Source organism: Mobula birostris, chromosome 10, assembly GCF_030028105.1.
Source record: "Mobula birostris isolate sMobBir1 chromosome 10, sMobBir1.hap1, whole genome shotgun sequence".
Classification (NCBI taxonomy): Eukaryota; Metazoa; Chordata; class Chondrichthyes; order Myliobatiformes; family Myliobatidae; genus Mobula; species Mobula birostris.
In genome coordinates, this window is record NC_092379.1 from 67618344 (window position 1) to 67687000 (window position 68657).

General features: G+C 45.2%; 1 long non-coding RNA gene across 1 annotated transcript; it reads left to right on the plus strand.

Annotated features, from left to right (window-relative positions):
* Positions 1 to 21347: 21347 nt before the first annotated feature.
* LOC140204525 (uncharacterized) lies at positions 21348 to 44834 on the plus strand. Its single transcript, XR_011887662.1, has 4 exons — positions 21348 to 21502; positions 22546 to 22637; positions 22778 to 22909; positions 44396 to 44834. It is a non-coding gene; the product is annotated as an uncharacterized lncRNA (long non-coding RNA).
* Positions 44835 to 68657: the final 23823 nt, after the last annotated feature.

Consider the following 68657-nt stretch of genomic DNA (forward strand, 5'->3'; position numbering starts at 1 on the left):
TAATTCTGATTCCCACTGAATGCCATCTCCCAGTGAGGAAGTCCAGGATCCAGTTGCAGAGGGACGCACAGAAGCCCAATTTCTAGAGCTTGTTGATTAGTACTGAGGCTGTGATGGTTTTATATGCTGAGCTGTAATCAACAAACAGCAACCATTCATATTGTCCAGGTAATCCAAAGCCCAGTGGAGAGCCAGTAAGGTTTCGTCCACTGTCGGCCTATTGTGGCGGTAGATAAATTGCTGTTGATTCTGGCCATGACCAATCTCTCAAAGAATTTCATCACAGTAGATGTGAGTGTAACTGTGCAATAGTCATTGAGGTAGCTCATTCTGCTCCTCTTGGGCACTGATATGATTGTCACACTTTTGAAGCAGGTGGGAATCTCCAACTGCAGCAGTGAGAGATTGAAGATGTCCTTAAACATTCCTGCCAGTTGGTTGGCACAGGTTTTCAGAGCCGAACCAGGTCACCATCAGGGCCTGACACCTCGCTAAGGTTCACTCTTTTGAAAGGTGTTTTGACGTCTGCCTCCGAGACAGGGTTTCCTACATCCCTCACTGGAGGTTCTGGAAAAGGTGCTGGTGGAACTTCTGTGGCAGTTGTGTGGCGGCAGCAGGCAGTGGGGGTCACACCCCGTCACCCCACTCACCTGGGGATGGGGTCAGGCCTCTTATCAGACATGCCCATTGGCCCTTTCCCAGCCAGGAGATCCGAATCCTTATGTATCTATGGCAGAACATTGGGGGAAAGGGAATGTGAAGTGATGGATGTCATGGGTGGATGCCAGGGCTAAGCACACCATCATTACAGTTAACACCAATATCTGGCGGTGCCCCAGGGCTACCACAGAGGGGTGAGGTGCCTCACTTCTCGCTGTCCAGGAAGTTACTTTCCATCAGACCAGGACAGAACTGACCCATGACTGTCTTTGTCCTCACAGGTAGATAGGGTAGTTAAGAAAGCTTATGGGGTGTTGGCTTTCATAAGTTGAGGGATAGAGTTTAAGAGTCGCGATGTAATGATGCAGCTCTATAAAGCTCTAGTTAGGCCACACTTGGAATACTGTGTCCAGTTCTGGTCGCCTCACTATAGGAAGGATGTGGAAGCATTGGAAAGGGTACAGAGGAGATTTACCAGGATGCTGCCTGGTTCAGAGAGAATGTATTATGATCAGAGATTAAGGGAGCTAGGGCTTTACTCTTTGGAGAGCAGGAGGATGAGAGGAGACATGATAGAGGTGTACAAGATAATAGGAGGAATAGATAGAGTGGATAGCCAGCACCTCTTCCCCGGGGCACCACTGCTCAATACAAGAGGACATGGCTTTAAGGTAAGGGGTGGGAAGTTCAAAGGGGATATTAGTGGAAGGTTTTTTACTCAGAGAGTGGTTGGTGTGTGGAATGCACTGCCTGAGTCAGTGGTGGAGGCAGATACACTAGTGAAGTTTAAGAGACTACTAGACAGGTATATGGAGGAATTTAAGGTGGGGGCTTATATGGGAGTCAGAGTTTGAGGGTTGGCACAACATTGTGGGCCGAAGGGCCTGTACTGTGCTGTACTATTCTATGTTCTATGTTGTGACGACCTCACATGAGTGCATTCTGGGCATGAATATGCCGAGCAGTAGATCCCTGCAGACAAACAAGCATCGTTTTACCTTTGGGAAGGCACAGGCGAAGGTACTGATGGGATGAGCCAATGGGGTCGACGATCCCAGTCCCTCCACCAAGGTAGTTAATATCAAGCAGTACAGGATGCCAGGAGGCACCAAGGAGATCGGGGAAAACAAAGGCCCTGTTATAGGAGGAATCATCTGCCCTGTAACCTCCCCCTACAATAGCCTGGTGTGGCCAGTGAGGATGGAGGATGGCACATGGCACATGACCATCAGCTATAAACAGTTGAATAAATATGCACTACTCCTCACAGCTGCTGTCCCAGATGTGGTGTCCATTACTGAGGACATAGGTGTAGGGAGGGGAAGCACTGGTACATGTTAGCAGACCTGGCCAATGCCTTCTTCTCCATCTCCCTGAGTCCTGCGTCCAGTTCACTTTAACCTGGGAGGGTAGAGAGTACCTTTTGCGACTTCCCACAGAGATACATCCACAGACCCACATCGTGCCGTGGCATGATCGCCCGAGACTTGCAGGAGACTGGGTTAGGTTCCACCATCCCTGTATCCCGATACATAGACAATACACTGCCACAGGAACCCTCTCAGGAGGTAGTGAGGCAGGCGCTGGATAAGATAGTCACCTCTCTGTGGGAACAGGGTTGGTCCAATAACCCAGATAAGATACAAAGCCCCTGCAGGAATGTCATATTCCTGGGCTCACAATGGCATTCTGGGCAGTGGATGGTAAAGCAAGATCTTTGATGGTGTGTTTCCCACCTTTAAAGAGGAGACGCAGCATTTTGCGAAATGCCTTGTGAGGGGTATTGCTGTCAGCACATCCTCCCCCACCTGATGACGATACTGTGCCCCTTGTACCAGGTCTCTGGGTAAAAGACTGCCTTCTGATGGGGTCTTGAGCAGCAGGCAGCCTCCGAACCCAGCTAGCAGGCGGCAGAGCAGGGCCTCTCCTCAGCCCCTTGACAGAGTGGGCTGCCATTCAAGCTGCAGGTTTCAGACTCTCCAGGGTGGCTGAGTGCAGCCTGTGACAGGTGATAAAGAAGGGTCTCGTCATGTGGCGGTGACCTGGTACAAACCCTCCGAGAAGCAGCTACTGCTCTCTTGGTCTCAGAATAATCAGATCTCCTGAGTCAGTCGTGCTGCACACTTCCCTATCAGGCAGCAGGTAAAATCTGTGCCCCATGATCTTCCATTGTCAACGTGAAGTGGTACATTACAGACAGGACAGAGCAGGGTCCCAGTGGGGTCATGGCTGTCCTGGATAACAACCACTACAGGTTCCCTCCATTCATCCCTCTCCCATACAGTGGGGTAAACCCTACAACCACCTGAGTGCTGAGCGGAAGCAGCAAGTCTGGCTTACCAGTGGTTCCAGGGAGGTGACTGGGGCCGATGAGGATTTACACCGACACCTAGGCAGTGGTCCACTCACCTCCCTGAGGGGCAGGGTCGCAGTGATCAGCTCAGCCAGTTGGCTAGATCCCCCCTTGACGGCCTGGGTAACGATCCACTCTGATGCAGGGTGGAGAGCAGCAGTCTTCCAACACTCTTTACCGCTCGGCCAGTGGCTGAGTGGATTTGTGGTTGCCTCACAGGTATGAGCTGCACCTCCCAGTCTGGGGGCACTCCTGGGAGAATGCACATTGATGTCCAATCACAGTCTACCATGTAGATTCCCATAGCTCTTGGGACACCGAGGAGGCCCTGCATAACACTGCTGTCCATCGAGCAGTGCAGATTATGATGCCCATGGTGTTTTCCGATGAGGGAAGGTTTGGTGCAGCACCAATATGGGCCACCAGAGCAGGGGAGACTGTGACGCACAGACCGAAGGATACGTGATGGATGGCGTTACTGGGGGAACAGGACAGATAATCTGTCTAACTAACCAGGAGGGATTGATTATGTGTATCTACCTTACTGACTGGCCAAGTAGTGGATGTTAACAGCAGTGGTGATGTTAGTGGTCAATGTTGCCTCCTACAATAGATTCCTAGGGATGGTGTATGAATATGCTACCACACCAACACTTCTGACTGTTGGATCTGCATGAGGTCTCACAAAGAACCTGAGTCTCAGAGACCCCCAGTGGAGTAAGCATCTCAAGGGTTGGTACTTTCCTGCTTGCAACTTGTCTAATGCCAAGGTCCCAACTCTGAGAGGGCCAACAGGGAAGGGGAAGGAGTGTTGGTACAGGTGGTGTGATAAACACAGGTCCTATCAGTCAGTGGGGCACAGCAAGAGCAAGCAGGAGCAGTATCCTGTGCCGATGCTGAACTGTACTGTGAAACTCGGCAGTGCCTGGATGCGAAATGGTACAGCTAGACTGTCCCTGAAGCTGATATGCGTGGTCGATGTGATGGAGATGTTGGCCAATGAGATGGCTGTGGTGCTCAAGAATACGGAGGAAGCACTGACCAGAGTGTCAGCTGAGGTGATGGCTATTTGCAAAATCAGATGGCCTTGGACTAGCTGCTCATAGAGAAAGGTGGCACCTGTGCTGTGATTGGTCAGGAGTGTGGCACCTACATGGCTGATGTAGTCATAGTCAAAGTCATACTTTATTGATCCCGGGGGCAATTGGTTTTTGTTACAGTTGCACTATAAATAATTAAATAGTAATAAAACCATAAATAGTTAAATAGTAATATGTAAATAATGCCAGTAAATTATGAAATAAGTCCAGGACCAGCCTATTGGCTCAGGGTGTCTGATCCTCCAAGGGAGGAGTTGTAAAGTTTGATGGCCACAGGCAGGAATGACTTCCTATGATGCTCTGTGTTGCATCTCGGAGGAATGAGTCTCTGGCTGAATGTACTCCTGTGCCCAACCAGTACATTATGTAGTGGATGGGAGACATTGTCCAAGATGGCATGCAACTTAGACAGCATCCTCTCTTCAGGCACCACCGTCAGAGAGTCCAGTTCCATCCCCACAACATCACTGGCCTTACGAATGAGTTTGTTGATTCTGTTGGTGTCTGTTACCCTCAGCCTGCTGCCCCAGCACACAACAGCAAACATGATAGCACTGGCCATCACAGACTCGTAAAACATCCTCAGCATCATCCGGCAGATGTTAAAGGACCTCAGTCTCCTCAGGAAATAGAGATGGCTCTGACCCTTCTTGTAGACAGCCTCGGTGTTCTTTGACCAGTCCAGTTTATTGTCAATTCGTATCCCCAGGTATTTGTAATCCTCTGGAACATGTGTCTGGAACATTACGTACCTGGGCAATCAAATTCAGCAGTCAGAGCCGAAGAAAGTGGGGTGGGATCAGCTCCAAAACTACTATTCCCCAGGGGCGGGGGTGGGGTGGTGGTAAGTTGCTGGCCATTTAGGGCGCTGGGAAGTTGGTGCACTGATGGGCTGGTAATTCTGGGCATCATTGTGTTACATTTTGTGTGTGGTATAGAGGAACATCTGCAGGGGTTATACTAGACTGCGGGCCGAGTGTCTTTCGAGGGGTGGAGGTTTTGTACTAACTGTGAATCTTACCTGTACATCAGAAGCTGCTTCCCGAGCTAGCTAGGGATTGACCTGTTTAAAGAACTTTGCAGTCCTTCTATTGGTTGCCATTTGGTATCATAGCGCTGGCTGATGACATCACAATGCTGGTTGAATATAAATCTAGCATGTTGAAAGTCTTCTTAGATTAGATTATGAGGACAGACAGCCCTCTTTTATTGTCATTTAGTAATGCATGCAGTAAGAAATTATACAATATTCCTCTGGTGTGATATCACAGAAACACACGCCAGACCAAGACTGAAAAACTGACAGAAACCATATAATTATAACATATAGTTACAACAGTGCAAACAATGCCATAACTTGATGAAGAGGCCGTGAGCACGGTAAAATGTTCAAAGTCTCTCGAAAGTCCCACATCTCTCACAGACAGGAGAAGGATGAAAACTCTCCCTGCCATACCCGACCACAATCCGACTCTGAATCATCTGAAAACTTCGAGCTCTGACCAGCCCTCGGCGACACCGAGCACCGAGCACCATCTCTGCTGAACGCTTTGACCTCAACCCCAGTCACCAGCAGCAGGCACAGTCGAGGATTTTAGGGCCTTCCCTTCAGAGATTCTTGATCGCACAGTAGCAGCAGCAGCGAACCGGGCATTTCAGAAGTTAATCTAGATGTTCCTCCATGCTCTCACGGCTGTCTCCATCAAATCAGAATTGTAAACGGCATCCTACTTACAAATATAATATCATTTCACCGGAGAGGCTGTGCGCGCTGCATCACGCCGCCATCATCTCCTCCGCCTCCTTCTTGTTCTCTGGATCAGTACAGACTGTGCCATGGGAACAGTGGAAGTATGCTTCTAGTGAGCGAGGGTCCCAGCGCACACCTTAGATAAGTATTTGTATCTGGGTGCAACCTGAAGGGTTTACAGGATGTTTGGTCTGTCTTGTTCCGAAAATGAATACAGTTGATTTCAATTCATTGGGACCAGTCCATTTTGGCCCCATTAAACGACAGCCCCAATTAGCCAAAGTTTCTTAAAATAATTAAAAAAGTATAAAAAATATACAATTTAAATGAGTAGCAAATTGCACATTTAAATATAATACCAATCAATATAGAGTAGGCAGCCGTTGATCCCAGGGGATCATGGGTTTGTGCCTCTGGTGGACTGTGTCCTCTGCAGGGCACAAGCCTGGGCGGAAAGATTTGAAGAACCGGCTGTTGCCCATGCAGCAGGTTCCCCTCTCTACGTCACTGATGTAGTCCAAGGGAAGGGCAAGCGCTGATACAGCTTGGCACCAGTGTCGTCACAGAGGTTGCCAAAGTGAAGTTGTAAACAACATCAAACTGCCTTAAGGACCCAGGCTCTGGATTTCTTCCTCGGGGATTACTCCTGAAGCCTTTCCCATGGGTGGGTATGGCTGCAAGGCAGTGGAGGTTTAAAATCTGAGTTTTCCTTCTCCTAGCTGAGCTGTCTTCCAAGGCTGACGAGCCCCACCTGCCCGAAGCAACTGGTTTTGAGGCGCCAGTGGTCCACCTTTGCCCCTTCTCTTATCAGTAGAAACAGTTCAGCCGGGTCTAGTAGCTAAACCACACGTGAAAGCTATGTCCACACTACGCCGGATAATTTTGAAAACGCCAATTTCCAGTATAAACGACAGGCGTCCACACTAGTGTCCCAAATGAACAAAGGCAATCCTGACATTTTCTTGATTACTTTTTGTTCTTTAATAGTTGTCCCAAATCAGCAGCCGCTCCAATTAATAGGTAACCTAATTAGACCATTATCAGTTATTTACTGGTAATGGGTGCCTTATGTCCCCTCTTACCAAACCCATGAATCCTATTTCACGTGACAGCCATCTCAATGACTAGGGAAAAGGAATAAAACTACAGAAATAGATCTCTGACAATGGGCAACTGTGTAATGTAGAGAAGAGAGTTTGCCACTGCTCAGAGCTAAGAGCTAAGAGGAGAGGCTTACAGAACATACAGTTTGTCGAAACGCAGGCAGTGAAACACTCAAGACCAGAAAGGACAATTTATTTAATGTAATAATTAGCCTGTGTTTTTGGACCCTGCCAAATCATCCTGGAGTTTCTGAACATTAAAATTTCATTTCACTGACAAAACTGTCAGCAGGGAACTGTATCGGAACTCATCAGGATGGTCACAGTCTTTTCACCAGGTAAGGGGTATCTCACACTAGAGGGCATAAGTTTAAGGTGAGAGGGGAAACACTTAAAGGGGATCCGAAGGGAAATCTTTCCACAGAGAAGGAGTTGTGCATATTGAACGAGTTGCCAGAGGGAGAGATCATTACAATTGCAACATTTAAAACACTATTGAAAAGGAATGAGTTTAGAGCAGGTGTTCTCAACCGGGGTTCCGCCAGATATTGTGATTAAAAAATATCTTTATTATTAACTTCGTGCAACGCGCTCTGCTAGCGCTCGTAGTGGTGAGCAGTGGCCGAGCAGTCTTGTTAGAGGCCTCCCAGCCCATAAGGCAGTGTACAGTACGACCACGTTCATTCTCAATTTTAACGGGAGGTTGATCATTGGTGAGCGCTGTATTGCACGGAGGGGAGGACGGCAGGCTGATAATTGGTAAGCGCTTTATTGCAGAAGGGAGGACTATAAGCTGCTAGCGTGAAGAGCGTTTTTTGAAAATTAAATGGACTCGCCCAATCTGGGCTGTGTCGTCTGCCTTTCCCTCTCCCTCCCTAATTACCTCCCCCAACATCTCCTTACGCACTGTTGACTGCCTTATGGGGGCGAATAAGCTCTACCAGAATAGAAAATTGAAGGGACCTTTTCATTCTAAGGACGATCCAGTGTGGTAATTTGTGAGGAGGACGTCTGAGATGGAAGACAAGGATTCTTGGCCTAGGCGTACAGAGAATTCTGATAAAGTTATTGATGCAGAATTATAATCTTCTGAGTCATTTCACTGCACTAGTGCAACACCGGACACTGTCCTTTTTTTTAAACAAAACTATATGTCTATTTACACAACAAATACAAAGTACAGAATATTCAAAGATATTGAATAAATTCAAACTAAGATATGATTATTACTATCTATAAAACAGCCAATTCCCTGGGGGCCCACCGCTCCCGGAAGCTCCCCCCGCCACTGTATCCATTGTGTCCGCAAGCTCCCCCTCCAAGGAAAGCTGGGTACGAACATATATTTGGGAAAGGGGCGGACAAGCAGTCTTCGCAGAGCCGTCGACTTTCCGCTGCCTGGACCCGTGAATGGCCATCTTGGCCAGGCCCACGAGCAGGCCCGCCAGTAGATCCAACTCGTGACCCACCCACTTCTGAGCTGGGTGCCCGTTTGTGAGGAGTGCGGGGCTGAAGTGCGAACAGAACCTGAACCCCTTCAGGTACTCAAACAGGGGCTGCAACCTCTCACGCTGCATATAATCGTCGTACGACTCCTCCCGGCCACAGAATGGACAGGCGGATGGGGTGTCAGTGAACCTGCTTAAAGACCTGTTGCACGGCACTGCGCGATGCAACACCTCCAGAAGATAAAACAGATCGCCAAGGTGAGTCTGGTTGGCAGACGAAGACAAGGAAATAAAAGGTGTGCAAGAGCAGCCTGTACAAGAAACGCTTTACAGATCACGGAAGGGCATGGTGGGCATCCCCATGAGACGGCTCACGTTGTGCGGGACCTTCTCCCACGTGGTATCCCGGGGCCAGAGTCCGACGAGCACTCCCAGCCCATTAGGTGCTGGTGAAGGAGGAACCCCTCCACTTCTCCGAGCTCCCTCAACACCTGCCCTGTTAAGATGGGAACCAGTCCCGCACGCAGCTAGAACACAGTCTTCCACCGGCGCAGGAGCACCCTGTCTGGATGAGACTAGATGCCATACCCTCAACAGGTCTCGGTAAAAGCAGTGCAGCCGCTGCTGTCTACTAGAAGCCCCGTGTCCTCCTGCAGACAGTTGGAGAAGGTGCTGTACGGGTATCTCTGTAGGCTTCTGAGGTGGAGAGCCGCCAGATGGGTACACACGCACACACACACACTAATGACTAGCCACCCTCGGCGGTTCGGAAGAGACCCAATGCCTCCTGCTGCCCCAGAAGTCCACCAGCTTCTCTGGGTCTTAGAAACAAAAGCAGTGGGTGGGATTAAAGCAATCAGCCTGTACCAGATCTTTACAGTGAAAGCTATTTATTAATGGGTTTTGCATGGACTGGTGATCCAAGTTGTCCTATTCCATTGTGCCTAGTCTGTGGCAAACAACTTTCAAATGTAGCAGTAGCTCCAGCAAAGTTGAAAAAAAACACTTAACTACAAATCATAGCCATATGACACGTAAAAGTGCTGATCATTTTAAACGACAACTGGAATCCCAAAACAAGCAGATTAAAGATTTTGAAAATAAAATCACAGTCAGTAAAAATATTGGGAAAGCAAGTTATTTAGTAGCTTTAAGAACAGTTCACTTGAGAATGTTTAAACAACTATGTGAAAACCTGGACAAAGAGCACACCAATCTCCCGTTACATACATAAATCCAGTGGTTCGCAGAGGAAGAGTTCTGAGCAGGATGTTTGAGCTGAAAGGTGAATTGTAGGGATACTTTCAAGAAAATATTAGGTCAGATTTTACTGTGTGCTTTGAAGGTGATGAATGACTGCAGAAGCTAGCCTGCTTAACAGACAGCTTTCATCATATGAACCAGTTGAACAAGTCACTGCAAGGCCCTGGAGAAAATATTTTGACTTCATGTGATGAGATTCCTGGATTTAAAAGGGAAATGAATATTTGGAAATATCATGCCACAAAAGGAAATCTTGAAATGTTCCCAGTGCTGCTGGGGCTTGAGAGTGAGGACGGATATTAGAAAATCTCGAGTCTTATTAAAAACCACCTTGAAAAACTGCAGAACAAAACTGAACAGTAATTTTTCCTTCCATTCAACACAAGTGTATGACTGAGTGAGAGACAATTTCTCTGAATCTTCTGCTCAGCCTGAGAACTTGACTTTGAGAGAAGAGGAAGAACTTTCTGAGCTGCACTCTGATCATGCACTCAAGGTTAGATTTACTGACGTGCCCCTGGACGAGTTCTGGATTTCTGTCAAAGAAGGGAATCGTGTCATCAGAGGAAAACAATGGACATTTTGCCACAGTTTTCAACTTCTTACATGTGTGAGTAAGCTTTTTCTTGTTTAACAAGCATCAGGAGCAAGGACCAGAAATTGTCTCATTTCAGTTGAAGGTGAAATCTCTGTGTGTTAATCTCAAGTTCGATCCAGAATTGAGAAATTCATTATGTTTTCCTTATGAATTTTTAAAATTTACGAAATAGAAAGAAAAGTAATTTCAAAAAAGGTCAGCTAAGCTTAACTATCAGTTTTTTTTTTCAAGAAAGGTTTGCCTAAAAATTCATTCTCTACTCAAAAGAATATTGACAAATATTTTTGGGTTATTATATCTACAACTGACTGATCATGCTAACATACTGTGGGCTCTAGATATAATAATTTTTATGCAGGGGTTCCCTGAGACATGAAATTTATTTCAAGGGTTCCTCCAGGGCAAAAAGGTTGAGAAAGGCTGGATTAGAGGGATAGGGTTCAAATGCAGGCAAATGGCAAATCTACTGACTCGAACAGTTATCTTGACTATATCTCTTCCCATCCCATCACTTGTAAAAATACAAGTCGCTTTTCTCAGTTCTTCTGTCTCTGCCACATCTTTCTGGATGAGGCTTTCCATTCCAAAACATCTGAGATGTCCTCCTACTCCAAGGAATGAGGCTTTTCTTCCTCTGCCGTCAAGACTGCCTTCACCCATATCTCCTCTATTTTCCAAAAATTCACTCTCACTGCATCTCTCATTGTCCTTACCTACTATATCACGAGCCTTTGCATCCAGTACAGCATTTTCCAAAACTACATCAATCTTCAATGGGATGCTACCACTAACAAATCTTTCACTCCTCCCAATTTTTTATTTCTGGAAGGGGTCAATCTTCATGCTACTCCCTTGTACACTCATCCTTCCTCAGCTACCTCCCATGGGCACTTGCTCCTGTAAGTGGGTCAAGTGATACACTTGTCCCTGTACTTTCTCCCTCACCATCATTTGATGCCCCAAACAGTCATTCCAGGTGAAGTAACTCTTTGCCTGTGAGTTTACTGTACACAGTAGTACCAGCACAGCCTCCTCTATATCGGTGAGACCTAATGTAGATGGGGTGACCACTTTGTCGAGTACCATCACTCTGACTGCCACAAACGGTGGGTTTTCCTGGTGTCCACCCGTTTTAATTCCACTTCCCATTTCCATTCTGACATGTCGGTCCGTGGTCTCCTCTACTGCCATAATGAGGCCATCCTCATATTCTGTCAGTGTAGCCTCCAACCTGATGGATTGAACATTGATTTCTCTAACTTGTGGTAAGTAAGTTGTTTATATTTTTCCCTTTTCATTTCAACCAAGAATCTGACTGGGGCAGGAAATATAGGGTAGAAAGGAGATGAAAGGGAAAGGTGTCATGGAGGGGTTTGAGTACAGGTAAGAGAATGCTATGAACATGTTATTCTTTTTCTGGGAGGGACCATGTACTGCCCTGTAAAGGGATAATGGTTAAACCCAGATTCGGATGGAAACTGAAGCATTTTGCACAATATTTAATCTTAGGAATGTGCAACAAGATACAACTGACTGGGAGAAATTTGGAACAACAAGTTTAAAGGTAAAAAACCTGGCTGAAGATTTCATCATGGATGGAATGAGGTGGAGTAGGAGTGGACAATATTGGATAACCTTGTGATTCACTGCAGAGTAAAAGCATTGAATGCATTCAGTTTTCTATATTCCCTACATGTGACTTGATTTATCACAGATAGCTCACTAGTACTGTCACAGTAGACTGGTCACTGTAGATACAACATTAGGTGCTAACCCTGACATTACAAATACCTCACAAGTTGGTGCCTTGAAGGATTCTCACTCCCATAGCCTGTCACAATGACGGGAGCATAGGGAGCAAGGGTGGACCCAAATGCAAGACAAACCTTGTCAGGTTAATTAAATTTAGTTTACTGTTCGATACCAGGAGAGCTAGGCAGGAGCAGGAGTAACGAACTGGACAAGGATTGAGGACTACGACTAGGCTGGGACCAAGGGTCTGGGCTAGGACTCGGAATCGGCTCCCAGAACTAGAGGAGACATGAAGAGACTAGGGTATGGAGTCTGAGCCCGAGACTGGGCAAGGACCCAATACCTGGGTCTTGACTTGGGCTCGGACCCCAGAACCAGGCATGGGCATGACATGGGCTAGGGAGAGGAGGAACACGGGAACACAGAGCCTCGGTCTCGGGAGAGCAGGTACATAGAACCTTGGACACATACAAAGAACAGAGAGCCGGGACCCCTCCTTGGGTACAGGACATAGGGCCGGGACTCACACACAGAACAGAGAGCTGGGACCCCTCCTTGGGTGCAGGACATAGGGCCGGGACTCATGAACCTCCGCGGGGCAACGGCAAGACAGCCTGACTTACCCCACGGAGGCAAGGACCAGGACAAGACACAACTCCCCGCGGGGCAACGGCAAGATGGCCTGACTTACCCCACGGAGGTGAGGACAGGACAAGACAAGACCAACACGAATGAACACCAGACAATACCTATCTAGCTCCGGCGATGGAACTAGACCAAAGTGCAGGCGGGGTCTGCAGACGAGGGCTAGAGGCGAGAGGGGCAGAGAAGGGATTCAGACAAGGGGGTAGGACAGGAATCACAGACCGCCAGGACTAAGTCTTGACTCAGAACTAGGAAGCTGCCAGGGACAGGACCTGAAATGGTGCTAGAATGCCGCCAGGGCCAGGACCTGACTTGGTGCTAGAATGCCGCCAGGACCAGGACCTGACTTGGTGCTAGAATGCCGCCAGGGCCGGGACCTGACTTGGTGCTAGAATGCCACCAGGCCCAGGACCTGACTTGGTGCTAGAATGCCGCCGGAGCCAGGACCTGACTTGGAGCCTCCGGGTAGTGGCGAGCTCTCGACTCAGCCTGGGAACAGAAGACAGCAGTTCTTGATTCCCTCCGGCAGGTTAACTGATGGACCCACCTTGATGAGGAAACTTTGCAGGCTTGCTTCGGCGAGGGAACTGGACTGGGTTGCTCCGGTGAGGAAGGGTGAGTTACTGGCACTCGCTTCGGCAGAGACTAGGCTAGCTCCGGCCAGATGCCATTGGCATGCCGTGACTTTGCAGACAATCCCGCGCCGAATGGCTGAAAGCCGGAGACTATAAACTACCGGTTCAGCCGAGCGTTAATTGCCTCTAATCACCAAAGTCGAGGGACAGGGGAAAACAGGGAATCAACGGTCTGGATCGTAACATAAACAAGGTAAATTTAAAGGGACCCTGATCCGGATCATGACATAGCCACACTCCACAGACTGCCCACTGCTGATTGCTGAATGATCTACACAGAATTTTTTTACTCATTTACAAAATACAGATTGCTCACAAATGAGAACACCATGATCTGCTCACACTCTTACATTAACATTCAAAACAAGGGTCAACAACAATATTTCCAGTGACACTGAAATGACTTCACGACCAGAGCTTATGATGCATCCAATGTACTGACATACCCTTTGCTTGATATCCAAAGTAGTTCATCTGCAATGGACATTAAACAATGTCAGTATGTCATTATAATTAGTCTAAAAATTGACTTAAAGGAAAAGGCATTCCAAAAAGGAGTCCCATGCTTTAAAGGGAAATGTCTTCAAATGCTGTTGTTCTAATGTTCTCAGGGTATGCAAGAACGAGCCTGTTTACTCAGATGTGTGATCTGATGCTGTGTTACCGAATCAGAGGGACTTTTCCAATTTGAGCTGAAGTTCTCTCAGTTCCAAAAGCATATTTACCAATGCCAAGAGCACTGGCGACAGGATATAGAACCAGTTACATCTTACAGCATCTTACCAGTGATAGCACATTATCAGCACACCATCTCAGTGGACTGGAAAGTGTAATTTACGAGTTGGAGGAAGAGCAAAGAACTGCAGTTGACAGTGTTCAACAAGGAAGCAGATGATAAAATAATATTTTTCTAGGTATTGTTGACTAGATGTGTGTGCAATTGTACATGATGCAATGATTTGCATGTGCTGCAGATGCAATTAGGATGTTTGTATATGTTACATATGAGGGAGAAGAAGTTGGTGTTGAATCTTGAGGTGTGGGCAGGTTTCTGTACTACCTGATGTTAGCATCAGGAAGAATATATGCCCAAAAGGTAGTGGCCAATGATGCTTGTCACCTTACAGAGAGCATCTTGAAGATGCTCTTGATATTGGGTAGAGATGTACCACATGACATGTTCCCGTCTATCATCTACCTGATTCTGTCTCACACCTCACACACTTGTATATAGTGGGTTCACTACACAATACATATACTGTTAATGGAATCATGTGATATGGGGGAAAATAAAAGACAAATAATAAATTAATGCCTGCCAAATGTTTGCCTTTGGGACCTGACATGAATTAGAACTACAAGGTTTTCTGCTGGTAAAGAGCTGAAGGAAATTTAAATGATTTAATTTCTTCATCATAATCACAGCTGATAGATTCAGGGAAACTAATGCAAAACTCAGCATAGAGATTAAACAGCTGAGGAAGAATTTCTATTTTGCCTGCTCTGAGATTGACAGTGAATTTTATTCTACGAGGAAGTAGCAAAATGTAATTTATGAAGAAGTACAGGAAAATATCTGGGCTGACTGTGTAAGGAAGTCGGTAGAAACAGAGACTCATGATCTGGCGATGTTCTTGATATCTAATTTTGACCAGGATTGGTATGCTGGTATAGAGTTTGTCAGAGAAGTGCTACAGTATAGGGACTCAAGTGATCCGAAGGTGGCTAGAGCAGGGATCCAAGTAAGTGCTGGCAGGAAGTGGAGGGCAGAGAATGCTGTTCAGGAGGCAGAGGCGAGGCTGCGTCACAGGAGGCTGGTGGGAGTGGTCACACAAGGCCGAGCTGGGCTAAGATCTTTTCCAACTCCCCAAATGGACACCAGAGGGAAGGAAAGGCATCGTCTAGTTCAGGAGGAGGTGAGAGCAGTAGTGGAGGAGATGAGAGCCTGCAAGGCGGTCGGAATGAAGCAACAGGGAGCTTGGACAAGGTGGGAGAATGCGGTTGAGAGGAAAGTGACCTGGGCTGATCTTTGGAAAGCCGAACCACACCGCATCCAATTTCTCATCCAGGTAGTGTACAATATGCTTCCAAGCCCATCAAACCTGCACACATGGGGCAAGGCAGAGTCATCTGCATGCCCACTGTGCTCCAAGTGAGGAACCCTGGAGCACATCCTCAGCGGCTGCGCAAGGGCACGTGGTGAGGGACGGTACAGGTGGAGGCATGATCAGGTCCTGAAGACCATCGCTGAAGCCGTCAGCGCTGGAGTTGAATGGGCGAAGTGGTCCCGACCCTCCAAGCAGACCATTGCCTTTGTCAGAGCTGGGGAGCAGCCAATACCTGCCAAAAGAACATCTGCAGGCATTCTGACCTCTGCAAGGGACTGGCAGCTGTTGGTGGACCTCGAAGGGCAGCTGAAGTTCCCCAACCATATCGCAGCCGCCATCCTGCGACCAGACATTGTCCTAGTGTCTGAGTCTACTAAGCAAGTGGTGCTGCTGGAGCTGACAGTCCCATGGGAAGATAGCTTGGAGGAGGCCTTTGAAAGGAAGCTCTCCAAGTACGCAGGACTGGTCAGCAACTGTCAGCAGGCTGGATGGAGAGCAAGGTGTCTCCCAGTGGAGGTTGGTTGTAGGGGATTCGTAGCCCGTTCCTTAGTTAGAGCCTTCAGCATTTTGGGCATCGAGGGAGAGAGGAAGAGGAGAGCCATCCGCAGTACCACCGATGCAGCAGAGAGGGCCTCAAGATGGCTGTGGCTCAAAAGAGGGGAGCCATGGAGTCATAAGTAGCTAGCCATCTGGACACAAGCTGGGGTCTGATCAGCCCCGGCTGGGTCACCTGCAGGAGGTTGTATGATGTTGAAAGACCTGAAACACCCGATGATTCCAGGAGCATCACTGAAGATGTGTCCAGAAGCATCAATAGGTGTATGTACACAGAGTCAAATGTGTTCAGGAAAGTTTCCTTCATCAGAAGGTAAAAGTCCCAAAGAGTGTGCAATATTGGATCTGCTGTTAGGGAATGAAACAGGCCAGGTGTCAGAAGTTTGTCTAGGGGGACACTTTGCATCCAGTGACCACAATGCCATTAGTTTCAAAACACATATGCAAAAAGATAGGTCCGCTGCACGGGTTGAGATTCTACATTTGTATGTTGGAGAAAGGCCAATTTTGATGATGTCAGAAATGATTTGGCAAGTGTGTATTGGGACAGGCTTTTTTCTGGCAAGGGTATATATAGTAAGTGGGAGACCTTCAAAAATGAAACTTTGAAAGTATAAAGCTGGTATGTACCTGTCAGAATAAAAGCTAAAGATAACAAGTGTAGGGAACCTTGGGTCTCAAGAGATATTGAGACTTTGGTTAAGGGAAGAAAGGAGTTGCATAGCAGGGATAGGCGAGCAGGAACAAATGAGGTGTTTATGGAGTATATGAAATGCAAGGTAACACTTAAGAAAGAAATCAGGAAAGCTAAAAGAATGCATGAAGTTTCAAGTGCAGACAAGGTGGAGGAGAATCCTAAGGGATTCTACAGGTTTGTTAAGATCAAAAGGATAGCAGGGGACAAAATTGCTCCTCTGGAAGACCAGAATGGTAATCCATGTGTGGAGCCAAAACAGATGGGGGGAGATCTTCAATGAATCATGTGTGTGCCACATGATACGGTGCTGGGTCCTTTGTTGTTTGTCATATATATCAATGATCTGGATGAGAATGTGGCTAATGGGATCAGCAAATTTGCAGATGACATGAAGACTGGTTGTGCAGTGGAAGTGAGGAAGGCTATCATGGCTTGCAGAGGGATCAGCATCAGCTGGAAATGGCAGATGGAATTTAATGCAGACAAGGGCAAGGTTTTGCATTTTGGTCAGACCATCTAGGGTAGATCTTACACAGTGAACGGAGGGGCACTGTGTAATATGGTAGAACAAAGGGATCTGAGAATACAGGTTAGTGGGTGGAGATGTTGATCAGCCCGATTGCTTGGGCAAAGTACGTTTATAACTACTTTTGATTCTGAAGGGAGTGGGACAAGCAATCCACAAGCAGGGTGTGAGAGATCCTTCATGATGTTACTGGCCCTTTTCTGGCACCTTTCTCTATCCACTGTATGTCCTTGATGGCAGGCAAGCTGGTGCTAGAGATGTATTGATCAGTTTTGACCACCCTTTGTAGAACCTTCCTGTCTGCCGCAGTTTCCATACCATGCAGTGATATAGTTTGCTAGGATGTTGTCTAGTCCACTCCTGTAGAATGACTTGAGTGTGGATGTGCATAGTCCAGCTGTTTTCAGCATCTTAAGATACTCCCTTGTGCAAATGGATCCTGATATTCCTCACTTGTAGATCCCAGTCAGTTTGGATTGGTAAAATATCTCCTCCACAATCTCCATCAGCATAGGAACATGGCAGGAAGGTGTACATAACCCCCTGCTATAGTTGCTTTACACCTATGACTGTGTGGCTAAGTACAGCTTCAACACCATGTACAAGTTTGCTGATAACACTTCTTTTGTGGGCTGTATTGAAGGGTGGTGATGAGTCAGCACATGGTGAGTGGTGTATTAAAAATGACCTCTCACTCAATGTCAATAAGACCAAGTAACTGATTGTAAACTTCAGGAGAGGGACACCAGAGGTCCATGAGCCAATAGTCATCGGAGGATAAGAGGAGGAGAGGGTCAGTAACTTTAAATTTCTGGGTGTCACTATCTCAGAAAACCTGTCCTGGATGCATCATATAAATATTATTACAAAAAAAGCATGAAAGTATTCTACGCAGCTTCAGCATGTCATTGAAAACCATGGCAAATTTCTATAGATGTGTGCAGGAAAGTCTGCTGACTGGCTGCATTGCTTCCTGGTATGGGAACACCAATTACTTGGAGAGGAAAATCCTACAAAAGGTAGTGGATTTGGCCCAATACATTACAAGTAAAACTCTCCCAACTGTTGAGCACATTAACGTGAAACACTGCCGTAGAAAAGAAACATCCGTCATCAAAGATTCTCACCACTCAAACCATGCTTTTTTCTCCCTGCTGCCATCAGGAAGAAGGTAGAGGAGCTTCAGGACTCACACCACCAGCTTCAAGAACAGTTACTAACCCTCAACCATCAGGATCTTGAACAAACAGGGATAACTACACTCATTTTAGGACTTTTTTATACAGTTATTTCGTGCTCCTTATTTACTGCTATTTATTTATATTTGCATTTGCAGTTTGTTTACAGTTAACAGTTCCTAATGTCTACAGTCACTGTTCTATTGATTTGTTAAGTATGCCCGCAGAAAAAAATGAAACTCGGGATTGTATGTGGTGACATGTATGTACTTTGATAATAAATTTTACTTTGAACTTTAGGTATCAGCGGCGTCGGTGAACTTTCCTGATGGTGTAGGATGTACTCGGATACCGTGAAAAGTTTAGTGAAATGTGCACTCTACAAACAGCTAGCAGCTTCCACTGCCGTGCCGCCGATGTAAAGAGGGGTGTGACTGGTGCGCAATCTCCTGAAGTCAATAATTATCTCCTTGTCTTGGTGACCTTGAGGAAGAGGTTATTAGCCTGGCACCAGGTCTGGGATTAACATTATGGAGATGTGCTTAGAGAGACCAAGATGAGGGAGTGGGATGGCTTTGCAAGTACCGTGTCTGTTTGTATAGACATGATCGTGTCTGGTTCCCCCCATTGACAATGCTGACATGTTGGTTGATTTTGGGTAAGATGTCCTGCAACCAGTTAAGATACCCTCTACTGCGTATTTATAGAAGTTTGTCTCACGTTATCTTATATTTATAGAAGTCTCTCGCCTGCTATTCCAGTTCCTCATGTTGCCTATCCAACCGAACTAGAGTCAATTCGCCCACCAAAACGCATGTCTTTGGTATCGTTTTAGCTAGTTGGCTGTGGTAAATCAAACGAAACGTAGCTGAATGTGTAAATTGATTGGCATTCGTGGAAGAGTAATTTGCAGGGATTTAATAATGACCGTTCTGTAGGTACACGATATCTGAATGTACTCCTCACACACTGAACCAGCAGAATGAAAAGAATCAAGTCACCCAGAAAAAAGTTATCTCATCTATATCTTTATTTCTTATTGGATAACACCCATCGATCTGCCCAGTTCCATGAGAGGCGTACAGTGTGAATGAGAGCGGATGCACAGTTTTTATAAATCGCAACGGAGTGCCAATCAAAGCAGACCTTCACTGACGGAACCTCCTTGATCAAAGATCCAGTGCAGGTATAGACAAGAAATTGAATGACAAACTCAGTCTATTTATTACCATTATAAGATTTTAATCTTCTTAGATCGAGACAGTTCTGGGCAGCATATCCTACGTGTTTGTAAGCTGGTTCTCGGTGTAAACGACCGTAAAACCGATATATCACACGATCAATTTGAGAAAACTCCTGAACCGGTGTTACTTTTGTCCTGTTTTCTGTCTCTTTTAATAGCATGTAGAGATTGTACATTGGGGACCTATGAGTTTTCGAGTGAAGCTGAAGTTTAACACATAACAACAGTAGCAAGCTGCCGTAAATTGATAATAAAGTGTATTTAAAGGCTGAATAAATAAAGACAAAATAATCTGCACATGCTGTAAAAGATCAATGCAACACTTTCAGTACGCTGGATGAACTCAGCAGGTCGGGCAGCATCAGTCAGAAACGATGAGTCGACATTTCAGGCCGGAACCCTTCGTCAGGACTGAAGAATGAAAGATGGGGAAGGATTTGAAGAATGCTTCTAGCATCAGTTGATAGACCAGTAATTTGAAAGACAAAGGGGTGGCGTCATAGCCCTGAAAACAATGGGTAGTAGAAGAAGGAGGCGGAACCATGAGGGAGCTGGGGGAGGGGGTAGAGAGAAATGGGGATAGTGAAGAGAGGGGGAGGGAATTACCAGAAGTTGGAGAATTCTATGTTCATACCAAGGGGCTGGAGACTAGCTAGACGATATATGAGGTGTTGCTCCTTCAACCTGAGTTTAGCCTCATCATGGCAGTAGAGGAGGCCATGTATGCACATATCTGAATGGGAGTGGGAAGCAGAGTTGAAGTGGCTGGCTACCGGGAGATCCTGTCTGTTGGGGCGGACGGAGTGGAGGTGCTCGACGAAACGGTCCCCCAAACTGCGTCGGGTTTCACCGATGTAGAGGAGGCCACACCGGGAGCATCAGATGCAGTAGATGACCCCAACAGACTCACAAGTGAAGTATTGCCTCACCTGGAAGGACTGTTTGGGGCCCTGAATGGTGGCAAGAGATGAGGTGTAGGGACAGGTGTAGCACTTATGCTTACAGGGATAAGTGCCGGGTGGGAGATCAGAGGGGACGGACGTGTGGATAAGGGAGTCGCGGAGGGACTAATCCCTGCGGAAAGCAGAGAGGGGTGGAGAGGGAAAGATGTGCTTAGTGGTAGGGTCCTGTTGAAGGTGGCGGAAGTTGCGGAGGATAATGTGCTGGATCCGGAGGCTGGTGGGGTGGTAGGTGAGGACAAGGGGAACTCTTTCCCTGTTGTGGTGGCGGAAGGATGGGGTGAGGGCCGAAGTGCGTGAAATGGAGAAGATGCGGGTGAGGGCATCATTGATGACGGTAGAAGGGAAACCACGATCCTTAAAGAAAGAGGACATTTGAGATGTCCTGGAACGGAAAGCCTCATCCTCGGAGCCGATGCGGCGGAGACGGAGGAACTGGGAATAGGGAATGGCATTTTTGCATGTGGCGGGGTGGTATAGTCCTTCGTCTATCACCCATTGTTTTCAGGGCTTGACGTCAATGCTTCCCCTCCCCCACCCCTTTGTCTTTCAAATTAGTGGTCTATCAACTGACGCTACAAGCATTCTTCAAATCCTTCCCCATCTTTCATTCTTCAGTCCTGACGAAGGGTTCCGGCCCGAAATGTCGACTCATCGTTTCTGACTGAGGCTGCCTGACCTGCTGAGTTCATCCAGCGTACTGAAAGTGTTCCTTTGAATAAATAAAGGGAGTTTCAGGAAACGAGAGCTGAAGCAAATCACGATTCAGAATGACCCAGGGTGTTGCAAACAAAACATCAGTTTATTGCAAACCGCCCAGAAAACAAGTGAGGGAAACAAGTTCCGGTTTGCATTTAGTTCACTTCCCCAGCCTGTCTGACTATTCCCGGCACTGAATGAGATGTCATCACACGACCGCTTAACACAAGGTACAGAAAGACTAACAAAATCATCTGACCGGCAGACATTGTGGAGAAGGTGTGGGGGCCCAGGCATTTGCGGGCTTGTCTCAAGTTTCCATATGCCTATGCAGAGATAGACATAGTTCACAGTGGCTGGCTGTGTCTTTCCGAGGACAGTGGCCACAGAAGCTGCTGGAGCCATCTGGCAGAGTGTTGCCGACGTTTCAAGCATGGCGTTGCTTAAGATGTTATTTAAGAGAGAAACAAAACATATTTGAGGAGAAATTTCGGAGATGTCGCTAAAGTGGAAAGTGAGAAGTTGTTGCACAAAACAGAGATGTGTAAAACCAGAATGCATGGGTTTGTTGTGAAAAGCATGGTTTAGATGGAGAGAATCTGATGTCATGGGAAGGGGGTTGTTGGTAGTCCCGCAAAGGATAGTTGCTTTTCTAATTCCAGTAAGGATGGTTCTTATCCGGATAAGCATTGGATTGCCAAAGCATAGAATTCGTTGTGACTCCGGGTTCCTGGACGCCCTCCCTAATGGTAGCAATGAGAAGAGAGTGTGTCCTGGGTGTTAATAGATGCGGCATTTTTTGAGGCATCTTTCATTGAAGATGTTGTGGAAGCTTGTAGCTACGATGGAGCTGACCGAGTTCGCGACGTTCTGCAGTTAATGTTGAATCTGTCCGGACCAGTTAAAATTCTCTCCACGGTGCAACATTGCCTCACTTATCAATGCTCTGACTTAGTTTAGTATTTTAACATGTGTTTAGTATTCTATTATTTTCTGCAAAGACAGGATAGAAATTCATCAAATCAGCTTTTTATTTTAATTTATTTGCAATTTCACTGACATTTGTTTTCGAGAGAATTAATGTCTTTCTGTGCATTGATGGGAGTTTGAACGAAAAATGTTATTTTTCCCAGAGTCTTGGGCTTTCCATTGAGGCAGTAAGGAGGAACTTTACAGTGCAAGGGTTTCTGTCATTTCACTTCAACGTGTGACTGGTTTATGATGATGTTTGAGAATCCAACAGACAATTTTGACCATTTCCATTCACCCTCAGTTCTCTGTTTCCTGAGCTTCATGATAGGTTCTTCTTCCTTGGGACATTGATAAGGAAGCACGACTGCCCGCACAATCTTTCTACAGGTTGAGGTGAGTCAATGCGGTTGTATGTTTTCAAGTTGCTTGCAGGACACCAACACATTAAGGGTGATTGGGTGATATGCCTCAGAATCTTGGATATGTCTGGCATTTTAAAAAATACACATCTCACTCTCTGTCCTCTCCCCTAGAAGCAGAAAAATCACACACGAAAAGACAAAAAAGGCTCCCTGAGCGTCGATTCAAGCCCTGTCATCACCAAATCGCAATCAGACCAGCCAACAAGAGAGACAGAGATCAGAAATGGGAGGGTCGAGCTCCAGGTAGGTCAGAAATTACGCATATTGTTTCTTCCCTGCTCTCCTGCATGAACAAAACCTGCCAGAGCAGAAGCCGTACAGTGCTCAGCTTTTTCTTTAGAACAGGATAGATCTGGCTCTCTCGCAGATTACATCTCCTTTATTTGTTTTTGAGCTGTGGGTATTAACATCAAGAACAACAGTTATTACAAGTTCTTAACAGTCTTGAGCATGTGGCTGGGACCTGCCTTCTTGAAAAGCTGCATTCTTGATAACTCTGATGCCACCTTGGGGCTGGATGATGATATCATCATGGCAGACCTGGTGGCATTAAAGCAGTAATGATAACTTCCCTCGTAAGCATGGTGCATGACCGAGATGAAGGTACATGAGGAAATGTTATCTCACACTAAAGCCCTGGTCCATTCATTTAGTGGACATTTTGTTGTAGAATAACATAAACAGGCAACATCATTAAATCTTGCAAGTGGCATTCACTTCATCCTCTGTGTGGTACTGGTGAAAAGTGTGGCTGTTTTGGGTAGCATATGGTGCACCCGTCCAACGTCTTGAGTGCTGCTGAAGCTTGATTCATGATAGGAAAGTGAGGGGTAAATCCTGCATACATATGACTGCTGCCTCACAGGAGTAGAAGGTCTTTGGGGTGTGAAGAGGTAAGCCACTCACTGGTGGATACCATACCTCCTCTTGCAGCCACCATTTTCATTTTTCTGGTCTTGTCATATACTTGATCTGTGAGGAATTAGAAATGATACTGTTTTTGAGTGGTTAGATTCTCCTTCTTTGGAGATTTTTCAGTCTGTTTTTCAGCTGAATGACTGTTAACACTGTTTTGATTATCCCATATCTGAATATTTCCTATCTCTTTCATATCTCAGTAATGAAGAAAGTTATCTTTCTTTTAAAGGGGAAATGAGGCAGTGGCTTGGAGGGGGCGAGAGTAGCTGGGGAATGATAATGGCAGTGACCCAGAGGGCTGATGAGACAGCCATGGATTATGCAGAACGTAAATACCGAGTGTACGAGGAGTATTCTGGGTTGGACAACCCAGGGTGGGATGACCAAGTCTTCCTAAAAATGCTGAAGGAAGGCCTGAGCTCAGCCCACCAGGAAGTTTTAGATTTAGGCATAACGGTGGCGTCCAACTACACTGCGATAGTTTTGTGGGCCAGTGAGATAGACCAAAGAAAAGGCAAGAGAAATCTTGAAGTGGGTATAGTGGATGCAGCTGCTGTGATGTCCTGGCGAGTTTGTTTTGCTTGCCAGCAGCCAGGGCACCTAGCAAATGACTGCTGGACCAGGTATAAGACAGAGAAGGAGTTGATATGCTACAGCTGTGGCCTATCGGGACATGGCTGGAGACAGTGTCCAAAGGGGAGGGGGAAACCCAGGTGAAGGTCACAGCAGACACCCAGTCTCTCACCCCATCAGCAACCAGTCTGACTGTCAATCAGTTCAAAGAGTTAGTAACGGCGCCTCTTAGGGCAAAAAAAGATGTGGCAGCGGGCTTCACTGCCGGCGCTGGTGACTCATGGATGTACACAACGACATTGCTAGGGGGACGGCAATGCAATATGTTAGTGGACACAGGGACATCAGTATCGATAACAGATTTACCCTTACCAACAACCGGACAGGCCAGTTATATCAGGGGTGTAGGAGGGAAAACAGTAAAAGCAGAAAGAAGCGAGTCGCAAATACTAGAAATCGGGGAAGTGCGGCTTCCAGTGTATTCTTGGGTATGTCCAAATAATGAGGGCACAATCCTTGGAATAGACATCCTAAGGGAAGCAGGAACTGTTATAGATTCAGGAAAGGGAGAAATAATATGGACGAGTCAGGGCAGTGAACGCATACAACCAACAGAATACACAACCTGCCTAGCATAGTCGCAGCTGCCCCGATCATCAGAGACTGCAGCCCGGGTGGGGTCCATGGGTTACCTTGTCAGCAGTTCCCAGCAGTGTGGGCTACAGACAAGCAAGATTGTGGTCGAGTAGAGGTAAACCCAGTTAAAATAGAGGAGGGTCTGTATAAACCCCATAAGCAGGACCCTATACAAACTGACACACTGACCGCTGTTCAGGGTATAGTGAAGGAACAAAAACACCAAGGGATACTCAGAGCGACTGCGGCCACTCCAGAACATAAAGTTTTCCCATTTCCTCCGAGGGCAGATGTTGCTGCTGTTACGTACCCCGTAACTGGGTTGCCAAACCAGCAGAAATGGACCACTTAGTTGGAGTCTGGATTACTGGAACTAAGAAAGTTTTATTAAAGAAATAAGTAACACAGTACTCTAATAGTAAAGATATAAATGCAACAGGTTAGCAATGAATAAACACAGAACTAGGATATTAGGATCAATCAAGCTCTATCGCAATCTAGGGGTAAAATGATCAGTCTCAAGTGATACAGAGTTCAGTTCAGTTTCAGTTCGCAGTAATCGCCGTCGTGCCGTTGGGGAGAGAGAGAACGAATGCTGATATTCAAATCGGATTCAACAGACCTTTGATATTCCTCGCAGTTAGCTTTCGACGCGAGCCCTTTGTAATGTCTTCTGAGGTCACCGACTGTGACCCCTCCATTCCAGATACAATCGTTCTTCTGCAGTGAACCCGGCACTCAGGCAAGGGTGGACACACACACCAGGTTCCCGCCGATCGTACCGTCTCACCCTGTGCGTCTATGGCTGGTCCCGCGACCAGACCTCCAAAACTCCCACCAACTTGTGGGGGCACACCGCACTTCCAGGGTCTCGTTATCTTGTGGTGTCGTGGTGTGTCTCTTGCCTTAGTGAACCTGTTCCTTTTATTCCTGTGCTGGGGTATTGCCTGTCCATCAAACTTCAAACAGTTCAGGTTCAAAGCAACCGGTCTCTGACAATACTCGGAACTGTGTCTCCTTTTCGTTAATCCCTCTCGTCTCTCTCTTACTAGCATTTTGAATGTTCCCCCCATTTGTCTCTCGCTTATCTCTCTTATCGGCAACTTCTGATAACTTGGTCATACTGCGAATAAAGCAGCAGGGAACAAGAAGCAAATGAAATTGCAAGTGTGCAGGAGGAAATGACAGAAGCCAGCTTAGTAAAATGATATGAAGAGGTAGAGGCAGAAGAGAAGGGAAACTGGAGGAGGAAAGGAGCAAAGGAGGGATCAGATGGGTGCTGGACAACCGGGGAGGAAAGAGTCATGGTGGCCCCACGGTGGACAAATACTACTAAAGTTGTATCATGGGATGATGCATCAGGGAAGGCAGAGCATGATCACAACCCTCCGGCAGGACTGGGGGTGGCCAGGGATGGGAGGGGATGTTCAGAAATTCTGCCGCCGTTGTATCATTTGTGCCCAGCATAACCCTGGTAAAGGGTTGGCAAATCAGCCTCGGCCGAGGGGACCCTGGGAAACCATCCAGATAGACTTCACAGGGCCCCTGCCAAAAAGCAGGGGGAAAAGCTACTGTCTAGTAATTATGGATCACTTCACTCGGTAGGTAGAGACTTTCCCAACAAGGGACTGCACCGCCCGTACCGCTGCATGGATCCTAGTTCAAGAAATCCTCCCAAGGTGGGGAACCCCAGTTCAGGTGGATTCAGATCAGGGAGCACATTTCACGGGGAAAGTGATGAAGGAAATGTGCCAACTACTAGGGATTCGACAACGGTTTGTCACGTATCCAGTGACGGGGATAAAGAAACCAGCAGAGATGGAAACCACTTTGCAGTCTCATATTGCTATGAACTACTAATATTTATTAGTAACTACGCAATACGGTAATATAAATGTAGATAAATCAAATAGGTTAGCAATGATTATATATAAAAGTAAGTGTGGAATATATATGGATGAAAACCAAGTTTCTTTAAGACTAGGGGTAAAAAGATATAGTCTTACGACATTGAGTAAAGTTCAGTTCAGTTCAGTTCGTGGTATTGAGTTGAGTAGTGATAGAGAGAGAGAGAGAGAGTGAGTGAGTTGAGTCTTCAGGTGAGCTGATGCTGTCGATCTTCTCCTCGTCCTCCGAAATCCTTTTCACCGACTGTGACTTTAACCAAGGGGACTGATTTTCCTGTGGTGGAGCTATCACCCAGGCGAGGGTGGACACATAGACAACTCCCCACCAGTCAACCCCTTCTTCAGCGATAGAATAGCAATTTGGATCGATCCGCCTGATCGATCCTCCAATACCCACTTTCTCTGCGGGCACAACAATGCTCATTCAGTCTTCAGATCACGTGTCCTGAGGTCTGTATCATCTGACCTCTCATTTATTTCACCAGGCTGAGCATCACCTGTCATTCAAAGAGTCCCTCCTTCCTTTGTCTGTAAAGGAGTGCAGAAGCAGGCAACAAGTCCTTGAAGAAATATCAACAATCTGCCTTTGGTCACCATAGCAACCTTCGAGCTGCTCAGTGCTGTCTCCAACTCCAAACTCAGTAGAAATCCAAAGTTACTACCAATGCCTTAAAGTGACAGTCCAACTGTTCATCTTCGTCTCTCTCTCTCCTTTCCAAACAAACCATCAATGATGAATGTCTCTCTCTGTCTCTCTTCAAACAGTTAATAGGGGCACTCCTGGATCCCCTCACGTTCCCCTTCCTCAGGGAAAAAAAAATTGTCAAAGACGATTTTTTAAAAAATGTCCATCACAGGGTTTTAAACAATACAGGGAAAAAACATCAGATGACAAAGCAAAAATGGTTACAGGTTTCAACTTAACATCGAGATAAGCAATCAGTATTGATGTTATCAGTACCTTTTACATATTGATTACCAAATCAAATTCCTGCAATACTTGACTCCAATTTAACAACCTCCTATTTTTATCCTTCATTTTATTTAAAAACACCAGCGGATTGTGATCTGTGTAAATCATAAGAGATCTTTGGGCAGGACAAGTATAAACTTCAAAATGTTGTAAGGCCAGAATAAGTGCCAATAACTCCTTCTCAACAGTTGAGTAATTTTTCTGGTGTACATTAAATTTCATTGAGAAATAAGCTACTGAGTGTTCAATATCATCTGCACCCTTCTGTAACAGTACTGCCCCAGCAGCTTCATCATTAGCATCCGTGGCGATTGAGAACGGTTTCGAGAAATCCGGTGCTTTGAGCACAGGACGATAACACAGGATGGTTTTCAGATGTTCAAATGCCTCCTGGCAAAGGTCACTCCATTCAAATCTTTCACTCTTCCCTAGAAGTTTTATTGGGGGAAAGCGATGTCAGCAAAGTTCTTACATAACCTTCTATAATACCCAACCATTCCTAAAACCCTTCTTAAAGCTTTCTTGCCAGTTGGAACAGGAACTTCAGCAATAGCTTGAAGCTTGGCCTGTACAGAAGCCAGCTGGCCTTGGCCCACCACATACCCCAGATATGTGAATGTGGCATGGCCAAACTCACTTTTAGCGAGGTTCTCCGTAAGATTGGCCTTAGAAAGTCTGTCAAACCGTTTTTTACAGCTGCAATATGTTCTTCCCATGTGTCATTCCAGACCACTAAGTCATTGATATGAACTCCTGTGCTTTCTAACCCTCCAGTCACAGAATTGATTATTCTTTGAAATGTTTCTAGAGGATTCTTCATCCCGAAGTGTAAAACATTGTATTCATACAGTCTAGACAGTGTCACAAATGCTGATATCTCTTTAACCCTCTCTGTTAAAGGAACTCCCCGGTATCCTTTTAACAAGTCAATCTTAATAAGGTATTTAGCCTTCCCCACTCTATCAATACAGTCATCCATTCTCTTTCTTTGTTCTTTCTTGTTTCTAATTCCTTCTTTACCCATTTTACTTTTCTCAAAGTTCACTCTGTGAAGATGCCATTTCATAGGCTGGGCTAAATTCATAACGATGTCATTCACTGCACCTGTGCACCATTTCAAAACAACAATTAGCCCTTTTACTTGTTTTTTCGGTTTTGGGTCCAACTGGTGGACCTTATCAGTAATATTTTACAAAACAATGGAATTCTGACATTTTGGTGAGTCCAGATTCAGTGAGTAAACATGTTTTTCCATTCCATTATCAGATTTCACAATTCCATTTTGTTCTACGACAATTCTCCCAGCTGTAATTCCAGTAAACAAATGTCTTATTTTGACTCGACCATTTTGTAAACTTTCCTTGGCAAAGTCACAAAGCTTGCTAAATCCCTTCCAAAGTTCTGTGAGTAGGGTCAAAGGTCCTTTTGGCCTGTAACTGAACACAGGTTCCAACAAATTGCCCTTCACTGCCTTCTGAATCGAATCTCCACCACTAAATAGGAAGAGGGGAACCCCCTCATTCCCATTTTTCTCAATTCTCACACAATGACGTCCACCTAAAGGCACACTGTAAGCCATGTTTAAAATTTCAGCCTTGTAACCTTTCAAAACCACCACGTGACTTGCAGGCACAGTGGCTGGTCTCCACCTCCTTATCAACACCTCATCTTTAAGGTAACATCCCACTGACTCCCTCTCTGAACCTCCTCTCCTGTGAGAGCCATCTCCCTTAAAGCCACCATTCCAGAATCTCGCTTCTGTTCCTCGATAAAATTCTTTCTCAACAAAGACAAACCTTCTTATACACCTTACCCCTATCAATTGTACTACCCTCTAAGTCCCGCTGAAATCTAGAAGGTAGAAAAGTCTGTGACACATCATAAGAATTTAAACCTTTGGTCTTGCTATAGGCCTCAGCAGCAGCTTTGCTCATGAGCTGAATTGCTGAAACACTCTTATCTTGTAGAGCTGTCAACATGCCTCCATTGTTTATTAAACTCAGTACCATCATCAGGCTGATGAGAATATGAAAGAGGCCAAACAATCTCTTTATCCACTTTCTCCGACCTTCACTACGCCTTGCTCTCATAGCAACTTCCGTCACATTACACTGAGTAACAGCATGAACTTGCAGGTGCTCATTTCCAAATGTCCAAACAAAATCTAACAAACTAGCGCATCCTGTCTCAGCAGGCCTTTGTACTGCAAGCAGGGTCAAAGGTCGCGCAACCAATCCAACCTTTTCCATCACTTTATCCAAAAGTCCAGGAACAGCACTTTTCCCATTATTTCCAGCAACATTGACCTCACCAGCTTTTAAAACACGGTCTACTACAAATGACTGCGAATCCTCACATTCCACTGGTACCAAGGTTAACCCCTTACTCACTGAACCAAGATCATCTGACACAAAAGGACTGCATTCCCTTTCAACCAAGTCAGACACCTCAGACTTCAACTGAGTTTCAACACAAGGTTCAGTACCCTGTGAATACACAGGTACTTCAACAACCTGAACATAGGCAATCGGGACAACTGCCTCTTCTGGGCTGTCATCACTTGTCCCAGTTTCAAATTCAAGGTCATCTTGAACCTCCCAGCTACTCTCTGGGAAACTGTCATCTGGAGTTAACTCAACCTCGTGGGTTAAAACTTCTTCGTCTGTTTTCTCAACAAACCCCCTCAGGGTAGGGGCATCCTCTGCCACTGGATAGGCCCCGACCTCATCAGGAACACAACTTCACAAAACTAGCCCTTCCGAGCTGTAAAAATCATTAGGGTCTGACTCTAAACCTCTTTGCTGCAACCTCTCCCTTTTAAACTGTTTCTGTCTTTCTGCCACGTGATCCTCACATTGCCATTTCGCCCTCTCGAGCTGTCTCTGTTTTTCTGCCTCTTTAGCCTCATGGACCCTCTGTTTTTCTGCCTCTCTGGCCTCTCTCTCGAGCTGTTTTAATCTCAATTCATGCTCCCTTCTTAATATTTCCAACAGGAGCTGAAGCTCATCCTCAGTAGGTTCAGCTTCCACGAACACCTCTAACGCCTCCTCATCAAATGTTCCCTTATCTATATAATACTCAACTATTTTCCTTTGAATTTCTACCTTATTCACACCCTTCTTTACCTCAATTCTCAATTCTTTAGCAATGTCCCACAACTCATACTTTTTAGCAAACTTCAAAGTCACCAGGTCTGGTGATTTCAGAAAGTCTCTGCTGTTTTTCCACACAACCAAATCAAAGGGAATTTTCCCCAGTCAATCAAACCAGCCTCCCGACCAATTGGTTCATCTCACGGACGCAGGCCCCAATTCATGTCATGTACCCCGTGACGGGGATAAAGAAACCAGCAGAGATGGAAACCACTTTGCAGTCTTGTATTCCTATAAACTACTAATATTTATTAGTAACTACGCAATACGGTAATATAAATGTAGATAAATCAAACAGGTTAGCAATGATTATAAAAGTAAGTGTGGAATATTTATGTATGAAAACCAAGCTTCTTTAAGTCTAGGGGTAAAAAGATACAGTCTTACGATGTTGAGTAAAGTTCAGTTCATTTCAGTTCGTGGTATTTAGCTGAGTAGTGATGGAGAGAGAGTGAGTTGAGTCTTCAGGTGAGCTGATGCCGTCGATCTTCTCGTCGTCCTCCGAGAGCCAGGGGAAAAGAGATAGTCCTTCCAGAGCCCGGCAACCAAGTTATGGTGAGGGTGCTGCCGGAAAGGCCAGGGTTTGCCCCCAAGTGGACAGGACCACAGATGGTATTCTTAACCAATGATACGTGTGCCTGTGTGCAGACTCGGCGAGGCAGCCAGTGGAAACACTGGACTCAGGTTAAAGCATACCACTCACCCTCTTGTTGCTCCCACAGATAGAGTGGGGAACCAAGTGTACCCAGTAACCATGTAATTACAGAGAACCTAAAGGAGGAACACCAGCCGTCCATTCCAGACCTGACCACAGCTGAGGAAAACATACCTGGAGAAAATGCAAGGGCAGAAAACGCTGAGAGCGTGGCAGAAGACACTGAGAACGTGTTGGAAAACTATGAATAGCCTGCTGTAGTGAGATGATAATGGTACTCTGTAAGAAGGCTGGTTGCTGAAGGTAGATGATTAATTTTATAGCATAGTATAGAAAATTATTGGAAAATAGATGGAGAGCGATTTTTAAGTTAAAGCAGAGATGGCAAGTTCCACCACTTCGATGGCATTTCAGACTGCACACGGCATCTGAAAGCAGTTACCCCAAGTCTGAGGAGCTGGGCCCTTTTCAGCACTTGGGACAGTGATCGACCGGACCGTTTGAAAGAGGGTGTCACCAGGGAGAGGTCCTTGCAGACATTTACGTAGACCAACCCTTCCCTGTACATCGATGAGAGAGCCTGTGGGTGCTCCTGGAAGGAGAGTTTCAGCGACGAGAGGATATAAGGGCTGAAGACAAAAGAATGTGTTTGAGCTGCAGTCAGCCCGCAAGGAAGGGGCCGACAGGCACACGAAAGGAGTCGCGTTTTCTAAAGACTTGGAACGGCCTCTCTGCTTAACATTTGGTAGGTAGCGATTAGGGAATGCTAGGATAGATATTGAGGCACACAAAATTGGGGCGGGGGGTGGATTTCGAGACAGGGCATTTTGCTGCCCTATTTGAGTAATCCTTCTAGGTTGGCCTTTCCTGGTACAAATGTATTATTTTTGTCCAGGATGGCCGAGAGGAGGGACTGTTAGAGCGATTTTAGGTCTGTCTGTCTAGGTACCATACCCGATGCGGACTTTGATGACCATGGTTTTCCATATAGATCTATCCTTCGTTTTTTGGATGACTTCCAGTTCCTTGATGTGTAGCCACCTGGCTAGGCTTTTGATGTACGTAAGCCGAGGTCTTCCTCTAGGTTTGCCCCACTCAATCTTTCCAGAGAGTATGAGTTTTTCTAGTTTTCTAGCATGATGTGTCCCGGAAATCAGAGTTGTCTTTCTCTTATTGTTGGTATGAGTGATCGAACTGCTTGGGCTCTTCTGAGAACTTCTTCATTTGATGTGTGTGTGGTCCATGATATTTTTAACATTCTCCTGTAGAACCATAATTCAGCTGCTTCTAGTCCCTTTTCCATTGCTGGAGAAATGGTCCAGCATTCACTTCCATAAGTCAGGATAGAATATATGTAGCACTGCAGTATTCTGTTTTTAGTGTACATGCTCATCTTTCTGTCTGTTAATATGGTCTTCATTTTTTGGAAAGCTTCTTTCGCCATTGCTATTCTGTATTTGATATCTGTGTCGCACCTACCATTACTTGTTATAAGGCTGCCAAGATATCTGAATTTCTTGACTTGTTTGATGTTTGTATTTCCGATCTTGATCACACATTGTGGGATGTTTGTCTTTCTAGAGATGACCATGCTTTCTGTCTTTCTGGTGTTGATTGAGAGGCCTCTGCAATTACTTTCTGCTGCCACTATAGTGAGTAGTTCATGAGGTTTTGTTTCTGAGTCAGCTATTAGTGCGATGTCATCAGCATATCTGATGTTATTTATATTATTTCTTCCAATTGTCAATCCTCTGATGTCTTTGATACTTCTCAAGATATTTTCACTATACAAGTTGAATAAGTCTGGCGAAAAGACATAACCTTGCCTGACTCTTCTCATGATATTCACATGCTCACTCACTTCTCCTTCCATTCCGATTTTGGGTAGATGATTCATTTACACTTAAATGGCTTGGCCACCAGTCTTCTGTTTGACAAAGTACTGCGGATTGAGTTCACAACAACGCATTTCATAAAAACTGTGAATACCAGACGCTGCTGACGCCGTAGTTTGACCAGATGCTGTAGTTTCGAAGACAGGGTTATCTATACTTTATAAATATGAATTGTCCTCCATGTTAGCACGTAAAATACCAAATAAATGTATTGTGGATTTAACTTGCATTCCGAAAGGCTGTGAACACCAACCCAGATATGTGGGCATCAGAAAGAAAGGATGAAGTCAGAAGTATGATGTTTTGTATGTAGCTTTAAAAGAAAGCATTGTCTATACTTTGTAAATAGAGATTGCCCTTTGTGTTTAGCAAATAAATATCGAGCCTACATTGGGCTAGCAGACCTTTTCCACCAAAGCGTCGCCGTCCGTATGATGCCTGCTGTAACACATACAAAGTGCTGGTAAACACAGTAGGCCAGGCAGCATCTATAGGAAGAAATACAGTTGACGCTTCGGGCCAAGACCCTTCATCAAGACTAACTGTTCTTTCACACCACAACAGGGAAGGCAAATGCAATGTTAGCATTCATTTTGAGAGGACAAGAATATACAACCAGGGATGTAATGCCGAGGCTTTATGAGGCATTGGTGAAGCTTCTCGGTGTATTGTGAGCAGCTTTAGAAACATAGAATACATAGAAAATAGGTGCAGGAGTAGGCCATTCGGCCCTTCGAGCCTGCACTGCCTTTTATTATGATCATGGCTGATCATCCAACTCAGAACCCTGCCCCAGCCTTCCCTCCATACCCCCTGACTCCCGTAGCCACAAGGGCCATATCTAACTCCCTCTTAAATATAGCCAATGAACTGGCCTCAACTGTTTCCTGTCGCAGAGAATTCCACAGATTCACCACTCTCTGTGTGAAGAAGTTTTTCCTAATCTCGGTCCTAAAAGGCTTCCCCTCTATCCTCAAACTGTGACCCCTCGTTCTGGACTTCCCCAACACCGGGAACAATCTTCCTGCATCTAGCCTGTCCAATCCCTTTAGGATCTTATACGTTTCAATCAGATCCCCCCTCAATCTTCTAAATTCCAACGAGTACAAGCCCAGTTCATCCAGTCTTTCTTCATATGAAAGTCCTGCCATCCCAGGAATCAATCTGGTGAACCTTCTTTGTACTCCCTCTAAGGCAAGGATGTCTTTCCTCAGATTAGCGGACCAAAACTGCACACAATACTCCAGGTGTGGTCTCAGCAAGGCCTTGTACAACTGCAGTAGTACCTCCCTGCTCCTGTACTCGAATCCTCTTGCTATAAATGCCAGCATACCATTCGTCTTTTTCACCGCCTGCTGTACCTGCATGCCCACTTTCAATGACTGGTGTATAATGACACCCAGGTCACGTTGCACCTCCCCTTTTCCTAATCGGCCACCATTCAGATAATAATCTGTTTTCCTATTTTTGCCACCAAAGTGGATAACTTCACATTTATCCACATTAAATTGCATCTGCCATGAATTTGCCCACTCACCCAACCTATCCAAGTCACCCTGCATCCTCTTAGCATCCTCCTCACAGCTAACACTGCCACCCAGCTTCGTGTCATCCACAAACTTGGAGATGCTGCATTTAATTCCCTCATCCAAGTCATTAATATATATTGTAAACAACTGGGGTCCCAGCACTGAGCCTTGTGGTACCCCACTAGTCACCGCCTGCCATTCTGAAAAGGTCCCGTTTATTCCCACTCTTTGCTTCCTGTCTGCTAACCAACTCTCCACCCACACCAATACCTTACCCCCAATACCATGTGCTTTAAGTTTGCACACTAATCTCCTGTGTGGGACCTTGTCAAAAGCCTTCTGAAAATCCAAATATACCACATCCACTGGTTCTCCCCTATCCACTCTACTAGTTACATCCTCAAAAAATTCTATGAGATTCGTCAGACATGATTTTCCTTTCACAAATCCATGCTGACTTTGTCCGATCATTTCACCGCTTTCCAAATGTGCTGTTATCACATCCTTGATAACTGACTCCAGCAGTTTCCCCACCACCGACGTTAGGCTAACCGGTCTATAATTCCCCGGTTTCTCTCTCCCTCCTTTTTTAAAAAGTGGGGTTACATTAGCCACCCTCCAATCCTCAGGAACTAGTCCAGAATCTAACGAGTTTTGAAAAATTATCACTTATGCATCCACTATTTCTTGGGCTACTTCCTTAAGCACTCTGGGATGCAGACCATCTGGCCCTGGGGATTTATCTGTCTTCAATCCCTTCAACTTACCTAACACCACTTCCCTACTAACATGTATTTCGCTCAGTTCCTTCATCTCACTGGACCCTCTGTCCCCTACTATTTCTGGAAGATTATTTATGTCCTCCTTAGTGAAGACAGAACCAAAGTAATTATTCAATTGGTCTGCCATGTCCTTGCTCCCCATAATCAATTCACCTGTTTCTGTCTGCACGGGACCTACATTTGTCTTTACCAGTCTTATCCTTTTTACATATCTATAAAAGCTTTTATAGTCCGTTTTTATGTTCCCTGCCAGTTTTCTCTCATAATCTTTTTTCCCCTTCCTAATTAAGCCCTTTGTCCTCCTCTGCTGAACTCTGAATTTCTCCCAGTCCTCAGGTGAGCCACTTTCTCTGGCTAATTTGTATGCTTCTTCTTTGGAATTGATACTATCCCTAATTTCTCTTGTCAGCCACGGGTGCACTACCTTCCTTGATTTATTCTTTTGCCAAACTGGGATGAACAATTGTTGTAGTTCATCCATGCAACCTTTAAATGCTTGCCATTGCATATCCACTGTCAATCTTTTAAGTGTCATTTGCCAGTCTATCTTAGCTAATTCACGTCTCATACCTTCAAAGTTACCCCTCTTTAAGTTCAGAACCTTTGTTTCTGAATTAACTATGTCACTCTCCATCTTAATGAAGAATTCCACCATATTATGGTCACTCTTACCCAAGGGGCCTCTCACGACAAGATTGCTAATTAACCCTTCCTCATTGCTCAAAACCCAGTCCAGAATAGCCTGCTCTCTAGTTGGTTCCTTGACATGTTGGTTCAAATACCATCCAGCATACATTCCAAGAAATCCTCTTCCTCAGCACCTTTACCAATTTGGTTCACCCAATCTACGTGTAGATTGAAGTCACCCATTATAAATGCTGTTCCTTTATTGCACACATTTCTAATTTCCTGTTTAATACCATCTCCGACCTCACTACTACTGTCAGGTGGCCTGTACACAACTCCCACCAGCGTCTTCTGCCCCTTAGTGTTACGCAGCTCTACCCATATCGATTCCACATCTTCCCGGCTTATGTCCTTCCTTTCTATTGCGTTAATCTCTTCTTTAACCAGCAACGCCACCCCACATCCCCTTCCTTCATGTCTATCCCTCCTGAATATTGAATATCCCTGAACGTTGAGCTCCCATCCCTGGTCACCCTGGAGCCATGTCTCTGTGATCCCAACTATGTCATAATCATTAATAACAATCTGCACTTTCAATTCATCCACCTTATTACGAATGCTCCTTGCATTGACACACAAAGCCTTCAGGCGCTCTTTTACAACTCTCTTAGCCCTTATACAATTATGCTGAAAAGTGGCCCTTTTTAATGCTTGCCCTGGATTTGTCGGCCTGCCACTTTTACTTTTCTCCATAGTACTTTTTGCTTCTACCCTCACTTTACACCCCTCTGTCTCTCTGCACTGGTTCCCATCCCCCTGTTGTGAACTAACCTCCTCACGCCTAGCCTCTTTAATTTGATTCCCACCCCCCAACCATTAAAGTCACCTCAGTAGCCCCCGCTAATCTCCCTGCCAGGATATTGGTCCCCCTAGGATTCAAGTGCAACCCGTCCTTTTTGTACAGGTCACGCCTGCGCCAAAAGAGGTCCCAATGATCCAAAAACTTGAATCCCTGCCCCCTGCTCCAACCCCTCAGCCACGCATTTATCCTCCACCTCATCGCATTCCTACTCTCACTGTCGCGTGGCACAGGCAGTAATCCCGAGATTACTACCTTTGCGGTCCTTTTTCTCAACTCCCTTCCTAGCTCCCTATATTCTCCTTTCAGGACCTCATCCCTTTTCCTACCTATGTCATTGGTACCTATATGTACCACGACCTCTGGCTCCTCACCCTCCCACTTCAGGATATCTTGGACACGATCAGAAATATCCCGGACCCTGGCACCAGGGAGGCAAACTACCATCCGGGTCTCTGGACTGCGTCCACAGAATCGCCTATCTGACCCCCTTACTATCGAGTCCCCTATCACAACTGCCCTCCTCTTCCTTGCCCTACCCTTCTGAGCTACAGGGTCAGACTCTGTGCCGGAGGCACGGCCACTGTCGCTTCCCCCGGGTAAGCTGTCCCCCCCAACAGCACTCAAACAGGAGTACCTATTGTTAAGGGGCACAGCCACCGGGGTACTCCCTATTACCTGACTTTTCCCCTTCCCCATCCTAACCGTGACCCACTTGTCTGCCTCCCGTGGCCCCGGCGTGACCACCTGCCTGCAACTCCTCTCTATCACCTCCTTACTCTCCCTGACCAGACGAAGGTCATCGAGCTGCAGCTCCAGTTCCGTAACGCGGTCCCTTAGGAACTGCATCTCGATGCACTTGGCGCAGATGTAGACGTCCGGGAGGCTTGGAGACTCCAGGGCCTCCCACATCCGACACCGAGAACAGCAAACTGCCCTCACACTCATACTGCCCCTCTCCTCAAATAACAACAGAAAATGAATACCAAACCTTCCTCGCCTGTTTCCGCCTAAGCCCGTTGAGCCGAAGTCCTTAAGTCTTCACTCTGCTCCCGGCTCACTCCGCCGCCCGCAAACTACGCTGCCCGCTCTATGAGGATCTGTTCCTTTTAAATCTGCCGCGCTGCACAGCCCGACGTCACACACCTGCGCATGTCCCTAATTTATGAAAGCATATGCGAACATTGGAGAGGGTTCCAAGAAGGTTCACAAGAATGATTCTGGGAATTAAATGATTATTGTATGAGGAGCGATTGATGGCTGTGGGTCTGTACTTGCTGGAATTTAGAAGAATGAGGGTGGATGTCATTGAAAACAATTGAATGTTGAATGGTCTAGATACAATAGATCTGGAGAGGATGTCTCCTGTGGTGGTAGGGTTTAGGCCAAAGGGCATAGTCTCAGAATAGAGGGACATTCATTTAAAATGTAGATGAAGAGAAATTTCTCTACGCAGAACGTGGTGAATCTGTGGAATTCATTGCCACGTGTGGCTGTGGAGGTCTGGTTATTGGGTGTATTTGAGGCAGAGCTTGATAGGTTCTTCATTAGTCAGGGTGTGGAAGTTTTGGGGAGAAGGCAGGAGAATGAAGTTGAGAGGAAATGGATCAGCCATGGTGAAATGGCAAAGCAGATTAGATGGCCTGATTCAGTTCCTGTCTTATGGTCTAATTATTCCCAAGATTTCCAGCCGTTGCTCATCTATTATCCCTGCTAGTGTTCCCTTCCAATGACCTTTGGCCAGCGACTATGTCATGCTTCTAAGTTCCCTTTATTGGTCTGTAATACTGATACATCCCATTTTATCTTCTCCCTCTCAAACTGCAGGGCGTATTCTATACTAGTATGATGAATGACACCCAAGGGTTCCTGTAATCAAATCATAACACAGAATTCAGAATTGCCTTTTCCCTCATGGGTTCGACCAGAAGATGTGTGAAAAAGACATCTTGCAGGCATTCTACCAATTCCTTCTGTTGGGCGCCCTACCAAATGGATTTTCCCATAAACCTGCATACTATAATCTCCCATGGCAATAACATTACCCTCTTTTCCATCTCCTATTGTAATTTGTACAGCACATCCTTGCTACCATTTGAAGGCCTATATAAATCTCCCATCAGGGTCTTTTTATAACCCTTGAAGTTGCCTAACTCTACCAACAAGTATTCCACATCTTCTCATCATAGGCTTTTCTTTTTAGTGATTTGATTTCATTTTTCCACTAGCAAAGCCAACCCAACCTCTCTGCCCAACTGTCTGTTTTTTTGATATGATGTTTGTCCTTGCATGTTCAGCTCTCAGCTGTGATCTTCCTTAAACCATGACCCAATGATACCCACATCATCATACCTGGCAATCTGTAACTGTTCTATGAGATCATCCACTTTATTAGATCTGTATTCATCACCCTTTTTTTCAATTTTTCAATTCACTTTATTTTCCATGAGGAACTTTGTTTGTGCAGTGGTAAGGACAACATCACAGAGCTTAAGAAACACAACACCACATTAGTTAAACACAATATAAAATACTCACAATATATGATAAAAACCAGGAATTACTGCATGTAATTTAAAATACAAATACACATAATGAAACTGACTGTTTTTACTGTCAAAGATGCTATGCATACTATGTATTCAAAATTGAGTGCTGAGGAGGTGATTGGAGAAAGGCACGAAACTGGATAAAGCTCTTCTGGTGTTGATGGCAGGGACCTGTAGCGGTGTCCTGATGGCATGAGAGTGTAGTATGTGTGAAGTGCGTGTGTAATGTCCTCTACCATCTGTTGAGTTTCTTTATCGTCTGTCTCTGATGGATGCTGCTGAGAGATTCTTGTTCCTGGCCAATGATTTTACTACTTACTCTGACAATTCTGTTGATGGGGCTGTGGTTGATCATGCTCATTGCTCCAAATCATGCCGTGATGTTGTAGGTTCACATTGATTCAATGAAGCATTTATGAAATGTCTGGAGAATCGATGGCTGGGCATGCAGATACCGCATCTTCCTACGGAACAGTTGGCACTTGGAGAGTATCAACCCACTATTGGTCTTAAAGGTGATTTTGTTATCTATAGTTGTGCCAAGGTATTACATTTTCCAATACACCCTTTCGACTGGCCACTTATTTCCAGGGTTGGGACAGTGTACTGTTGTTCTGATTTAACCTCACATTTTACTGGCTCAAGTGAAACAGCATAAGGAGATTTGCACTTTTCAATAGTTTCCCCTTTCCCCACACACCTCTCACTCTTGCCATTCCAAAGTCCAGTTTATATGGACTACACCACTAACCATGGGTATGCATTCTTCTTAGTGCCTACTGAAAGAGTGGGGTTCTTTTTTGTCACGCTCAGTGAAGGTTTAGCCTGGGATCAAAGACAGTTTTCATTATGTATAGGAAGAAGCTTTCATGTCCACAGTTGAACTAAATTGAAAGAGGTTTGAAGATAAAAATTTTCCTGGAAAAAATCAAAACTGGCCAAAGGTGTGCTTCTTGAGAGCCCCAAGATGTCAAGGACCATTGCTTTGTTGATGTTTTAATGTAGACAGGTTTGTTGGTCATTAGCTGTACTGAATTCGACACACCTGAGCAATGTTACATCTTGTTGGGTAGATGCCAGCATTTAAATAGTTAGTTATAGAGCACAGGATTCCTGTACTATATCCAGGAATTCACATAATCCCATAGCCTTTACGTTTAAGTACTGAATCTTCTGTTTGTTGGTATCACAGACTGAATTGAAATGTTTGGATCTGGGTTCTGTGGTGGCACAGACCTGGATATCGGACAACATGTTTGTGAATATTTCAGCCACATCTTTAGAACTCACAATATTGAGGATGGACATGTTCTTGGAAACTGTTCCTCTTCCTCCCCCACCTCCAAACTACTTAACTGTGCAACATAATTCAGAACTGAAACGAGATCATTGACTGTGATAGGGCTTATCAATGTTAGAAGCATGCCAGATCTTGTATAGGTGTACCACATTGGAGACAGAACGCATCATCTGCATAGAAACCTTTGATAACCTCTCCTCTTCTGCACCCCATCAGACGATTACTAGCATCCCTCACAATATAGTCATAGTCATACTTTATTGATCCCGGGGAAAATTGTTTTTTGTTACAGTTGCACCATAAATAATTAAATAGTAATAAAACCATAAATAGTTAAATAGTAATATGTAAATTATGCCAGGAAGTAAGTCCAGGACCAGCCTATTGGCTCAGGGTGTCTGACTCTCCAAGGGAGGAGTTGTAAAGTTTGATGGCCACAGGCAGGAATGACTTCCTATGACGCTCTGTGTTGCATTTCGGTGGAATGAGTCTCTGGCTGAATGTACTCCTGTGCCCAACCAGTACATTATGTAGTGGATGGGAGACATTGTCCAATATGGCATGCAACTTGGACAGCATCCTCTCTTCAGACACCACCGTCAGAGAGTCCAGTTCCATCCCCACAACATCACTGGCCTTACGAATGAGTTTGTTGATTCTGTTGGTGTCTGCTACCCTCAGCCTGCTACCCCAGCACACAACAGCAAACATAATCGCACTGGCCACCACAGACTCGTAGAACATCCTCAACATCGTCCGGCAGATGTTAAAGGACCTCAGTTTCCTCAGGAAATAGAGGCGGCTCTGACCCTTCTTGTAGACAGCCTCAGTGTTCTTTGATCAGTCCAGTTTATTGTCAATTCGTATCCCCAGGTATTTGTAATCCTCCACCATGTCCACACTGACCCCCTGGATGGAAACAGGGGTCACTGGTACCTTAGCTCTCCTCAGGTCTACCACCAGCTCCTTAGTCTTTTTCACATTAAGCTGCAGATAATTCTGCTCACACCATATGGCAAAGTTTCCTACCATAGCCCTGTACTCAGCCTCATCTCCCTTGCTGATGCATCCAACTATGGCAGAGTCATCCGAAAACTTCTGAAGATGACAAGACTCCATGCGGTAGTTGAAGTCCGAGGTGTAAACGGTGAAGAGAAAGGGAGACAAGACAGTCCCCTGTGGAGCCCCAGTGCTGCTGATCACTCTGTCGGACACACAGTGTTGCAAGTACACGTACTGTGGTCTGCTAGTCAGGTAATCAAGAATCCATGACACCAGGAAAGCATCCACCTGCATCGCTGTCAGCTTCTCCCCCAGAAGAGCAGGACGAATGGTGTTGAACGCACTGGAGAAGTCAAAAAACATGACCCTCACAGTGCTTGCTGGCTTGTCCAGGTGGGCGTAGACACGGTTCAGCGGGTAGACGATGGCATCCTCAACTCCTAGTCGGGGCTGGTAGGCGAACTGGAGGGGATCTAAGTGTGGCCTGACCATAGGCCGGAGCAGCTCCAGAACAAGTCTCTCCAGGGTCTTCATGATGTGGAAGGTCAATGCCACCGGTCTGTAGTCATTGAGGCCGCTGGGGCACGGCATCTTCGGCACAGGGACGAGGCAGGATGTCTTCCACAGCACAGGAACCCTCCGGAGCCTCAGGCTCAGGTTGAAGACATGGCGGAGTACTCCACATGGCTGAGGGGCACAGGCTTTGAGCACCCTGGTACTGACACCATCTGGTCCTGCAGCCTTGCTTGGGTTGAGACGTTGCAGCTGTCTTCTCACCTGTTCAGCTGTGAAGCCCACCATGGTGGTTTCGTGTGGGGAAAGGGTATAGTCATGAGAGCAGGGTGGGGGACTGTGAGGAGGGGTAGGAGGGGAGAGTGGAATATGTGTTGGTTGGGGGCCGACAACAATGACTCATGTGGGGGATGGGCAGGGGCCACGATGTCAAATCTGTTAAAGAACAGGTTGAGTTCGTTGGCCCTGTGTACACTGCCTTCAGATCCTCTGTTGCTAGTTTGCCGGAACCCAGTGATGGTCCTCATCCCATTCCAGACCTCTCTCATGTTGTTCTGCTGGAGTTTCCACTCAAGCTTCCTCCTGTACCTGTCTTTAGCCTCCCTGATCCTGGCTTTCAGGTCCCTCTGTATTGCCCTCAGCTCCTTCCTATTTCCATCTCTAAATGCCCTCTTTTTAGTGTTCAGGATGTCCTTAATATCCTTTGTTACCCATGGCTTGTTATTTGAATAACAAAGGACAGTTCTTGTCGGAACATTGCGGTCCACACAGAAGTTGATGTAATCAGTGATGCACTCTGTGAGCCCATCAATATCCTCTCCATGTGGCTCACAGAGTGCCTGCCAGTCTGTCACCTCAAAACAACCCTGGAGCGCCTCATAAGCCTCCTCCGACCATTTCCTCACTGTCCTCCAGGTTGCAGGTTTACTCTTCACCAGAGGCACGTAGCAGGGTTTTCGATGCACCAGGTTGTGATCTGACCTTCCCAATGGGGGGAGGGGAGAGGAGCTGTATGCATCCTTAACGTTAGCGTACATCAAATCCAGAGTCCTCTCCCCTCTGGTTGTACAGCTCACATACTGCATGAAGCTGGGCAGTGTTCTAGCCATGGTAACGTGGTTGAAGTCACCTGAGATGGTAATGAGGGCACTCAGTCGCTGAGTTTGTAATCTGACTATGACGGTGTAAATGATGTTACACGCCGACGTCAGGTTGGCAGAGGGAGGGATGTACACAACAATCACAATTGTATGCGAGATTTCCCTTGGCAAATAATATGGCCGGAGTCCAACAGCAAAAAGTTCAATGTCCGGGCTACAAACATGTTCCTTGATCGTAATATGACCAGGATTGCACCATCCGTTTACCAGAACCGCAAGTCCCCCTCCTTTACGCTTACTGCTCTCAGTGCAATATAGGGCTTCCTGTGCTCCAAATTTCCCTTCCATCAACTTCAGCTGCAAAATCAGTTCAGGGAGACAAAATTTCAGATAACCTTGTTCGACTGAGAGAGATGATATGGTGAAGCAACATGGATGAATAGAAACAGAATGGTAGAAGAATGTGAAGTTGCTGCTCTGTGGACAAACAGGCATTATAAACATGAGGTCTAATCTATGATTAGTTAAATCGATGGTGGTTAAGTGAAGTAAGAACATATTAACCGTCATTTAAACTTATGTACATTAGAATAACAAAGTCTGTATATTTAGCTGTTTGGTAGCAAATTGAAACAGCAAAAAGTGCTTTGACTATTACCAGGAAGGATTGACATGCAGACATTCTGTGAATGATGTGACATGCAATACAAATAGAAGTTGTTTCAGCTGAGAACTTTAATGGAACATATTTTCTTTCAGTGAACAGGTGGAAGAGACTGAGACCCCCTCATTCTTCACACAGGAAGAACTGAGCAAACTGACGTCTGATTTTGAAACAGGTGGGGTGGAAAAAGTTCAATCACTGATAGAGAAGAAAGTAACTGATCTGGACAAAACTGAGTTTAACATCGCAGTGACGGGAGAAACAGGTACAAGAAAATCCACCTTCATCAACGCAGTGATGAAGTGAGAGGACTTCGGAGCACTTATCCGGGAGCAGCTAAATCTGGGACTACAGGAACAACAATGGAGCCAACCGGATACTCACATCCCACTCTGCCCAATGTTCGCTAATGGGACCTGCCAGGGATTGGATCTACACTATTTACAGCAGCTATGTATCTCAAAGAAATGCAATTCAGAAATACAGTTTATTTATCATAACCTCTGTTTGTTGATTCAAAGAAAATGATGTGAAACTTGCCAAAGAGATTAAATGGCTGAGGAAAAAATTCTATTTGGTCTGCTCTAAGATTGACGTTGATCTTGATTCCATGAGAGAAGAAAATAAGGTTTTTTTCTGATTTTTTTCAATTGCTCAGCTTAACAAAACTTCCAATCTCCAAGTACATTTACATTTCTTCCCCTCACAGACATCAGCTATCTGAACATTTCCATCAAAATATAGACATCACCACCACATCCTATACAAAAGCCCTTATTAGTATAGCAGACAGGTTTACATTTACATACTGTAGAAAAGGTCGCCATGTTTTATGAAAACTGTTGTTTTTGAGTGTACCATACATGTTAAAAAGTCCAAAGGAATGTATTCCATGATTAATTCATGCCAACCAGAAAGTCCAGGGGCCTTATCGGATATCCAACAAAGTAAAATGTTTTCCTCGCACAAACAGTCAGGATATTAAAAAGTTTTTTCTGATGTGCGTTAGTAAGACTGCTGGGTAGGCTTAAGAGAAAAGACAGTGGGTCCAGTTCAAACTCCATCTTCAGAGTCTTTTCCATTTCACCCAAAATATCACTCCAGTATGCCGGAGGTTTGGGACATGTCCAAAAACAATGGGTGAGAGTTCCAGTATTTCCTTTACATTTAGAACACATTTGGAGAAATCCCCGTTTTAAATTTTGAGAGACGATCTGGAGTCAGATTAGATTAGATTAGATTCAACTTTATTGTCATTGTGCCGAGTACAGACACAAAGCCAATGAAATGCAATTAGCATCTGACCAGAAGTGCAAAACAATTGTATTATTTACAAAATAACTGCAAATAAAAAGTAAGTGCTACAGCATACAAATATAAAAGTACTGAGACAGCCCAATATGGGTGCAATACTGCTTAGCGCTGTGGTGTGAGGTTCAGCAGGGTCATAGCCTCAGGGAAGAAGCTCTTCCTGTGCCTGCTGGTGCGGGAACGGAGGCTCCTGTAGCGCCTACCGGATGGGAGGAGAGTAAAAAGTCCATGGTTAGGGTGAGATGTATCCTTGATAATGCTTTTCGTCCTGTCCAGGCAGCGTTTATGGTAGATGTTCTCAATGGTGAGCAATTGGGTGCTGATAATCTGCTGGGCAGTTTTCACCACCCGCTGGAGTGCTTTGCGGTCTGATACAGGACAATTGTCATCCCATACTGAGATGCAGTTGGTGAGTATGCTCTCAATGGTACAGCAGAAGAAGTCCTATCCCTAATTAAAGCAACAGTCTGAGAGGCATTTTTCTTTCTAGCTAAATAAGCTAAATACCTACCTGGTTTTTCACCATGATCAAACAATCTTTGTTGAGCAAATGTCAATTTTCTTTTGGCTGCTTGTGTAAATAAAGAGCTTAATGCACAGCGTAGGGCTGTGATCTTCTGTAACTTGGCTGCAGAAGGCTTATTAATATAATCCTTTTCAGCTGCCGCAAGCCTTGCTTCCACTAGTGCTGCTGTTCCGCAGCTTGTCACTTCTAACTAGCAGAATAAGAGGTAATTAATCCCCTTGCATAGGCCTCAGCAGTTTCCCAGAGCATCAATGGACAACTAGCTGATTTGGAATTAATAAATAGGGAAGTTTTGAATTTGGAGGTAGACTATAAACTTATTATCTTTTAGAATAAAAGGATTCAACCTCCAATGTCTAGATTGTGCTGAATTATCTTTGGGTTTAATATTTGCGGGAGAAGAAGATGGCAGCGCGCCACGTGTGCGCAGCTCTCCGGCGAAAAATGATGTTGTATCTGTTAAATAGGGGCCGTGGACAATTCTGATTTGATGGAGAATGGACGTGAAATCTCAGAGGAACATCTGGGGAAATTTCTGAAACGCCCGTCCGCTGCTGTCATTACTGTGTGGTCGGGAATCTTTCGGAGGGTAGGCCTCAAAATCCCTGGCCTTGCCTGCTTTTGGTGACCGAGAAGGAGGTCGAATCGTTTGGCAGAGATGCCGCTCAGTAATCTGTGTCGGAGAGCTGTTCAGAGCTCGAAGTTTTCGGATGACTCAGAGTTGGATTGTGGTCGGCATTGCAGGGAGAGTTTTTCTTCCTTCTCCCGTCTGTGTGAGATGTGGGACATTTGAGAAACTTTGAACTTTACTGTGCTCACGGACTTTCTTTATCAAGTTATGGTATTGTGCACCGTTGTAACTATATGTATAATTTTGTGTTTTGTCAGTTTTTTTAGTCTTGATTTGTCCTGTGTTTTGTGATATCACACCGGAGGAAATAATGTATCATTTCTTAATGCATGCATTACTAAATGACAATAAAAGGGGACCACGTGTCTTCATAATCTAAATCTAATATAAATATACTGCTGCATAGTCAGAAATAGCAATATTTCCAATTGTGCAGGATACAACTAAATCTAGGCACGTTTTACGAGTTAGAAAAAGGTCAATTCTGGTGTAACACTTGTGTGGATTAGAAAGTATATGTGAAATTTTTGAGGGATGTAACAACCTCCAGACATTCACAAGTCCTAGTTCTCCACACAAGCCCATGATTTGTTTAGACTGTGAAGAGAGCAATGGGGGACCACTAGGCACTCTATCCATTAGTGGGTCCATGAGACAATTAAAATCCCCACCTACAATAATGTTTTGTATTGAAAAGCTTGTAAATTTGGAAAAAGCATCTATTAGAAATTTGAGAGGATGAGCTGGAGTGCAGTAAACATTAAGAATACCATATTCCTCTCCACATATTGAAGCCTTAACAATCAAAAATCTCCCACATTTATCCTTAATGCAGTCTAATAACTTAAAAGGTAAGTTCTTCCTTAATTAGGGCTTAATTAGGAAGGGGAAAAAAGATTATGAGAGAAAACTGGCAGGGAACATAAAAACTGACTGTAAAACCTTTTATAGGTATGTAAAAAGGAAAAGACTGGTAAAGACAAATGTAGGTCCCCTACAGACAGAAACAGGTGAATTGATTATGGGGAGCAAGGACATGGCAGACCAATTGAATAATTACTTTGGTTCTGTCTTCACTAAGGAGGACATAAATAATCTTCCAGAAATAGTAGGGGACAGTGGGTCCAGTGAGATGGAGGAACTGAGCGAAATACTTGTTAGTAGGGAAGTGGTGTTAGGTAAATTGAAGGGATTGAAGGCAGATAAATCCCCAGTGCCAGATGGTCTGCATCCTAGAGTGCTTAAGGAAGTAGCCCAAGAAATAGTGGATGCATTAGTGATAATTTTTCAAAACTCGTTAGATTCTGGACTAGTTCCTGAGGATTGGAGGGTGGCTAATGTAACCCCACTTTTTAAAAAAGGAGGGAGAGAGAAACCGGGGAATTATAGACCGGTTAGCCTAACGTCGGTGGTGGGGAAACTGCTGGAGTCAGTTATCAAAGATGTGATAACAGCACATTTGGAAAGCGGTGAAATCATCGGACAAAGTCAACATGGATTTGTGAAGGGAAAATCATGTCTGATGAATCTCATAGAATTTTTTGAGGATGTAACTAGTAGAGTGGATAGGGGAGAACCAGTGGATGTGGTATATTTGGATTTTCAAAAGGCTTTTGACAAGGTCCCACACAGGAGATTAGTGTGCAAACTTAAAGCACATGGTATTGGGGGTAAGGTATTGACGTGGATGGAGAATTGGTTAGCAGACAGGAAGCAAAGAGTGGGAATAAACGGGACCTTTTCAGAATGGCAGGCGGTGACTAGTGGGGTACCGCAAGGCTCAGTGCTGGGACCCCAGTTGTTTACAATATATATTAATGACTTGGATGAGGGAATTAAATGCAGCATCTCCAAGTTTGTGGATGACATGAAGCTGGGTGGCAGTGTTAGCTGTGAGGAGGATGCTAAGAGGATGCAGAGTGACTTGGATAGGTTGGGTGAGTGGGCAAATTCATGGCAGATGCAATTTAATGTGGATAAATGTGAAGTTATCCACTTTGGTAGCAAAAATAGGAAAACAGATTATTATCTGAATGGTGGCCGATTAGGAAAAGGGGAGGTGCAACGAGACCTGGGTGTCATTATACACCAGTCATTGAAAGTGGGCATGCAGGTACAGCAGGCGGTGAAAAAGGCGAATGGTATGCTGGCATTTATAGCGAGAGGATTTGAGTACAGGAGCAGGGAGGTACTACTGCAGTTGTACAAGGCCTTGGTGAGACCACACCTGGAGTATTGTGTGCAGTTTTGGTCCCCTAATCTGAGGAAAGACATCTTTGCCATAGAGGGAGTACAAAGAAGGTTCACCAGATTGATTCCTGGGATGGCAGGACTTTCATATGAAGAGAGACTGGATGAACTGGGCTTGTACTCGTTGGAATTTAGAAGATTGAGGGGGGATCTGATTGAAACGTATAAAATCCTAAAGGGATTGGACAGGCTAGATGCAGGAAGATTGTTCCCAATGTTGGGGAAGTCCAGAACAAGGGGTCACAGTTTGAGGATAAAGGGGAAGCCTTTTAGGACCGAGATTAGGAAAAACTTCTTCACTCAGAGAGTGGTGAATCTGTGGAATTCTCTGCCACAGGAAGCAGTTGAGGCCAGTACATTGGCTATATTTAAGAGGGAGTTAGATATGGCCCTTGTGGCTACGGGGGTCGGGAGGTATGGAGGGAAGGGTGGGGCAGGGTTCTGAGTTGGATGATCAGCCATGATCGTAATAAATGGCGGTGCAGGCTCGAAGGGCCGAATGGCCTACTTCTGTACCTATTTTCTATGTTTCTATGTTTCTAATTAAAATAGCCACCCCCAGCCCCACTCCTGGTATTAAAAAAATGAAAAATAGACTTGATTAATCCACTCTATTGCAGTTTTAGATGTTCTTTATTATTTAGATGTGTCTCCTGCAATAAGGCTATGCCCACCCTATCCTTTTTCAGGTTTAGTAGGATTTTCTTTCTCTTGATTGGTGAATGACTCCCCTTAATGTTCCAAGTGCACAATTTTAATATATTATTGGCTATAACATTTTATAACAATCATTTGACTCTGGAGGAGAAGAAACCCGACTTAAGATCAGATAAGCAGCAATAAGTGAACAAAAAAAACACACAATAAACAAAGCGCCAACAGCATTGAACAAAATGACTTACCCCACACTTAAAGGGGATATGTGAACCTTCTAGCACCCCATATTCTGCCCCACTGCCAATATGGCATTTAACATAGTCAAAAATGAAAACAGGGCATAATTTATCAATCCACCGATCTATTAACGTCATGTTTAAGCTTCTTCAGGCTGGAGCGCACCGCTAGCTTAAACAAATAATGAAACTATATTAATCAAAACAAATACGTTACCCATCCTATAAAATATCTTGCCATCGAGTAATGAAAAAGTGAAATAAAACGACCATGAAGCATGTTATCGTCCATGACCAGGACTACGCAATATATACATTCTTTAGCCCAACGTGCCCACAAAGGTTTTAGCTTTGTCAGGAGAATCAAATATCTTGGTGGTCCCATTGTTGATGACCCTCAGAGCCTCGGGGTATAGCATTAAGTACTGGATTCCGGATTCTCTCAGCCGCTTCTTCACCTGGTCGAATCCTTTGCGCTTCCGACCAACAGCTGCTGAGAAATCTGGAAAAAACATAAGCCTGGATCCCTCATATATTAAAGCCTGGGTATCAGTCCCATGGCGTTTTGAAGCTTCTATCACTCTTTGCTTATCACCGAAGTTATGGAACAGGACGAGGACGGGTCGAAGGCGTTGGCCTGGACCTGGCTGTGGAGCCAGTGTACGGTGAGCTCTTTCCACTTTAATCCGTCCAACCTTGGTTTCCAAATCAAGGAAATTAGGCAGTCAGCCCTCAAAAAATTTTGCTGGCTGGCTGCCTTCTGTACCTTCAGGTAGACCGATGATCTGTATGTTCTTCCTCCTGCCTCTATTCTCAAGATTATCGATATGCTCAGACAGACTTTGACCTTGCTTTTCCAGTGCCCGGATACGGCTTTGGGCCTGATCAGCTACAGTCTCTACCGCGGAGACTCGGCCCTCGGCCTCGGTCGTTCTTGTATCATGATTTTAAAGCTCCAATGTGTGGTTTTGGAGTGTTCGCACACGCTACCCGCTGCCCCTCTCCTCCCGGGACGCCTGCCACTCTCAGCCCACTACACGGCCCGCCCCCTGAAGGGGGTGCTCTCCCTGTCAATCCGCTCATGCGAGGGGTCCCTACCCACCTGGGACCCCTTGGGTCACTCGGTTCTCAACCCTGTCACCACCTCCTGAACCGCTGGGGATCACCCCCGGTGGCTGGAGCCCTCTTTCCGACCCAATGCGCTCTCATCCTCCCGCACCTCTCTGATCAGCTGACCGAATGATGGAGGGGGGCTCCTTTTATAGGACTGCCTGAGACTCCAAGCCACCTTGTCCTCCCCAAGGGAACCCCTAGATATCTGATTCAACCTCAACTTCACCACCTCATCAGCCTTCACTACCCCTCGGCGCCGCAACCCATTAAGCATTATCTCCAGCCAGAAAAGGTATTCTGAGAGCTTTTCCCCTCTTCCCTGCCGTGTGTTTTGAAACTCCACTAAAAGCTCCCAGGAACCTCCCGTCAATCCAAACACACCCTCCAAAGCTTCCAGATACTCCGCAGGGAAGCTGAAGGCTGTTCAGCTTTCAGCTTCCGGCCGATACTAGTTACCACTCCCTGCAAAGTTTCCACCAATCGCTGTCTCTTTTATTCATTCGAGCCTGGCCGCTCCCCTAACAACTGGGCCATGTTTTCGATCCATGTCTCATAATTGTCCTCCCCTTCCGGGGTGGGCGTGGCTCCTGAGAAAATTCTCAGCTTCGGGCGGGGCCCCTCGTCCCTTCTCGCCAGGGAGGTAATGGTGGCTGCTAACTCGGAGGTCTCACTTCTAGCTGGGGGACGGGGCCTGACCAACCCTTCTCACTCTGACCCCTCTTTCCCCTCTCTCCTCATTACCCCGAGAACTTGTTCCCTCGCACATTCATACAACCCTCCACCACTGGCTACTGGCACCTCCCCTGGGGTCTCCTCAAACTCCTCCTCTGGTGCCTCCTCACATTCGTCCTCTGGGAGGGTGTGAAGGCCCCACAGTCCCACCTCCCCTGGGACGTTGACCGTTGCTGGCAGTTCCAACGTCATGATGTCAGCACTCGTACAAACCAACACCCAGCTGGATTCCACAGCTTTACCGCACCTTCTAGCTATCAGTTCTATCTTGCTGATAGCTTTAATCAGACTCAACCCTCGCACTAGTACTTCTTCCGAAGTGCAGAAATCCACCCCACTTAACACGCACGCATGATTCACCGGGACGTCCTCGAGCTCACAGCAGCTTGCAATCTTATCCCGGTCCATCTCCGTGCTACTTGGTGATTTATACAGCTTACACAGAATTCAACCCCAGATGGCCCCCACAAATGTAACGCTCAGGTCTATCGGCTCTTGTTTATCTATGGGGAGCCCCGTCCGCCCGCCAAACCGTGTCTCACGGTTGTGTCGTTGCTGTGTAATGCCACCTGGTACAAACTCACACATCAAATATCAGACAGCACACAATGTACAATTTACAGATTACACTTTATAAATCTTACTGGAACTATGTAATTAATAGAGATACAATATAAAAGGGAAAGTAAAAGGTGCCAGACTTATCAGAGTTCAACCACTTCGTGCACAACCATTGGAGCTCAATTTGATGGGGTCCTCTTTCCACCACGCGATCCCCTCGACTCGCCACTCGGGACCAGCCACAGTGGTCGACCAGAGCACGTCCAGCACGTCCGTCCTCTTCGGGTCTCCTCCTCAAAGCCCGCCAAACCACACAGTTCCCAGCCATGTGAGACAGAATATCACCCACAGAAAGAATAACTTGGACACTCATTGGTCCATTCTCTCTCTTATCAACAATATAACCCAAACAAACAGGGAAGGAGAGAACTCCTTACATCGCAGTTATTATTACAGAAAAGCCATTCTTATTCCAACATAGCAAAGAAGCCATTTTATGAGCCTTTGCAGTAACATAGAAGAAGAAACCCCTTACATCAGTGATGAGGGTAGAGAGAGTAGAGCAGTGGAATAAGCATTTTATCTGGAACCTCCACAGTGATGATGGAAGAACTCACGACCACACTAATGAGCTCCTGTCTGAGTCAAGCATATCCTTCCTCCTCCCATGGTCACCAATAGCTTCTCAGTGTTCAGGGGTTTGTTTGGTCTTTGGGTTAGATGTAAGGAACAGCACTGTGACTGGAGACGAGGTAGGGTCAAGGATAGGAGTTGATCTTTGGGCCAGGGGACGGGACTTAAGGTTAGATTTAGGGTTCCCCATCAGAAAGAGTGGGTGCTGGATCTATTTCAGATCTCCAGTATTATTTATTTACTTATCGAGAGGCCCTTCCAGCACTTCATGCTGTGCTGTTTAGCAATCCCCCAATTTAATCCTAGCTTAATCACAGGATAATTTACAATGACCAATTAAAAATTAGCAAGAAATAACAAATTTTGGTGGTGAGTGGTGGTTGTTGTTGCCTTGTTGCTGCTTGTGTGTGGGAGTGGGGAGCTGGGGGGGGCGGTTTGCTTTGGGGTTCTAATGTTTAACTATCATTCATTCTTTGGGGGCACTCCTGTGTTTTCCTGGATGTTTGTGAAGAAAAATAATTTAAGGATGTATATTGTATACATTTCTCTGACATTAAATGTACCTATTGAACTCGACCTACCAACTACATCAATGCGTCTTTGCAGGTTTGCAGATGCAGCAGTCTTTCAAGAAGGTAAATGAAATGTTGGCCTTCATTGCTAGAGGGATTGAATTTAAGAGCAGGGAGGTTATGCTGCAACTGTCTAGGGTACTGGTAGGGCCACATCTGGAGTACTGTGTGCAATTCTCCTCTCCTTACTTGAGGAAGGATATACTAGCTTTGGAAACGGTGCAGAGGAAGTTTGCCAGGTTGATTCCAGAGGTGAGGGAGTCAGACTAAGTTAGACGCAGGAAGTGAAACTAAAACTAGGAGACGTAGCCTCAAAATTTGGAGGAGTAAATTTAGGACGAAGATGAGGAGGAACTGCTTTTTCCAAAGAGTGGTTAATCTGCCTAATTCTCTGCCCAATGAAGAAGAGAAGGCTACCTCGGTAAATATACTTAAGACAAGATTGGATAGGTTTTTGCACAGTAGGGGAATTAAGGGCTATGGGGGAAAGGCAGGTAGGTGGAGATGACTCCATGGTCACATCAACCATGATCTTATTGAATGGTGGAGCAGGCTCAATCGGCCAGATGGCCTACTCCTGCTTGTATTTCTTCTGTTTTTATGGACTGTGGGAGGAAGGATAGATCATGAAACCATATGTTTCACTTCTTTTATGTCTTCTATGGTTGTTTTTTTTGTCCTGAATGTGATTCTGGAACTGTTGGAGCCTGTGATTTGCTGTTTGGAAATCGTTTGGGTATTCCAGCACTCTGCAGTCTCCAAGAGAATTCCAGGAGGAAGCATGAGCGAAACTCAATGCAGGCAGGCCGCAGGATGGCTACGGGCAGCGAGCCAGTGTTTGAGTCCATTTCACCCATTAAAGATTCCAGCCTTTGACGGTTAAAGTGGAGAGGGTGATCGAAACATCGAGGCGAATGCAGAAGCTTGGAGATTGTTTGGGTGCTTCAGCGCTCTGCAGTGTCCGAGGGGATTCAGGGAGACAGAGGCAGTGTTGCTGAACTCCATGGCGAGCAGGCTGAGGGAAGGGGCAATGTTTGACTCCATATTGCCATTTAAAGCTTTCATAGTTTGCCGACTAAAGCAACAAGGGAGAATTAAGCCTTAAGCCGAGTGCGGAAGGTGTGCACCAGCTGATTGTGTTGATTACTCTGCTACGGAGAGGGAAAGGCCTGCTGGAGAATTTTACCCTGGTTTTCAGTGCTTTTGTGTGGACTTGTATTATAGCCTTTTTTTTTGACATAGTATTTTATATCCTGTGTTTTTCACCCAGTCTTTCTTATTTTTTCATGTGTAGGGAGGGGGATTTGGGGATCAATGTAACTATTTTGTTTGTGTCTCCTTGCCCCTTCAAGAGATGAATATATCAGTGTAGATTATATATTTACTGTGGCGTGAGAAATTTATTGGTCCAGTCTATTACTTTCCTTTTAACTCAAGGATTACCTCCTTAGACAGCACCGATGTCCTGAAGGTGAGATACGGAAAAATAAGAACCAGCGTGAGGCTGAGACAGAGACTGTGCTATCGGGGATTGTGGCACTCGGCGTCGGGAAGATGGAGCTTCCCACCAACCGGGTGGAAGTAAATGTCTGCCATCCAGAGACACGGTCCTGTCTGGTAGATGTGAGTCTCATCGAAAGTGCAGAACCCTGTGAGAGAGCTGCCGTCCCTTTAAGCCACACCACCTAGTCAAATTGTGGAGATTTCCAAAGCAGTGGGTTGTGGCAGTCTCAGGAGGTGATACCTTCTCCTTCAGGGTCTGCTTTCTGGATGGACTCTAAATCTCTTCTTTGCCCTGAGGACACAGTACACTGGGAGGAAAGACACTCAGACACTGCAACAGCACCGAGTGCCAGGGAGGATTGCACCACTGTCACTGGGCTCACTGTGCCGGCTGCAGCCTGGGTGTAAGGAGAGCAGGGGACCGTGGACGGAAGTTTCCTTGTGGCCGATACCCAGGGAGAGGAATTGGAGCGGCCAAGGGGACCTGTGAACTCCTCTGTTCCATTAACAGTGGAAGTGTCTGAGGTGGGGCCAGTCCTTCCTCTTCCTGTGGCCACCAATGGTTTCACAAGCCTAGGGAGGAGGTCACTGAGGCCATCATCAACACAGCTGAGGTTCCTGATGAAGGGTCTCGGTCCAAAACGTCGACTGTGTACTCTTTCATAGATGCTGCCTGGCCTGCTGAGTTCCTCCAGCATTTTGTATGTATTGCTTAGATCCTAGACCCAGCAGTTACAGTCAACCTGGAGCTGAGGTGGACAAATTGCCTGAAGATTCAGCAATTCTTGGACGTCTAGAGCAAGTCCTAGAAGAGCGGTGTTTTGACAGAGATCTCACATCACTTATAGATGCAGAAACTGAGGACATTCCTGCCACCTTTCCATGGCAGGCCAAGGGAAAGTATCAGAGGTTTGCTGCCGCCTTACACAGGGGACCGATCTCACGTTACTCCCTTCCCGACAGAAATCACACATTCCAATCAATTGAGGAAGAGTGCAGCACACAAAACAAATCCTCTAGCCATCTTGACTTACTTTCAACACAGCTTAATACATTTTATACCTGAAAATCAGGTATCCGAAGCCAATTACAGTGACAGTTGAACAAGGGCCTAAAGCTTTCTGACTCTTGAATCTTCAGGGTTATCTTACTCTGAATAATTTTGCTCTAAATTTGTCTTTTGGCATCCACATTCTACTGCCCAGGACAACCTGAAAGTTAAGGAGTTCTGGTCATTGTTCCCTAACTGTTTAAGCAGTGAAAGGTCTTGAGTATCTCTCCGTGAAGTCTCACAAAACACAAAACCACCACTGAGTAGATCTTTAACAGGAATTTTTATTCTTTATTTCCTGCGAGGGGAAGTTTCACCTCCACTCCCGTCAGGAGTGGTCGGGGATAATAAGAACATAGGAAATAGGAGCAGGTGTAGGCCATCCGGCCCATCGAGCCTGCCCCATCACTCAATAAGATCATGGCTGATCCGTCTGTAAACTCAGCTCCATCTACCTGCCTTTTCCCCATAACACTTAATTCCCTTACTATGTAAAAACCTATCTAACTGTTTCTTAAATATATTTTGTGAAGAAACCTCAACTGCTTCCCTGGGCAGAGAATTCCACAGATTCACCACTCTCTTGGAAAAACAGTTTCTCCTCATCTCCGTCCTAAATCTTTCTTTTATACTTAAGGACAAGACAACTTTACTATTTCCAGTGAGCTCAGTCCTTCTGATACATTTGTTGTAGTCTATATTCTGCTACATCCTTATTTTTGAACGATGTTCAGTACATTACTGCTACTACTACTACGTCAACTCAGCCTCAGTACATTGGGTGCTTGCATTGAAGTATTCCTTTAATAAAGCCATTTCTTGCAGTCATGTACATGTAATGCAACATATTAGCTTAGCACTCCAGGATTGTCTACAACTCCACTTAGTTACCTGGTTTCAAATGGTTACAAAAAATACAAAGTTCAATACATATTTCCACATTCTCTCCTTTTGTCCCATGTCCCATATATGTCCCATGACAACATATATTTAATATTATCAGGATTTAAAGCAAATTACATCTTTAGGACTAAAATGATTCCGCTCTCAAGGCTTTCTTTTACCATCCATTCCCAACAGGTACCCAAAACTCTAACGTCCCCTCCTTTTTTGGACCCACTACTGAGCACAAGAATCGTAATAAGGTTATCACCATTATTATAGCACCAATGGTTATTCCATAGCGTGGTGCTCTGGCACAGAAGAGCAGAGAGGTGAAGAGAACTGCAGTGTTGACAGAATATTCCATAGTCAGAGGAATTAAAAAACGAGATTCTGTGGGTGTGATAGAGACACCTGGATGGTATTTTCCCTCCCAGCTGTCAGGATCAAGAGTATCTCGGATTGGCTCCATGGCATTCTCAAGGTCGAGGGTGAGCAGCCAGAAGTCTTGCTGCATATTGGCACCAGTGACAAAGATCGAAAAGGTGTGGAGGTCCTGAAGAGAGATTCTAGGGAGCTAGGTTGAAAGTTGTAAAACACGACCTCCAGGGTTAGTAATCTCTGGATTGCTGCCTGTGCCATGCTCCAGTGAGAATAGGAATAGGATGATTTGGCAGATGAATGCGTGGCTGGGGAACTGGGGCGGGGGTCAGGGGTACAGACTTATGGATCATTGGGATCTCTTCTAGAGAAGGTACAACCTGTAGAAAAGGAATGGGTTACACTTGAACTTGAGTGGGTCCAATATGTTTGCAGGCAAATTGGCTTGTGTTTTTCGGGAGGGTTTAAACTAATTTGGCAGGGGAATGGGGAACCGGAGTGATAGTGCTGAGGATGAGGTAGTTGGTTTACAAACAATGGCAGAGTGCAGTGAAAGTCCTGGTAAGGAGAGGCTGATAATTGGCTAAAATTGCAATCAAAAGGATGAGATGAAATTTAAAAGGTGGACAAAATTGAAAAAGGTTAACACAGGGCTGAAGATAATATATTTAAGTGCGTGCAGTTTACAGAATAAAGTTTTGCATTTGCTGCTTTATGCCAATTTTACACATTGAACACAGGGGGATGATAAACTGCTCCAAAAGTAAATTGCTTCCCCTACCTGCAAGTCAAGCAGAACAGAAACAGACACTTTGACATTCTTGCTCACATGAATCAACAAGAACTCAACTACACATCCCAGTTATCAGCAGTAAGTCTGTTGCCTTCTGTGCCTTGGCAATTCAAAAGCACCACTAGTAAGATAGTACTGATCTCCAGCACCTACGTACAGTACTCAGGGAAAAGTGTCATGCTACCCATCCTATCTATGCCCCTGCTGATTTTGTAAAGAGGGAAGAGTTAGTTAAGAGCTTCAAGTTCCTTGGTGTTGTTACGTACCCCGTAACTGGGTTGCAAAACCAGCAGAAATGGACCACTCAGTTGGAGTCTGGATTACTGGAACTAAGAAAGTTTTATTAAAGATATAAGCAACACAGTACTCTAATAGTAAGGATATAAATACAACAGGTTAGCAATGAATAAACACACATGTACACAGAACTAGGATAATAGGGTCAATCAGCTCTATCGCAGTCTAGGGGTAAAATGTTCAATCACAAGTGACAGAGTTCAGTTTAGTTCAGTTTGCAGTAATCGCCATCGTGCCGTTGGAGCGAGAGAGAGAACGAATGAATATGCAAATCGGATTCCAAATAGACCTTCGATATTCCTCGCAGTTAGCTTTCGGGCGAGCCCTTTGTAATGTCTTCTGAGGTCATCGACCGTGACCCCTCCGTTCCAGACACGATCGTTCTTCAGCGGTGAACCCGGCACCCAAGCAAGGCGGACACACACCAGGTTCCCGCCGACTGTATCTTTCCACCCTGTGCGTCTATGGCTGGTCCCGCAATCAGACCTCCAAAACTCCCACCGACTTGTGGGGGCGCACTGCTTCCAGGGTCTCATTACCTCGTGGTCTCATGTGTGGTGTCTTAGCGAACTTGCCCCTTTTTATCCCCCTGCTGGGGTATCGCCTGTCCATCACACTTCAAACAGTTCAGGGTTCAAAAGGAGCCAGTCTTGACAATACTCAGACCGGTGTCTCCTTCTGTTAAACTCTCTCGTCCCTTCATTAACATTTCCAAATGCTGCTCCATTGTCTTACTTATCTCTCTCTCCTGAAGACAGGTGGCAGATCAACTGTTGATCCCACTGGTGCTAGCACAGGACAGTTAACATCTTAGTCTATGTGTACTTTTGTAACCCTCTTTTGTCACAGTGTAAAATTGGCCAACAATTTGTCCTGGTCCATCCACATAAATACAGCAGATTGGCATGTATGATGTTGTGTGGATTACTAGGTAATGCCTGAAAGAAGATTACAAACTGAGTTGAGAATCCAAGGATACAGTTTATATTGAAAGCACAGGCAGGTAGGCAGAGGGGCTGGACTGGCTCTTTTGGTACAAAATGAAACTAGCAAGAGACCTTGGCGAGGATCGCTAGACCCAAGAGCTGGAGTATCTGAATCTGGAATCGAGACCTGATTTGAGACTGAAATGAGAAAGGAATCTTAAACAAGACACTAGTCGATAATCCAAGGAGAACTGATAATTGAGCACTGTCCTCCATTCTGGTGTTCCTTAGATATTGAACCCAATACCAAAACATGGTTACCAATTAGTGAGATGATTGTGTAGTCTTAAAGGTGTTGTGCATCTATCCACATTCCGGAGAGTTAGAGCTTAAGGTATAGGTATAGCTAGGAAATGCAAAGGTAAAAAGACCCTCCTGGGAGCTATATATAGACCTCCACACAGTAGCACAGATATAGATTACAAATTATAATGGGCAAAAGAAAATGCATGGAATTTCAGCATGCAGGTTGATTAGTAAAATCAGGTTGGTTCTGGATTACAAGAGGTAGAATTTCTAGAATGCCTATGAGTGTTTTTTAGAGTGGCCTGTGGCTGAGCCCCCTAGCTATTTTGGATTGGGTGTTGTACAATGAACCAGAATTGATTACAGAACTAAAGGTAAAAGAGCCCTTAGGTGCAGGTTATCATAATATGACTGAATTCACCCTGAAATTTGAGAAGGAAAAGCTAATGTCAGATGTCTCAGTATTACAGTTGAGTAAAAGGAATTACAGGGCTATGAGCGAGGATCTGGCCACAAATGGTTGGAAAAGAACACTGGCAGGGATGACAGCAGAACAGCAATAGCTGGAATTTCTGGAAACAATTCAGATGGCATGGTATATATACATCCTAAAGAGGATGTAGTATTCTCGAGGCAAGATGATACAACTGTGGCCGACAAGAAAAGTCAAAGCCAACACAAAAACATAGGGGTGAGCACATAACACAGCAAAAATTAGTGGTAAGTTAGAAGAATGGGAAGCTTTTAAAGATCAACAGAAGACAACTAAACAGTCATTAAGAAGGAAAAGATAGAATATGAAAGTAAGGAAGCCAATAATATTAAAGACAATGCCAAAAGTTTCTTCAGATACATCAAGTGTAAAAGAGATTTGAGATTGTATATTGGACCACTGGAAAATAATACTGGAGTGAAGCAGTAGTAATGGGGGACAAGGAAATTGTGGATGAACTGAATAAATATTTTGCATCAGACTTCACTGTGGAAGACACAAACAGTATGCCAAAATTTCAAGAGTGTCAGGGGTTAGAAGCGTATGAGGATGCGATTACTTGGGAGAAGGTTCTTGGGGTACTGGAAGGACTGAATGAAGGTAAGTCACCTGAAACAGGTGGTGTACACCCCAGGTTTCTGAAAGAGGTGGATGAAGACATTGTGAAAGCATCAGTAATTATCTTTCAAGAGTCACCAGATTCTGGAATGATTCCGGAAGAACTGAAAAGTTGCAAGTCTCCCTCCACTCTTCATGAATGAAGACAGTCAGAAGAAGGGAAATTTTAGATTTAGTCTGACCCCTGTTGTTGGGATGATGTTGGAGTCCACTGCTAAGGGTGGGTTTTCAGGGTACTTGGAGGCATGTAATAAAATAAGTCATTGTCAGCATGGTTTCCTCAAGGAAAAATCTTACCTGACAAATTTGTTAGAATTCTTTGAAGAAATAACAAGCAGGATAGATAAAGGAGAATCAGTGAATGTTGTGTACTTGGATTTTCAGAAGGCCTTTGAAACAAGATGCCACACATGAGTCTATCTAATAAGCTAGGAGCCCCTAGTATAACAGGAAACATACTTGCATGGATAATGCAGTGGCTGATTGGCAAGAGGCAAAGAGCAGAAACAAGGTGAGCCTTTTCAAGTTGGCTGCCAGCGACTAATGGTGTTCCACTGGAGTGTGTGTTGGAACCACTTCTTTTTATGTCATATGTCAATGACTTGGATGACAGAATTGATTACTTCATTGCAAAGTTTGTAAATGATGCAATGATAACTGAAGGGGCACATAGTTTTGAGGAAACAGAGAAACTACAGAAGGACTTAGGCAGAATAGGAGAACGGACAAATAAGTGGCAGTTGCAAAACAGTGTTGGGAAGTGTACGGTCAAGCACTTTGGAAGAAGAAATAAAAAGGTAGATTATATTCAAAAAGGAGAGAAAATTCAAAAATCTGAGGTGTAAAGGGTCTCGGGAGTCTTTGTGTAGGATTCCCAAAAGGTTAATTTGCAGATTAAGTCAGTGGTGAGGAAGGCAAATGTAACATTAATATTCATTTCTGGTGACTAGAATATCAAAGCAAGGATGTAATTTTGAGGCTTTATAATGCACTGGTGAAGCCTCACTTGCAGTATTGTGAACAGTTTTGGGACCTTCATCTTTGAAAGGATGTACTGACACTGGAACAAGTTCAACGGAAGTTCACGAAAATGATGAAAATGGAAGAAAAATAGAGGGTTACGGGATAGTGTGGGTTTAGTACTTTTTAAGGAATTATATGGGTCAGCACAATATCGAGGGCCAAAGGGCCTGTACTGTGCTGCAGTATTCTAGTGTCTAGTGTCCAGTGTCTAATGATTCCAGGATTGAACGGCTTGTCATATAAAGAGCATTTGGTGGCTCTGGGCCTGTATTCACTGGAATTCAGAAGAATGAGGGGTGATCTATTTGAATCCTACTGAATATTGAAAGGCCTCGATTCGAGTGTATGTGGAGAGGATGTTTCCTAAGGTGGACAAGTCTAGGACCAGAGGACACAGCCTCAGAATAGAAGGGCTTTTCTTTAGAACCAAGATGAGGAGATATTTCTGTAGCCAGAGAGTGGTGGCTCTGTGGAATTCATTGCCACAGGCTTCTGTGGAAACCAAGACATCACTTCTTATAGATGACCTTGATGGTGGGTGGGTTGAGGTGTACCCATGATAGGACTGGCTGAGACCACTGCTCTCTGTAGCATCTTGCATTCTTGTACATTTGAGTTTCCATATGAGGCCATGATATAACCAATCAGAATGCTTTCTACTGTACATCTGTCAAAGTATGTTAGTCTTTGATAACATATTGAATCTCCTTTAGTAAGATTGTGGCATGCAATCTTCTTGATGCCTCTATGTTCTGGCCCAGGATAGATCCTGCAAAATATTGACACCCAGGAACGTGAAGCTGCTCAATCTTTCCACCACTTTCTTCAATGAGACCAAAGTGTGTTCATGTCTCTTCTTCCTAAAATCTACAATCAGTTCATGTCATCAATGGATTCAAAATTCTTGCACACCCTTGCCTCACTCTCAGTTGCATATGGCACTAGTATCCTTGTAGAGTTTGCCTGAGCCTGTGTATTTCGCCTGGTTTGGTTGACCTGTCCAAGCACTCTGATAAAGTGTGTCCAAATTCCCATGGCAAATGTTATCAGATGTCAACTTTTACGCTGCTTGCATTTATTTTAGCTGTCCACAGTGATCCCCCTGTTGTTATAAATGGCAGTCAGGATCACTGTCTTAAATTTCTCTGAGCACCCTCTGCATCCCGGGGATTGGGCAAAACAGAATATACCACGGGGGTCAGACATATGGGTATTAACTTAATTTTATCCAAGTCTTCCAGACCATGTAGTTTCATTTGTCAGTGAGTATTATTGAAGGAAGGCAGACCAGTGGGAGATGGCGCAAATTTACGAACCTGTTTAGTCATAGTCATAGTCATACTTTATTGATCCCAGGAGAAATTGGTTTTCATTACAGTTGCACCATAAATAATAAATAGTAATAGAACCATAAATAGTTAAATAGTAATATGTAAATTATGCCAGTAAATTATGAAATAAGTCCAGGACCAGCCTATCGGCTCAGGGTGTCTGACCCTCAAAGGGAGGAGTTGTAAAGTTTGATGGCCACAGGCAGGAATGACTTCCTATGACGCTCTGTGCTGCATCTTGGAGGAATGAGTCTCCGGCTGAATGTACTCCTGTGCCCAGCCAGTACATTATGTAGTGGATGGGAGACATTGACCAAGATGGCATGCAACTTAGATAGCATCATCTTTTCAGACACCACCGTGAGAGAGTCCAGTTCCATCCCCACGACATCACTGGCCTTATGAATGAGTTTGTTGATTCTGTTTGTGTCTGCTACCCCAGCACACAACAGCAAACATGATAGCACTGGCCACCACAGACTTGTAGGACATCCTCAGCATCGTCTGGCAGATGTTAAAGGACTTCAGTCTCCTCAGGAAATAGATGTTAAAGGACCTCAGTCTCCTCTGACCCTTCCTGTAGACAGCCTCAGTGTTCTTAGACCAGTCCAGTTTATTGTCAATTCCCAGGTATTTGTAATCCTCCACCATGTCCACACTGACCCCCTGGATGGAAACAGGAGTCACCGGTACCTTAGCCCTCCTCAGGTCTACCGCCAGCTCCTTAGTCTTTTTCACATTAAGCTGCAGATAATTCTGCTCACACCATGTGACAAAATTTCCTAACGTAGCCCTGTACTCAGCCTCATCTCCCTTGCTGATGCATCCAACTATGGCAGAGTCATCAGAAAACTTCTGAAGATAGCAAGACTCTGTGCAGTAGTTGAAGTCCGAGGTGTAAATGGTGAAGAGAAAGGGAGACAAGACAGTTCCCTGTGGAGCCCCAGTGCTGCTGATCACTCTGTCGGACACACAGTGTGGCAAGCACACGTACTGTGGTCTGCCAGTCAGGTAATCAAGAATCCATGACACCAGGAAAGCATCCACCTGCATCGCTGTCAGCTTCTCCCCCAGCAGAACGCACTGAAGAAGTCAAAAAACATGACCCTCACAGTGCTCGCTGGCTTGTCCAGGTGGGCGTAGACAGGGTTCAGCAGGTAGACGATGACATCCTCAACTCCTAGTTGGGGCTAGTAGGTGAACTGGAGGGGATCTAAGTGTGGCCTGACCATAGGCCGGAGCAGCTCCAGAACAAGTCTCTCCAGGGTCTTCATGATGTGGGAGGTCAATGCCACCAGTCTGTAGTCATTGAGGCCGCTGGGGCACGGCATCTTCGGCACAGGTACGAGGCAGGACATCTTCCACAGCACAGGAACCCTCCGGAGCCTCAGGCTCAGGTTGAATACATGGCGGAGTACTCCACATGGCTGAGGGGCACAGGCTTTGAGCACACAGGTACTGATACCATCTGGTCCTGCAGCCTTGCTTGGGTGGAGACATTTTCTATTTCTTAGCTATTTTTATCAATTCCATAATCTAAATGGGATCATGTACATGATGCTGGATTTGTCCAGGCCATTTCTACAGCTGGTAATGAGGGGATTCATTGGGCTGGAAATTGATTCTCTGCATGCTGAGGAACTTAGTCACTGTTCATCCTGGAAGGAAGTAAGGTCTTCATGCAGGCTGTCTATCTCCCTGTCTTTCTGTCTGTCTGTAGTCTGTAACTCCCTCTCATCAACAGGAAAAGAAAAAAATGCAACAGATTTGATGAAAAACTATGTCTAAACAAAGACCAATGTGCAAAAAAAAAATATAATACCAGGAATATGAGTTGTAAATAGTCCGTGAAATTGAGTCTGTGGGTTTTAGAATCCATTTAGAACTGTGGTGTGTGAAGTTATTCACACCAGTTCAGCAGCCTGCTGATTGTAGGGTAATTACTGTTCCTGTAGCTGGTGGTGTGGGACCTAAGCATTCTGTGCCACCTGCCTGATGGTAGTAGTGAGAGGAGTGCGTGGCCTCGATGGGATGGGATTTGATGATGGATGCTGCATTCTGTGGCAGAGCTCCTTGTAAATGTGGTCAGTGGTTGGGAGGCCTTTGCCTGTGACAGACTGGACTCTATCCACCACTTTCTGTAGACTTTTCCGTTCCTCAGCATTGGTGTTTCTATACTAGACTCTGATCAACAATTGTTTAATGTAATTTCCAGTACACAAGTGTAAAGGAGAACTCAATAATTGTTACTTCAGATCTTATGCAGGATAAGAAAAAACACAATAAGGTAAAGAACAGAATAATATAAAAAGTAATAAATATAAACACAGAAGATAGTTTATATACATAGATTGATTGTATGGCCATAAAATGACACTAGTCACAGGAAAATTTGTGCCTAAGGAGACTAACTGGAAATAATAAACTGCAGGTGTTATGTAGTGTGGCGGGTTGGGTTAGTGGGTGGAAATGTTGATCAGCCCTACTGATTGGGCAAAGTAACTATTTTGGTTTCTGATGGTCCTAGTAACCTCCTCCCTGATGGGAGTGGGACAAACAACCCACAAGCAGGATCGGTGGGATCTTTCATGATGTTACTGGCACCTTGCTCTATCTACTGTATGTTCATGATGGGGGATAAGTTGGTGCTGGTGATGCGCTGGGCAGTTTGACTACCCTTTGCAGAGCCTGCCTGCCTGTTGCAGTGCAGTTTCAACATCATGCAGTGATGCAGATTCTTAGGATGGTCTCTGGTGCGCACCTGTAGAATGACTTGAGAATGGATATGGATAGTTCAGCTGTCTTCAGCATCCTTAGAAGGTAGAGGCTTTGGTGAACTTTCCTGATCGTATAGGATGTGTACTGGGATCATGGTAATTTGTAAGTAATGTGCACTCCTACGAGTTTGAACCTGCTAACAGTTTCCACAGCTGTGCTGCTGATGTAAAGAGGAGTATGACTAGTGCAAGTTCTTCTGAAATCAATAATCCTCTCCTTTGTCTTGGTGACGTTGAGGAAGAGGTTATTAGCCTGGCACCAGGATTTGAGCTCTTCCAGCTCCCCTCTGTAGGACATCTCATCCATCTCATTGTTGTTGATGAGCCCCAGCACTGTAATGTCATTGGCGAACTTGACAATGTGACTAATATAATGCCTTTGGCCATGCAGTCACGTGTGAGCAGAGTGTACAGTTAACGAGCTCAACACACAGCCCTAGGGAGGAGCCCATTTTGAGGATGATGGGGAGGAAGGTGAAGTTGTGCATCCTGACTATCTGATGTTCATTGGTTAGGAAGTAGAATACCCAGTTGGTTTAACTTGCTAGGTGTGTCAGAGCCAGGTGCATGACAGATGCTATTCCATCTGTTCTAGAGAGGTTCTGTCGGTAAGCATTTTGATGACTGTCTAGAGTGGCAGGATTGGAGCTTCTGATTGCCAGCTGTTCAAAGCACTTCATGATGATTGGTGTCAGTGCCACTGAGCAGTAGTTGTTTAGTTCTGCAGGTTGAGAGTTCTTTGATACAGGGATGATGGTGGCTGATTCAAAACATGTAGGGACAGTACCCTGGATGAGTAATGTTTTGAAGATATCCATAAAGACATCAGTGAGCTGTGTGCACACTCCCTGATAACTTGACCTGGGATATTGTCTGGCTCAGCTGCTTTAGGCCAAGACAACCTTGGTCTTGTTCCTCTTGGTGCCTAAGATGAGGTTTCTTCAGGCTCCTCTATGATTCATTCTGCCACTGGAATTTAAGGCAGTATCCCAGGTTTTTAAATCGGAAGCGCTCCTCAGTGATCAGCCAGGGCTTTTGGTTGGACATTGAGATGACCGTTCCTGAGTCACCAACGTTGTCTACACACTTACTGATGTAGCCAGTGATAGATGAGGCATATTGGTCGAAAATTGTGTCCTTCCAGTTTCTGGCAGATTCTTTGAACATCTGCCAGTTCACCATTCAAAATAGTCCTGAAGCATGTTGATTGCCTCATTCGGCCACACAGTTATGTTCCTCTTGACTGGTTTCTCCATTTTCAGCAGTGGTCGGAATGCTGAGATTAACATTATGGAGATGGGCTCAAAGAGACCAGGGTGAGAAATCAGGATGGCTTTGGAAATACCTTGTAGGTTTCTATAACAAAAGATGGAATCTGTTCCCTCCCCCAATGGCAATGGTGTCCTGTTGGTAGAATATAGATAATATGTAGTCCAACCAGTTAGGATACTCCCCTCTGTGCTTCTATAGAAGTTTATCTCTCACATTATCTTATATTTATAGAAGTCTCTCGCCTGCTATTCAACACCTCATGTTGTCTATCCAGTTGAAATGGGGACATTTTCAGGTGACCCATTCGCCCACCAAACCGCATGATGACTTTCAGTTAGTTGGCTGCGGTAAATTATCCTCAATGTAGCTGGCTGGCTGAGGAATTGAGGAAGGTATAAATCGATTGGCAGCTTGACAGAGTACGTTGCGGTGATTTAACTATTGTAGTTAATAGGGATCGTTCTGTAGGTACACGGTATCTGAGTGCAGCATCTACACTCATCACACACTGAACCAGCAGAATGAAAAGAATAAAGTCACCCGGCAACTAGTAAGCTCATGCATTTGTTTATTTCTTATTGGATAATACACATCAATCTGTTCAATCTATGAGAGGTACACAGTGGGAAGAAGAGCGAAAGCACACAATACAGTATACAAATCGCAACGGACTGCAGATCAAAGCGGACCTTCACTGACGGAGTCTCCTTGATCAAAGATCCAGCGCAGGTAAACGCAAGAAATTAAATGACAACTAAGTATACTTATCACCATTACATAATTTTAATACTATTGGATTAAGAAAATTGTGGGCAGTATATCTTGCGACACTGCAAGCAGGGTCTCGGTGTAAACAACCGTAAAACCAATATATAGCGCAAACAATTTGAGAAAACACCTGAACAGATGTTACTTTTGTCCTATTTTCTACCTCTTTTACTTGTATGTAGGGACTTTACATCATGGATCTGGGGGTTTTCGAGTGAAATTGAAGTTGAGCACGTAACAACACCAGCAAACTGCCCGAAATTGATAATCAGAATCAGGTTTAATATCACCGGCGTACGTTGTGAAATTTGTTAACTTTGCAGCAGCAGTACAATGCAATACATGATAAATGTTAAAAAAAAAACACTGAATAACAGTAAGTATATATGTGTATATTAACTAGGTAAGTTAAAACAAGTAGTGCAAAACACAACAAATACTCAATAGTCGGGTTCATAAAGAGGGTCGGGTGTTTCCAGGAAAGGAGAGAGCTGTGTGACACAAATCACGACAGAGTTAACCGAGATGTGCTGCAATGTAAGAGCGTATTGCAAACCTCCCAGGAAACAAATGGGGGAACAAGTTCCAGCTTAAATTTACTTCACTTTTCCAGCCTATCTGACTATTCCCAGCACTGAATGAGATGTCATCACAAGTCGCTTAACACAAGGTACAGAGAGACTAACAAAATCCTATCACCCGCGGTCTTTGAGA